The sequence below is a fragment of the Carassius carassius genome, chromosome 9, assembly GCF_963082965.1.
Source record: "Carassius carassius chromosome 9, fCarCar2.1, whole genome shotgun sequence".
Taxonomy (NCBI): Eukaryota; Metazoa; Chordata; class Actinopteri; order Cypriniformes; family Cyprinidae; genus Carassius; species Carassius carassius.
The window spans coordinates 33,513,294-33,585,382 of record NC_081763.1 but is presented as its reverse complement, the minus strand read 5'-3'; the positions used below and the strand labels follow the sequence as shown (position 1 = coordinate 33,585,382).

Below are 72,089 nucleotides of genomic sequence, written 5' to 3'. Positions count from 1 at the left end.
TTCTCATGTGCTTCAGACATTGGTCTTTTTGACGGCATTCCCCATTGTGACCCAGTAGAGTTGCAGTGTCTCATTCCTTAACTAAGGGAACTATGGTTTCATGCATAAACCAGTAAATGTTTTACTCCCCAAAAGTTATTTTAAATTGTATAAATGTTTTACCCAGAAAAGAACTATACTACATTGATCCAAGCACAGTAATTACCACTTCCGATAATGTAATACTATTTGTTTTCCACTGTTTCTGTTGTTTCAAAAGATAAAACCACAGGCAAGAATGAGAGCCCTGAGCAACCCACTACAAGAGCAACCAGGGGAACACAAAAGGTATGTGCTGGCTGAAGGGTAACTGTATAATACAGAAGGTGCACAATGTCAAAATTAGACTTTTTAAACTTTTAATTAACATAGGATGCAAGAGTTTGATTACAGTATTACGTGTTTTTTTTAATCTAATTTTATCTGTTTTTTTTACATTTTGGATGCAAAACTGTAGGGGCTTCAAATCTTGCTCTTGTAGAGCAACTTTCCAGAGTTTAACTTCTGAGTGTGTGCTCATCATACAGGGTTATTGATGTCTTAGGGCAGTTCAGTATATAGAGTGGTTTGGCAATATGCTATACCCTTCCACTTCTATCTCATTCATTAACTCCTCTCACACAATCCTATCTTACTGTTGTAACAGTATCAGTCTCTGAAAATCATATCTAATTCACCAGAGGTCCTTGTGCTGTCACCTGCGATTATTTTCTTTACGCACATTTTCATTAACATTTGTTGTTAATTGCAGACATTAGTAAGTACATTGATTTTCCCTTTTAGCTCATATCATCCTGTTCTACATTACAAACAAAGAAGGTCAAGTGCATTTGTTTATACTCTGCATCGATATCATTTGATGTATTTCATGTACTTTCCAAACACATAGGGCCCTATCATACACCCGGAGCAATGCGACGCAAGGCGCAGCGCAAGTGTGTTTGCTAGTTTCAGTCCGGCGCCGTTCACATTTTCCCATCCAGCGCCACGTCGTTTAATTAGCAAATGGATTTGCAACCATTTGTGCGCCCATGGGCGTGCTGGTCTAAAAAAGAGGTGTGTTCAGGCGCATTGCTTGCGCATTGCTATTTTAAGGAGCTGAAAACAGACTCCGCCATAGACCAACTCAAACCTGGTCTAAAGGCTAAAGTCTAAATATTTTTTTGTTATTTAAAGAGCGCGTTGGTAAAAATGCGCCTCTGGGCATGTCCACAGTGCACATTGACTTGGCTTATTACACACAGGGATGCGCATCACACAAACATGCCAAATATTTAAAACAAAAGGATTACAGTGTAAAATAATATTATTGTGTAGGTTACATAAATATAAAAATGTAATGATGGATAGTCGTATTAGAATTAAGCTACCTATTTGCAATTCAGCCTATTACTGCTTATAATCAGGGCCGTAGCTGGGGTCAGCGGGGCCCCGGTGAAGGTTGTACCAGTGGGCCCTGTTTGAAATTGTTCATTTTTATTTATTTGTGCCATTTACACAATGTTTACGTTTAAGTTACGTTACGTTTAGTTTGTAGTTCTCCAGGTACAGAGACCAAATAATTAAATGTAAAATACAGTAGCACTGGATAGTCTTTAATGTAAAAATTAAATATAAAATCAAACCAAAATGTATTCAGACACCTTCAACATTTCTCACATTATCACAGTTTATTTGCTATCGCTTATAAAATGGTTATAAAATATGACAAGAACTTGTGTCAGAACAAATTCGTCTTGATAATTTCATAATTTAGAAATGTATGTAATGGATTACAATCATCCTAAACTACAGACTACTGTTATTATGACAGTATTTACACAACTATCAATACTTTGCTGACCAATTACCAAGCAATGCTTAATTTTGTTCAGACTGTGGTGTGAAAAGATTGCATTAGCAATTCAGAAAAAAAAACACATAAGGAATGCACCGTGCTTTATAAGTTGCTGAATAATTTTTGATCCCAATATAATTATATATATATATATATTATATATAATTAGCAGCCCCCCCTCAGCCGTGGGCCCCTATAATCGTGACCACCTTTCACCCCACTAGCGACGGCCCTGCTTATAATGATGAATGAAATTCTACTTAATCCTCCTCCTTCACCTCAGGAAACTTTGGTGGATTCCTGCTCATCCCGTAGATAATCTGATCGCACGCTTTAACTGCACGCATGAGCAGATCGGTTTCTTCGCTTGACAAGCATTCAGCTTTTCCATCAACAAATTGTCCCATGTAAATATCGATCCGCCATGGCGCGAGCACATCTCTCTCTTAAAGGGAATAGGAGATGACACTCTGGTTGGTTTATTGAACGTTACGCCCATTACTAATTAAGAAAATAGGGACAACCCATTCCAAAAATGCACCCTGTCGTAGAGACCGCTTTTCTGTCGTTAAAATAGCAAAAGTGGATTTGGACACACCCTGAGTGCACCTACGCCATGCGCTTTATACTTTGCGTTTAGATCGTTAAAATAGGGCCCATAAAATTCAAATAACTTTATATTTAAGCATATATGGCATTAGCCTAAAATCCAGCAAAATAACATCAAAATAGCCAGTTGCATTCCTACACTAGTTAATAATGTGCTTTACTGCAAATAAACCTATTTTTCATCAACCTGGTTTTAATAATCATTTATTTTCTGATGACATTTAAATACACACTATCTGTATGCCTGCTTTATCCATTCAAACAGAATTACATTGTGGATTAAAAAAAAAGAATGGCTAAACTCTAAACTCAAAATTCTATTGATTTTACCTGTGAGGTTGCTAGTACTCTTATCAAACCATCAAGTACTGTGGAAAATCTAGGTTTTATTTTGATTAATCTCTCACCTTTAAGAATCATAAGAAGAGATTGGTACCAAAACTCTATAAATTCATTTTGATTAATTTGAGTAAAATTAATAAAAATTAGTTTTCTTTACCAAGAAAGTGGCAAGATGAAAACCCCTATTTTCTGCTTTAAACTTTCACATAGCATCTTTGGGATATAATAACATAAAAATTTGAATCCAGATTTTGATTTAAAAGATTTATAAAAAATAAAAAAATCCATGACACTTTTTTTATGTGATGAGTCCATTAATCAATATAAAAATCTATTTTTCAAATAAACAACATGGTTAATACATATATGCCAGCCTCTGAACTTGGTCAGTACTAATCTTATATGCAGGCACTTGACTAAAAATACATTTAATTAGTCATCACTCCCAAAATGAATTTAACGGGTCATCTTGTTAATCCTATAAATTAATTACAGCAAAAAAACATGAACAACATCACATTAGACATCAGAAATTCCAATATGACATTTCCCTTGCATTCAACTTCCAAAAGTGCATTAATCTTTGTCATCTTACATTCATTTACAAACCCGATTCCAAAAAAGTTGGGACACTGTACAAATTATTGAGTAAAAAGGAGTGTTTCCTTAAGGCCTATGTGTCACGGTTGGTAAACCGTGATCTCTGGGTTTTTGCACTTTGTGGTCTCCGTTAATTGTCATCAGCAGCAGCTGTCACTCATTACATACTCCCTATATATTGGCTTGTCTCACGTCTTGTGTTTGTGAGAACGTTGTTTAATGTCGCTTCCTCTGTCTGTTGGCTTCAGTGTTGTATGCGTTTGGATGTCCGTGTTTTCCCCGGAACCTCATCCACTCTCCGCACTTTCACTCAGCAACAAAGACTTACCTTCGGCTCTATTCCCTGCAGTTCCTGTGCCATCCTCTCCTGCTGCCTTCTCACCGTCATCACCCGGATTCCTAACCACCTCACCGCCATCTTGGATTGTCGTCTTCCCAGCATCGTCTTTGTACTCCTTTCTGTTTATTTACTTTTATTAAATTGTTAAACTCGCTATTGTTTCCAGTCCTTCATTCACCCAGCCGTCACAGAAAGTTCTCACCAGCATGGAAGCAGCAAGCACCAAAACCCTCACGGACTTTATGCACCACAGTGTGAAACGCATGGATCAGCAGCAGGAGAGTATCTCGAACACCGGACGCACTGTCCAAGCGCTGGTGGCACAGGTGTCCGAGCTCATCAAGCAGATCCATCAGCTCACCTCTCCCACTGCGCCCATCGCACCGCCTGCGCCACTCGTCCCCCGGGAGACCACCCAGGATCACTTCCGGCCAGAGCCGCGACTTCCGGTGCCAGAAAACTATTCCGGTGAGCCAGCTTTTTGCAGAACTTTTCTGAATAAATGTTCTATGCACTTCGCCTTGCAGCCCCGCACCTTTGCCACCGAGGAATCCAAAGTGGCATTTACGCTCACGCTACTGTTGGGCAAGGCCGCCCAATGGGGGACGGCGGTGTGGGAAAATCAACATCCGTGTTGCGCCTCGTTCCACACCCTCTCGGAGGAGATGAGGAGGGTATTTGATTGAGCCGCGGCCGGCAGGGAAGCCGCTCAACATCTCTCAGACCTTCGCCAAGGAACATCTTCAGTCACGAACTACTCCATCGAATTCCGTACCCTGGCGGCCGCGGGATCGATTCCTGCATGGGTCATCCAACCGTGTTCAAAAGGAGATCTACCTCCTCAAGCTGCCCCCCAAACTTAATGGACTAATAGACTTGGCCTTACGAGTTGATGCACGGATTAATCACCTGGGTCGCCAGCCCAGTCCTACGCGCCATACCATCTCTCCAGTTAGGGGGCGCTCGAGTCGAGGGAACGCGGTCGGTCCCGTCGACGACCACGAGCCCATGCAGGTGGGTAGAGCTCGGCTGTCCCGGAGAGAGAGGGAAAGGCGGAAGTCCCAAGGACTATGTTTATACTGTGGAGGCTCGGAACACAACATCTTCTCATGCCCTTTAAAACAGTCAGCCCGGTAGTAAACTTGAGGCTACTATCGGGTGGGATCTCCGCTGGGAAGTCCTCATCAACATCATCGTCCCTCCTTCCAGTGAAACTGCGGTGGAAGAATCACTCTCACTGTCACGCCCTTCTGGACTTCTTAGTTAACCCCTGGTTAACTAAACATAATCCACGAGTGGAGTGGGGTTCCAACACAGTCACATTGTGGAGTGAAAATTGTCATGAGTCTTGTCTGGTTTCTGCTTGTCCTGTTGTCCCTGTTTCTGTCTTTCAGAAGGAGAACATGGTATTGCCAAATGTGCCTGCAGAGTATCTGGACCTGAAGGAAATGTTCAGTAAGTCCCGTGCTGCTTCTCTTCCTCCGCATCATCCCTACGACTGTGCCATAGATTTAGTGCCAGGTAAGTCTCCGCCTAAGGGCAAGTTATACTCTCTTTCTATTCCTGAGAGGGAGGCCATGGAGAAAAACATTTCTGATTCCTTAGCATCTGGATTCATCCTTCCTTCCTCTTCTCCAGCGGGGGCGGGATTCTTTTTTGTGGGTAAGAAGGATGGTTCTCTGCAACCTTGCAGTGATTACCGAGAGCTGAATAACATCACGATAAAGAACACCTATCCATTACCACTCATGTCTTCAGCTTTCGAGAGGTTGCAGGGAGCATCTGTATTCACAAAATTGGATTTACGTAATGCTTATCATTTGGTCCGCATCAGGAAGGGGGATGAATGGAAAACCGCCTTTAATACCCCCAGGGGGCACTTTGAATACCTGGTGATGCCGTTCGGGCTCTCCAACTCGCCCGGAGTTTTCCAAGCACTCGTTAATGACGTGTTGAGACATATGGTAGATCAGTTTATATATGTTTACCTGGATGACATCTCTCCAGGAACACGTTCAACACGTCAGACGAGTGCTCCAGAGGTTACTTGAGAATGGGCTTTTTGTCAAGGCGGAGAAATGCGTATTCCATGCACAGTCTGAACCCTTCCTAGGGTATATCGTCTCGTCCGAGGGAATACGTATGGACCCTGACAAGATTAAGGCTGTGATAGATTAGACATCTCCAGATTCTCGTAAGGCCCTACAGCGGTTTCTGGGGTTCACCAATTTCTATCGGCGTTTCATTCGCAATTTCAGCCAACTAGCCTCACCTCTGACAGCTTTGACCTCTCCCAGTACTCCGTTCAGGTGGTCGGAAGCTGCGTTCACTAACCTCAAGAGTCGCTTCGTTTCGGCTCCCATCCTTGTGGCCCCTGATCCCACACGGCAGTTCGTGGTGGAGGTCGACGCGTCAGAGGTGGGGGTAGGAGCAGTGTTGTCCCAACGTGCGGTTTCGGACGATAAGGTACATCCTTGCGCATTTTTTTTCTCATCGATTATCTCCTGCTGAACGTAATTATGACATTGGTAACAGAGAGTTGTTGGCCGTCAAATTAGCGTTAGAGGAGTGGCGTCACTGGTTGGAAGGCTCAGGGGTACCTTTCATTGTTTGGACCGATCATAAGAATTTAGAGTACATTAGAACTGCCAAAAGACTGAATTCCAGGCAGGCTCAGTGGGCACTCTTTTTCGGTCGCTTTGAGTTTACTTTATCATACCGCCCGGCTTCCGAAAATGTCAAGCCCGATTCTTTATCACGTCTTTTTGATCCCTCCGCCCACCCGGTGACTCCCGAGTGTATTTTACCTGAGAAATTAGTGGTCTCAGCACTCGTATGGGAGGTCGAGTCGAAGGTCAAGACGGCCTTACAAGGGGTAACGCCTCCGTCCGGTTGTCCACCGAACCGTTTATTTGTGCCGGAGGAGTTAAGGTCCGAGGTCGTCCAGTGGGGTCATTGTTCTAATGTGGCTTGTCACCCAGGGATAGGTCGAACTAATGGGTTGTTTAAACAACGATTCTGGTGGCCATGTATGGCTCGTGACATCCGCGATTTTGTTTTGGCTTGCTTAGTTTGCGTGGTAACACTTTATTTTGATAGTCCACTTTAGACATTCTACTAGCAGTAAGTAACTTTGCAACTACATGTCAACTAGCAGTTAGTAGAGTATTAGTAGCACACTATGAGGCCAGAGGTTTACTATGCCCATTGGGAGTGAGGGCTCACTCAACCAGAGGCATTGTGGCTTCATCAGCTTTAGTGAATGGTGCCTCATTAGCAGAGATTTGTAAAGCTGCTTGTTGGGATACACCAAACACATTTTCCAGATTTTATAATCTGAGAATGGAACCCGTTTCACCTAGGGTGCTGTGTACTAAATTTTTTACTTAGATGGCTAGTATGGTGTAGAGCTTGTTTAGCACTTCCACTTTTTTGAGATTCAAATTTGAACGTATTGAGTCCAGTTCTTATGAACCCTGGACTACCATCACTTCAGCACTTCTTACGTAGTTGAGGTTTGCAGAGAAACTCACTACATGAGTCTATTACATGTAAGTGTCTCTCAAGTGATCTCTCATAATGGATTAGTGCTCCAAAGGTAGTGCCTCCTCTTGAGGCCCTATGTGTATTTATTCACCATCCTGTAAATAACCAAGACTGTGTTTCCCTTAGATGGAGAACTGATCTGTCTTGTTTCTGTGCTTGGTAGTTCTACCCTCATGGGGAGAACACCACAGAAACCTTGCCTATGTAGTACTTAATTCAGTGAGTCCATAGGATGTATACCCTCATGTTACCTCCCCCATTGGGTAGGATATGGTCTCCATATGGTATCTTTTGATATGATATGGTCGCTTTTTTTTCTCCACTGGGGAAAATGTTTTAAACTTTTAATCTGAATTCTTATTTGTGAAAAGACAAAAAAAGGCTCAGGCTGAGGTGACCTTTGCCTTATATGGCAGCTGTGAGAAGTGAGGTCATAAGTCTTAGAAGGTTACGAGGAGGAGAGGTGCATTTGGTTGTGACATGCTGGACTTGTCAACATTTGTGCTGCTATGAACTCATAATGTGGTTCAGTCGTTGTGGCATTTTGTATAGGTACCCCTAGTGTCGGACTTCAGCAATGTTTGATTAAAAATAATGGCTAGTGTGCTGGTTGATACATAAACCTACCAACATCCCTCACCATGACTTATCGAGAGAGGAAAAAAATAGTAATAGTATAAATATCGGTTAACCCTTATGCGTTGTTGGGGACGTTTTCGTCCACTAGGGGGTAAAGTTGAGTCTTATTTTGACCACAACTTTCTCTGTGTTTGAGCTAGACTTGTAGTCAAGACCGACTAAACCGAGACCAAGACACTACCAAGACCAGAGGGTATCGAGACCAAGACAAGACCAAGACCAAGACAGACCAAGTCAAGACCAAGACCAAGTTGAGACCAAGACCGAGACCAAGTCGAGACCGGAGGAAAAAAAAACAGACTAGTGTTGAAGCTAAGCAATAACTTATGAATTCGTATGAATTCAAGAACAGCAGCATACTAGGGTTCAGCCGCAGTTTACATATTAGACGGTATTACTTCAACTACACAGGCAGAACAATACAGAGACAGACCATGACATGTGTGTGACTGTGAGCTCTGTAAATAATTTGCAGACTGGGTGAGATCAACTATGTGTAGCAATTGCATGACGGCTGTTACTGCACTATTAGAGGATTGAGACTCCCTTAACTTTTGTGTACCGTTGAGGACTGACATGACTGGTACTGACTGGTTCATCTGACAAAACATCAAACACCTCCAACAACATCTTGCTCCTCCGACAACTGTCTAAAGAATGAGAAATATGTAACCAATTGAAATTATACTTAATGTGTAGATGAAATCGTAACATCAAATTAAAGATACACAATTATAAACTTGGATTAGGCCTAATGTTTCGTCAACACAACGGAGATATGCAGATGATATTTAAAAGACCATTTATTTAACATCATCTTAAATACAATACTGTAATCAAACACACACACACACACACACACACACACACACACAGATATCAAAGACACAAATTCATCTAAACAAATGCAAAATACAAATATGAAATATTAATACATCAAAAACTGTACATCAAATTGTACATTAATAAGAATAAGAGCTTATAAGATTCTGATATCTTGATGTCTGCAGTGGCATGTTATTATAACACACTGTCAATGAAATCAAACATGTTGTTCAGTGGTGCAAGAACCATAGAACACAGATACCATAGACAAAGAACAGATTGATAAACTAATACATCAAAAACTAGAATGAAAGGCATACTATATCATGTGCGCAGAACCAGTGTGGATATTAAAATTAGAACCAGAGTGGATTAGCTGAAAAGAACATATTATTCTATGGTTAGGGAACCAGTGTGAATTTTATTGAGGGGATCTGAGTCCATTCACTGGAAAGATTCCAGGTCTAAAGGAAGCAAGATAGATCTAAATCCTCATTTAGATCTTGAGGGTCCAGTGTGTCCACTGTATGGATCCAGAGAGTAGGGCTATGGGATGGCTAATTGAAGACACCCGCCCTCACGCACCTGTGTGTGCTTTAAAGCAGTTCTCCTTTAAGAGCAGGATCCGAGAGTTTTGTCGCTATGGTTACACACACACACTGTTGGCGGTGCACTCAAAGTCATCTGTCAGTTGTGCAGTTACCCAAAATCTCCTGAATGAAGTTAAAACCCATCATGTCACTGATATGTGTTTTTTAAATCAAGTGATCAAAGTGCTCGTTGCCTATGCGATCATTGGCGCGGATAAAGTTTTCTCGTGTGGCTCGCGGCCTCGCGCACACACCGCACAGTCGTCACTCGAACGCATCCTTCAATCCGTTGCGGATACTCTCTGTTCTGGTGAAATCACGAAACAATGCACACAAACGTGTCTCTGCTTGATATACAACCACTGATGAACATAATCGGTTTTGATGAGGGAAAAAAAAACTATACGAGAAAAAAAAAAACCTATACGCGTGTGGATTAGAAACTAGAACCTCTGACACGATTGGCGAAAGTTCTACCACTGGACCATTAAGAAATACATTATTCAAATAGGCGAAACGAGTCACACGAAAATTCTCAGCACTTATATATAAGTATATTAGGCTAACGTTACATCTCATTAAACGACAACCTAAACCCCATGTAGCCTACTATTTAAATCGATTGCTGGACATCGTAATGTTATTGTACATATATCTGATATTGCCCCTCCGTATATTAACCAGGCCCACGTATTAATGACGTTCTGTATCCGCCACTGACATAAACATACATGTCCCTAAATAACTTACCACACAAGAACACATGATAAAAAACAACAATAATTCAGCAGATAAATTATCTGTTTGGTCATGGGAGGTTGGAAAGGTTTTACCTCAAAGAGTTTGAAATGGGTAACGTTAGATAGCTTACCTTTCCCTGTGTTTACGCTCCAGGTGTCTGGTGAAGGTTGAGGTGGTCCCGGCTGTCTCTGTCAAGCAGACTTTGCAGAATCTACATTTCGCCGAATGCTTCTTTTTATTTGACGATGCAGAAGAACTCATTGTGTTCTACGAAAGCAAATTTTATGACCAAGGAATTCGCTGACATACTACTGACTGACTATAGATGCTGGATCTGTGCTCTTTACGCTTTACGCTACACTCACTGAGGCATAATGTTATGGATGGATGAGCGCCAACGGCTGCGTCACAAAAAAATACATGCATGTGATTGGCTGCATTTGAAGGGCGCGAAATAAATAATAATGTTACATTATCGAACGTTGTGTAGTCGTGGATATTGTTGTGTATTGCTAAATCCCGCGACCACTATGTCGGTCTGAGACAACGAGACCTAGACAAGACCGAGAGGTCCGAGACCAAGACAAGACCAAGACCAAAGACCGTCGAGGCCGTGACAAGACCGAGACCACGTAAAAGTGGTCTCGAGACCGGTCTCGAGACCAAGACCGGTCTCGAGACATACATCACTAGTTTGAGCTAATGGAATGATTTTTGGTGACAAATCTTATTTTGACCCATACTTTGGGAAAATGAAATTTTTCAAAAACTAAACGGTACACTGTGGGCAAATTCACTACCCTTTCGATATGTTCATGGATGAAAACATCCACTAAATTAAACTGCTGTAAAAATGTATCAGATAATTTTTTTTTTTTTTTTTTTTTTTTGCATAAATCTATTAATCAACCTCAGTCCTGATCAAAACTACCAAATGTTTAAAAAAATTCCAAGATTTTAACTCTTTAATTACCAAGTTCATAAATGATGTCACTGATTTGGGAAAAAAAAAAAAAAATTACATATTTTCAATATAAAAAGTGATTGTGGACTGGATATTTTTTGGGCATGTCATGGGCATGTCAAAGATTAGTCACAAGATTGGCTTTGATGCATTGTTAGTTTTTGTGCAGCATTAGATTTTAATTTTTTCTCCATCATTTGTTGTTGGTGGCTGTTTTTGCCCCATTGACTTCCATTATAACTACATTTTTTGAATGATAGTGTTTGTGTGTGTGTGAGATTCTTGATTGTTGGTGGTTTTCCCTGTTCGGAAGAGGTAACATTTGTTATTTTTTACAGTTGATCACTAGGTGGGACCATTAACCCTTTAGATAGGCCTGTGCAAAAAAAGGCTTAGTTTCTGGCTTGTATATGGAGTTATATGAAGTATAATAGCAAATTATAGTGTGTCACAAGTTCATCAAACAACCGCAGTAAGAATTTTCATCAAGCACGGTGAGTAATGGCTTCTCCTATCATTGTTTCTTGCACCTCTTGCCACATGTACAGTTTATCTATCTCTGTCGCTGATGAGGGATTCACATGTGATAAATGCAGGGAAATAGTTAGGCTGACAGAGAAGATTTCAGAATTAGAGACACGCATCCAAACTTTAATTGAGGATAGTAAAAATGTTAGGGCTCTAGATACGGCTTTGGATGCGTCTAGCTCAGGGATTCCTGTACATTGTTCGGTTCCGGAAACAGAGCCCCAGCAGCAGGGCAACTGGGTGACAGTGAGGCAGCGTAGTCGTGGGTCAAAACACCGCTCTTCTGTTCCGATCAAAACATTAAACAGGTTCTCCCCACTCAGTGATGCACCCACTGAGAAACCTGATGAAAGTGCTCTAGTTATTGGTGATTCTATTGTACGGAACGTGAATATAGAGACACCAGCCACCATAGTCAAATGTTTACCGGGAGCCAGAGCGCCTGACATCTTGGCAAATTTAAAAGTGCTGGCTAATGCTAAACGTAAATACAGTAAGATTGTTATTCATGCCGGCGCTAATGATGTTCGACTTCGCCAGTCGGAGATCACTAAAAATAACATTAAAGAGGTGTGTGAACTTGCAAGCACGATGTCAGACACTGTAATATGCTCTGGTCCCCTCCCTGCTTACCGTGGTGACGAGATGCATAGCAGATTGTCATCACTCAATGCCTGGATGTCTAAGTGGTGCCCACAGAATAACATAGGTTTCATAGACAATTGGACGAGCTTTTGGGGCAGACCTGACCTGTTTAAAAGAGATGGTCTTCATCCCTCCTGGGGTGGCGCCACTCTTCTCTCTAGAAATATGGCAAATAGTCTTAGTGTTTATACTTGACTAACTGGGGCCCAGGTCAGGAAGCAGACAGACTGGCTAAACCGACCGTCTGCTAGCTGCCTCCCGTCACAGAGGTCAGTTAATTCTCAGCACATAGAGACTTTTTCACCTAGATATCACACTATAGAGACTGTGTCTGTTCCCCGAACTAGAAAAAACAAAAAACGTCCAAACCAGGTTAAGATTAACAATTTAATTGAGGTTCAACAAATAAAAAACAGAAGCAATATGGATAAACAAATGATAAAGCTTGGCTTATTGAATATCAGATCCCTTTCTACGAAAACACTTTTTGTAAATAATATGATCACTGATCATAATATAGATGTACTCTGTTTGACAGAAACCTGGCTAAAACCTGATGATTACATTATTTTAAATGAGTCCACCCCCCAAGATTACTGTTATAAACATGAGCCACGTCTAAAAGGCAAAGGTGGAGGTGTTGCTTCAATTTATAACAACGTTTTCAGGATTTCTCAGAGGGCAGGCTACAAGTATAACTCGTTTGAAGTAATGGTACTTCATATAACATTATCCAAAGAAACAAATGTTAATGATAAATCCCCTGTTATGTTTGTACTGGCTACTGTATACAGGCCACCAGGGCACCATACACACTTTATTAGAGAGTTTGGTGATTTTACATCTGAGTTAGTTCTGGCTGCAGATAAAGTTTTAATAGTTGGTGATTTTAATATCCATGTTGATAATGAAAACGATGCATTGGGATCAGCATTTATAGACATTCTGAACTCTATTGGTGTTAGACAACACGTTTCAGGACCTACTCATTGTCGAAATCATACTCTAGATTTAATACTGTCACATGGAATTGATGTTGATGGTGTTGAAATTATTCAGCCAAGTGATGATATCTCAGATCATTATTTAGTTCTTTGCAAAATTCATATAGCCAAAATTGTAAATTCTACTTCTTGTTACAAGTATGGAAGAACCATCATTTCTAACACAAAAGACTGCTTTTTAAGTTATCTTCCTGATGTATCCAAATTCCTTAGCATATCCAAAACCTCAGAACAACTTGATGATGTAACAGAAACTATGGACTCTCTCTTTTCTAGCACTTTAAATAAAGTTGCTCCTTTACGCTTAAGGAAGGTTAAGGAAAACAGTTTGACACCATGGTATAATGAGCATACTCGCACCCTAAAGAGAGCAGCCCGAAAAATGGAGCGCAGCTGGAGGAAAACAAAACTAGAGGTATTTCGTATTGCTTGGCGGGAAAGTAACATATCCTACAGAAAAGCATTAAAAACTGCTAGATCCGATTACTTTTCTTCTCTTTTAGAAGAAAACAAACATAACCCCAGGTATTTATTCAATACAGTGGCTAAATTAACGAAAAATAAAGCCTCAACAAGTGTTGACATTTCCCAACACCACAGCAGTAATGAGTTTATGAACTACTTTACTTCTAAAATCGATACTATTAGAGAAAAAATTGCAACCATTCAGCCGTCAGCTACAGTATCACATCAGACAGTGCACTATAGACCCCCTGAGGAACAGTTCCACTCATTCTCTACCATAGGAGAGGAAGAATTGTATAAACTTGTTAAATCATCTAAACCAACAACATGTATGTTAGACCCTATACCATCTAAGCTCCTGAAAGAGGTGCTTCCAGAAGTCATAGATCCTCTTCTGACTATTATTAATTCCTCATTGTCATTAGGACATGTCCCCAAAACCTTCAAACTGGCTGTTATTAAGCCTCTCATCAAAAAACCACAACTTGACCCCAAAGAACTAGTTAATTATAGACCAATCTCGAATCTCCCTTTTCTGTCCAAGATACTAGAAAAGGTGGTATCCACACAATTATATTCCTTCTTAGAGAAAAATGGTATATGTGAGGATTTCCAGTCAGGATTTAGACCGTATCATAGTACTGAGACTGCTCTTCTTAGAGTTACAAATGATCTGCTCTTATCATCTGATCGTGGGTGTATCTCTCTATTAGTTTTATTGGATCTTAGTGCTGCGTTTGACACAATTGACCACAACATTCTTTTGCATAGACTTGAATACTTTGTTGGCATCAGTGGAAGTGCATTAGCATGGTTTAAATCGTACTTATATGACCGCCATCAGTTCGTAGCAGTGAATGAAGATGTATCCTATCGATCACAAGTGCAGTATGGAGTACCTCAAGGCTCAGTACTAGGGCCGCTACTCTTCACGCTTTATATGTTACCCTTGGGAGATATCATCAGGAAACATGGTGTTAGCTTTCACTGTTATGCTGATGATACTCAGCTCTATATTTCTTCGCAGCCCGGTGAAACACACCAATTTGAAAAACTAATGGATTGCATAGTCGATATAAAAAACTGGATGACGAGTAATTTCTTACTGCTAAATTCTGAAAAAACAGAGGTGTTAATTATAGGACCTAAAAACTCTGCTTGTAATAACCTAGAACACTGTCTAAGACTTGATGGTTGCTCTGTCAATTCTTCGTCATCAGTTAGGAACCTAGGTGTGCTACTTGATCGCAATCTTTCCTTAGAAAGCCACGTTTCTAGCATTTGTAAAACTGCATTTTTCCATCTCAAAAATATATCTAAATTACGGCCTATGCTCTCAATGTCAAATGCAGAAATGTTAATCCATGCATTTATGACCTCAAGGTTAGATTATTGTAATGCTTTATTGGGTGGTTGTTCTGCACGCTTAGTAAACAAACTACAGCTAGTCCAAAATGCAGCAGCAAGAGTTCTTACTAGAACCAGGAAGTATGACCATATTAGCCCGGTCCTGTCAACACTGCACTGGCTCCCTATCAAGCATCGCATAGATTTTAAAATATTGCTTATTACTTATAAAGCCCTGAATGGTTTAGCACCTCAGTATTTGAATGAGCTCCTTTTACATTATAATCCTCTACGTCCGCTACGTTCTCAAAACTCAGGCAATTTGATAATACCTAGAATATCAAAATCAACTGCAGGCGGCAGATCCTTTTCCTATTTGGCGCCCAAACTCTGGAATAACCTACCTAACATTGTTCGGGAGGCAGACACACTCTTGCAGTTTAAATCTAGATTAAAGACCCATCTCTTTAACCTGGCATACACATAACATACTAATATGCTTTTATTATCCAAATCCGTTAAAGGATTTTTAGGCTGCATTAATTAGGTAAACCGGAACCGGAAACACTTCCCATAACAACCTATGTACTTGCTACATCATTAGAAGAATGGCATCTACGCTAATATTTGTCTGTTTCTCTCTTGTTCCGAGGTCACCGTGGCCACCAGATCCAGTCTGTGTCCAGATCAGAGGGTCACTGCAGTCACCCGGATCCAGTACGTATCCAGACCAGATGCTGGATCAGCACCTAGAAAGGACCTCTACATCCCTGAAAGACAGCGGAGACCAGGACAACTAGAGCCCCAGATACAGATCCCCTGTAAAGACCTTGTCTCAGAGGAGCACCAGGACAAAACCACAGGAAACAGATGATTCTTCTGCACAATCTGACTTTGCTGCAGCCTGGAATTGAACTACTGGTTTCGTCTGGTCAGAGGAGAACTGGCCCCCCAACTGAGCCTGGTTTCTCCCAAGGTTTTTTTCTCCATTCTGTCACCGATGGAGTTTCGGTTCCTTGCCGCTGTTGCCTCTGGCTTGCTTAGTTGGGGACACTTCATCTACAGCGATATCGTTGACTTGATTGCAAATAAATGGACAGACACTATTTAACTGAACAGAGATGACATAACTGAATCCAATGATGAACTGCCTTTAACTATCATCTTTGCATTATTGACACTGTTTTCCTAATGAATGTTGTTCAGTTGCTTTGACGCAATGTATTTTGTTTAAAGCGCTATATAAATAAAGGTGACATTGACATTGACATTGTGTGTGTGTGTGAGAGAGAGACAGAGAGAGAGAGAGAGAGGGTGTGAGAGAGACCTTTGTGCACTTACTTGTACCTTGATGTTAGTATCTGAAAAAATCCAAATATGCACCTCATGCTCTCAGAACTACATGGAGTAAACATAAAAATAAGTGTGTTTATGCACCTGCTGCCTTTTGATGAAAAGTACAGATGGCCTATATGTGAAATGCTCGTCTTTTCTTGATGGTAAAGCCAGTTTAAAACCTTAAAATCCTGTAAAAAAATATATTTTGCATCAAATTTATGAACATAATGTACAGTCGTGGCCAAAAGTTTTGAGAATTACATAAATATTCGTTTTCAAAAAGTTTGCTGCTAAACTGCTTTTAGATCTTTGTTTCAGTTGTTTCTGTGATGTACTGAAATATAATTACAAGCACTTCATACATTTCAAAGGCTTTTATCGACAATTACATGACATTTATGCCAAGAGTCAGTATTTGCAGTGTTGGTCCTTCTTTTTCAGGACCTCTGCAATTCGACTGGGCATGCTCTCAATCAACTTCTGGGCCAAATCCTGACTGATAGCAAACCCATTCTTTCATAATCACGTCTTGGGGTTTGTCAGAATTAGTGGGTTTTTGTTTGTCCACCCGCCTCTTGAGGATTGACCACAAGTTCTCAATGGGATTAAGATCTGGGGAGTTTCCAGGCCATGGACCCAAAATTTCAACATTCTGATCCCCAAGCCACTTAGTTATCACTTTTGCCTTATGGCACGGTGCTCCGTCGTGCTGGAAAATGCATTGTTCTTCACCAAACTGTTGTTGGATTGTTGGAAGAAGTTGCTGTTGGAGGGTGTTTTGGTACCATTCTTTATTCATGGCTGTGTTTTTGGGCAGAATTGTGAGTGAACCCACTCCCTTGGATGAGAAGCAACCCCACACATGAATGGTGTCAGGATGCTTTACTGTTGGCATGACACAGGACTGATGGTAGCGCTCACCTTTTCTTCTCCGGACAAGCCTTTTTCCAGATGCCCCAAACAATCGGAAAGGGGCTTCATCGGAGAATATGACTTTGCCCCAGTCCTCAGCAGTCCATTCACTATACTTTCCGCAGAAGATCAATCTGTCCCTGATGTTTTTTTTGGAGAGAAGTGGCTTCTTTGCTGCCCTTCTTGACACCAGGCCATCTTTCAAAAGTCTTGGCCTCACTGTGCGTGCAGATGCGCTCACACCTGTCTGATGCCATTCCTGAGCAAGCTCTGCACTGTTGGCACTCCGATCCCGCAGCTGAATCCTCTTTAGGAGACGATCCCAGCGCTTGCTGGACTTTCTTGGACACCCTGAAGCCTTCTTTACAAGAATTGAACCTCTTTCCTTGAAGTTATTGATGATCCTATAAATTGTTGATTTAGGTGCAATCTTAGTAGCCACAATATCCTTGCCTGTGAAGCCCTTTTTATGCAACGCAATGATGGCTGCACACGTTTCTGTGCAGGTCACCATGGTTAACAATGGAAGAACAATGATTTCAAGCATCACCCTCCTTTTAACATGTCAAGTCTGCCATTCTAACCCAATCAGCCTGACATATTGATCTCCAGCCTTGTGCTCGTCAACATTCTCACCTGAGTTAACAAAACAATTACTGAAATGATCTCAGCAGGTCCTTTAATGACAGCAATGAAATGCAGTGGAAAGGTTTTTTTGGGATTAAGTTAATTTTCATGGCAAAGAAGGACTATGCAATTCATCTGATCTCTCTTCATAACATTCTGGAGTATATGCAAATTGCTATTATAAAAACTTAAGCAGCAACTTTTCCAATTTCCAATATTTATGTAATTCTCAAAACCTTTGGCCACGACTGTATTATGAACCAAAATGCAATACCAACTTCAAATAAGCTGCAGCTCGCTGGAGGGGTCAAGCTACATAATCAATTCTAAAACTTTGGTACAAGTCAAGCCCTTTCTCGTGTTGCTTGCTGCTCTTCTCACCATTAAATGACCAGCACGATGGCATGCAAGTGTTTAAATCCACATACTTTGTGTAATGATAAAAGTTCGTATGGCAGAGAAGGAAGGAGACCAGAGTCGGCGTACTGAGGCTCGTGGGAACTTTATTATACTGATCAAAAGAACGGAAAACAAAGTCGCGCCACATGCGCATAAATCATAACATTGATACTTTCAGGCTCTCGCTTTCTGTCGGTCGCTTCCTCCCACGAGTCCTCAGGTCTCTCTTTTGTCTCTGGTTCCCAGCTGGCTTAAATACTGCTTCCCCACGCCAATCACTGCAATGAGAAGCAGGTGTCACTTGTCTCTCACTTAACTCACTTACCACCGCTGATCTCCTCACTCTCTCTCCCGTCGCAGACCTCGCTAAACCACACCTCCCCTGCCACATACCCCCACCGCCCAACTCAGGCCGGGGAGCCATCCGGCCTGCAAACCTACCCCCCCCCCCATTCCTGGAGAGGAAGTCGGCCACAGCCATCTGCGCCCCCGGCCTGTGAATCACCTTGAACTTAAATGGCTGTAAAGCTAGATACCAACGGGTGATTCGCGCGTTGGTATCCTTCATGCGGTGGAGCCACTGGAGGGGCGCGTGGTCCGAGCAGAGGGTGAACTCCCGGCCCAGGAGGTAGTAACGAAGGGTGAGGACCGCCCACCTGATGGCCAAACACTCCTTTTCTATGGTGCTGTACTTAGCCTCTCTCTTAGAGAGCTTCCGGCTAATGTACAGCACCGGGCGATCCTCCCCCCCCACCTCCTGGGACAGGACCGCGCCCAGCCCCCTGTCCGACGCGTCAGTCTGCAACAAAAAGGGGAGAGAAAAGTTAGGAGAGTGCAGGAGCGGTCCACCACACAGGGCAGCCTTAACTCGGGTAAAGGCCTGTTGGCACCGCTCCGTCCATTGGACCGTATCTGGTACCTCCTTTTTAGTGAGGTCAGTCAGGGGGCTAGTGAGGTCCGAATAACCAGGAATAAATCTCCTATAATATCCCGCCAGCCCCAGGAACTGCCTCACCTCCTTTTTGGTCTTGGTTCTGGGGCAAGTCGCAATTGCTGCCGTCTTGTCAATTTGGGGACGCATTTGCCCGTGACCCAAGTGGAAGCCCAGATACCTTACCTCCACCCGCCCAACCGCGCACTTCTTCGGGTTGGCCGTTAGCCCCGCCCGTCTCAGCGCCTCGAGGACAGCCCTCACATGCTCCATATGCCGCCGCCAGTCGCCACTATAAATGATAATATCATCCAGGTAGGCGGCGGCATATGCAGCATGCGGGCGCAGCACTCGATCCATGAGACGCTGGAACGTAGCGGGGGCCCCGAACAAGCCGAACGGAAGCGTCACAAATTGGTGTAAACCAAACGGCGTGGTGAAGGCTGTTTTTTCTCTAGACATGGGAGATAAGGGGATCTGCCAATATCCTTTTGTCAAGTCCAATGTCGAATAAAAGCGAGCCGTACCTAACCGATCGAGCAACTCGTCAATCCGTGGCATTGGATAAGCATCAAATTTTGACACTGCGTTCACCCTGCGATAGTCCACACAAAATCGCACCGAGCCGTCCGTTTTAGGGACCAAAACAATCGGGCTCGCCCAATCACTGTGGGACTCCTCGATTACTCCTAACCCCAGCATCGCCTCTAATTCTGTCTGAACCACTTTTTTCTTGTGTTCAGGTAGTCTATATGGCCGGCTGCGAACCACCACGCCCGGCTCTGTCTCAATATGGTGCTGAATCAGATTAGTACGACCAGGTAGAGGCGAAAACACGTCTGCAAATTCGGACTGTAACTGTCCAATGTCAGTGAGCTGCGAGGGCGAGAGGTGATCCCCTCCCGGGGCCAGGGCGAGGGATTTTTCTTTAATGATCGCCTCTGGCCCGAGATCCTCCTCTCCGCTCACTGCCGTCGCTAGCAACACTGACTCCTCTTCGCTCCATTTTTTAAGGAGGTTAAGGTGGTAAATTTGCCTGGAGTCGCCTCTGTCTGTTCGTACTACTTCATAATTGAGATTGCCTATTCGCTGTGTGACCTCAAAGGGTCCTTGCCACTTTGATAATAATTTGGAGCTGGAGGTTGGCAGTAATACGAGCACTTTATCTCCCGGTGCAAATTCTCGGAGCTTAGTTCCCCTGTTATACAGCTGGCTTTGTCTGCCCTGGGCCTGAAGCAAATTCTCCATTGAGAGCCGCCCCAGTGTATGGAGTTTTGCTCTCAGGTCCATGACATACTGAATTTCATTTTTGCTATCCGAATGTCCTTCCTCCCAAGTTTCTTTCAGGACGTCCAGCACCCCGCGGGGCTGGCGTCCGTAAAGAAGCTCGAAGGGGGAAAACCCCGTGGAGGCTTGGGGGACCTCGCGCACAGCGAATAAGAGGGGCTCTAGCCATCTATCCCAATTTTTCGCGTCTTCTTGTACGAATTTACGAATCATTGTTTTCAAAGTGCGATTAAATCGTTCGACCAGTCCGTCTGTTTGTGGGTGATAGACGCTGGTCCGTACCGCTTTAATGCCCAATAATTCGTATAATTCGCGTAACGTGCGTGACATAAACGCGGTGCCTTGGTCCGTGAGAATCTCTTTTGGGATTCCCAGACGGGAGATTAAACGAAACAGGGCGTCCGCCACACTCTTCGCCGAGATATTGCGGAGCGCCACTGCTTCGGGATATCGTGTTGCATAGTCCACTATGACTAACGCAAAACGATGTCCCCGTGCGGATCGTTCTAATGGCCCGATGAGGTCCATACCAATTCGTTCGAAGGGGACCTGCACTAGAGGTAGAGGGCGCAACGGTGCTTTTGGGGTGGCCGGTGGGTTCACCAACTGACATTCCCGACACGATGCGCACCATCTGCGGACGTTCTCGTGAATGCCCGGCCAAAAAAATCGGGTCATTAGATGATTTAGCGTGGCTGTCATACCTAAATGCCCCGCCATTGGTTTGCAATGTGCCGCCTGGAAAAGCATTTCCCGACGGCTCTTAGGTACTAATAATTGGGCCGTATCTTCCTTTGTCTGAGCGTCATGGGTCACTCGATACAACCGGTCCTTAATAACGGCAAAATACGGATAAGAGAGCGCGCGGTCAGGATGGAGGACCTGCCCATCGATGGAACGGACCTGCTCGAATGCATGTTTAAGGGTCTCATCCTGGGACTGCTCCAGGGGAAAGTCATCGCGACTGGAAAGGTTTAGCCTCGCCAACTCGCTCGGTTCCCCTGAAGCTTCCCCACTGGGTCCGGGTACAGATTCTCCCACCTGAGCGCACGCCCCGCCAACCGGGCCTCTCTTTTTCCCAGAGGCATCCACTGTTAAACACCCCAATAATTGTTCTAAAAGCTGGCCAATTGGTACCCAAGATTAGTGGATGCCGGAGGCGCGGACTAACGGCCACCTCCACATAATGCTTTTGTCCCCTAAATTTGATGCCTATGGTTTTTATGGGGTATTCCACTATATCCCCGTGCACACACCTCACCTTAACCACGCGGCCCGTATCCAATGCCCCGGATTGTATCAGGCTTTGATGGATGGAGGTCTGGTTACAACCTGAATCCACCAAAGCCTGATAGGTACCCCCCTTAATACTCACGGGTATTTGGTACAACCCGGCTTGATCGGGGCCAGCCTGCGGGTCGTCCGGGATCCGGACCCACGTCCCCACCTCCATAACCGGGCACCGGTCCACGAAATGGCCCGGATCCCCGCAACGCCAGCAGGCCGGCCCAGGCCTCCCCGCCACCCTAGTGGTTGGAAGTGGGTCAGGTGATTGACGTGGGGAAGCAGCTGGTAGCTCAGCCAGTCCCTCCCCGTGCGGCGGCCCCATTCCCCTGGCCGGACCCCGTGACATGGCGGCCGGCTCCGTCCCTGCTCTCCGACGGGGTGCGGCCCTCGGTGGCCCCGTGTACCGAGACCTGGGTAAAGGGACAGGCTTTGGAGAAAGAGGAGAGAGAGGGGGGGGGGGGGGGAGAGAGAGAGACAGATGGAAGGGGTTCGCCGACCCCGGAACACGCCGCCAGCTGATCCTCCGCCAGTTGGATGGCCAGATCCAGCGACGCCGGCCGGTGGCACTGGACCCACTGAGCAGTCCTCTTCGGGAGACGTGAGATGAACTGCTCCAGCACCACGGTGTTGATAATGGTCTCGGCGTCGCTTCCTCCGGCCAACAGCCATTTGCGGCAGGAGTCCCGGAGCTGCTGGGCTAAGACAAAGGGCCGGCCCGCTTCGGTCAGTTCTAGCGACCGGAAGCATTGACGGTGCTGCTCGGGGCTGAGGCCGACCCTTTGGAGCACTGCTCTTTTTAAGTCTGCATATACCAGGAGGTTCTGGACGGGCAGTTGTTGAGCAGCCTTCTGGGCCTCCCCTGACAGCAGCGGAATTATCCGGACCGGCCAGCTGTCCTCCGGCCACCCACACGCCTCGGCCGTCCTCTCAAACAAATCGAGGAACGCTTCCGGATCATCTGTTGGCCCCATCTTCGTAAGAGGCATGTGGGCAGCAGGGCTGGAACTGGGGGAGGCCGACCTCGTCCGAACCTCCCGGTCCAGCATGCTCCGGAACAGCTCGCGGTCCTCCCGCTGGACCTGCATCATTGCCTGAAACCGATGTTCGTGGTCGGCTCGCAGCTCCAGCAGGGCTTGATGTTGTTCCTGATGCAGGCCCGCAAGCGATGTAATGAGCTCCACAAACGGTGTTCCCGATGATCCTGACGGGGTTTGCATGGCGGCGTCGTTCTCCTTCCTTCCCGGGCTTCGGCACCAGTGTAATGATAAAAGTTCGTATGGCAGAGAAGGAAGGAGACCAGAGTCGGCGTACTGAGGCTCGTGGGAACTTTATTATACTGATCAAAAGAACGGAAAACAAAGTCGCGCCACATGCGCATAAATCATAACATTGATACTTTCAGGCTCTCGCTTTCTGTCGGTCGCTTCCTCCCACGAGTCCTCAGGTCTCTCTTTTGTCTCTGGTTCCCAGCTGGCTTAAATACTGCTTCCCCACGCCAATCACTGCAATGAGAAGCATTTCACTTAATTTCTCACTTAACTCACTTACCACCGCTGATCTCCTCACTCTCTCTCCCGTTGCAGACCTCGCTAAACCACACCTCCCCTGCCACACTTTGCTTTTGTTTAGTCTATTCGCTTGTTAAGTCTGACGTCACGTAGCAGCGCTTCCGTGTCCAAACGCTCTATCAGTTACCACAAGAAAACAACAAAAGGTGCTAATATAAACTCACAATGTGATAGAATACTAGCAAAAAAGTAATAACCTTTAACTCCATACCGAAGTCCCAGATAGCCAGACAGTGAAAATATAAATATAAAAAAATATATAAAAATTATTTGTGTTTGGGACGCTGTGAGCAAGAAGACTGTAGTGTATATCGTAAGTTTGAAAGCGTTTAGCTTAAATTATCAATATGAATAAACAGTGCTCATAAACGGCTGCTGAGGTCATATTCTCAAGTGAAGCGAGTTGAGGCCTGGACCCGGAAACAGTGCTTCTTACGTCATCACTTAACAACCGAATACTGTCACCACCTTTAAAAGGCAGCAGGTGCATAAATACACTCTTGTTTACTCCATGTAGTTCTGAGAGCGGAGGTGTACATCTAGATTTTCTGAAATACATCAAGGTAAGTGTGCAAAGGTTTCTCTCACACACTCTCTCTCTCTCTTTCTCACACACACACATACACACACAATATAATATACTGTTATACTCCATATAGCTTCATATACAAGTCAGAAACTAAGCTTTTTTTGCACAGGCCTATCTAAAGGGTTAATGGTCCCACCTAGTGATCAACTGTAAAAATAACAAATGTTACCTCTTCCCAACAGGGAAAACCACCAACAATCAAGAATCTCTCACACACACAAACACTATAATTTGCTGTTATACTCCATATAACTCCATATACAAGCCAGAAACTAAGCCTTTTTTTGCAGGGTTAATGGGTTAATGGTCCCACCTAGTGGGAAAAACAAAAAAAATCAAGAATGTATGATTATATGGTGTCATGGCTTTGCAATCAAAAAATGTTGTTATAATGGAAGTCAATGGGGCAAAAACAGCCACCAACAACAAATTAGGGAGAAAATTTTTTAATCTAATGCTGCACAAAAACTAAAAATGCATCAAAGCCAATGTTGCTACTAATCTTTGACATGCCCAAGACTGTTATAAAAAGTAAAAAAAAAATCCAGCCACAATTACTTTTATATTGAAAATAAGCCATTTTGTGTGTTTTTTTCCCCCAAATCAGTGACATCATTTATGAACTTGGCAATTAAAGAGTTAAAATCTTGGATTTTTTTAAAAACATTTGGTAGTTTTGATCAGGACTGAAGTTGATTAACAAATTTATGCAAAAAAATGGAAAAAAATATATGAATCTGATACATTTTTACAGCAGTTTAATTGAGTGGATGTTTTCATCCCGAACATACCGAAAGGGTAGTGAATTTGAACAATCCACAAGGGTTAATGGAGACACCGTCAATTGGATATTTTTTTTTTTGACATTTATAAAATTTCACATTTTTGTGCAAATCTGTAAAGGGAAACACAGTTACAATTATGTTGTAGCAGGATGTGTTTAGTATTTCTTTGTGCATTATTCTTTGCTGCTGTGTGCAACCCTGTCTAATAATCCCCTTTTATTTGTTTGCATTATCCTTGCTCTAACCTACTATTTTGTAATTTCCGAATACTCCGCTTGTACTTTTGTTTGTCATTATTGTCTACTCTGTTGGTGTTGTCTTTTCTTATTGTAATCTACATCAAGCATCCTCAAACAATGGTAAAGTGCTATATAGAATAACTCTTTTTTTAAATAATGCTGTTTCTTTTACAGATAATGGTTTCAATAGAAGAAACAAGATCTGAACTAGACGAAGGAAAATATTTTTTTAAAACAACAAAAGATCTCTTTGATAGACTTCATCTTAAAGCCAGGCACTGTAACCTTAGAGCTGCTGATGTCCTTCAGTTAACTGAACATTCATTACTGGCCCGTGAATCTTGTGCTGAAGAAGAGCTGATTCAGACTTTAATACAAAAACTACTGATGATGAACTACAGAGCAAGACACATTCATGTTAATAAGGCTAGAGCACAGGATCAAACACAACAAAGAGATACTGACTTATCTGAAGACAGTGGTGATATATTCAAAGCGGTGTCTTTGTCAAACAAAGGAACAAACCAATCTGACCCTGTTCACCCAATGGATGTTCAGATGGCAGTGTTTCATTGTGCTGATAGTTTCCTGAAGCAGCTGATGGTCACTAAACTGTCCCAGTGTCAGTACGCTCTGCCTCTGCTTGTTCCTGATCCATTCACTCAACAGATTGAGTTTCCTCTCTGGACATTCAGACAAATCAATAAGAGCTGGAAGATGAGAAACATCAACAATGAAATCATCAGTCAAACCCAGCCCATCTACAAGGCAAAAACTCCAATGGTGTTTTTCTTTAGGTTTGGCTCGGTGTCGTCATCCAAGTCTCAGCTGATGAACAGTCTGATCAATGAGAAACACAACACGTTCTTCCACAGGAACTGTCCCGGCAGCAGCGAAAACAGAGTCCTGATGGATGGAGTGGTGGAGATCGTCTGGTTCTGCCCTTCTGGAAGAGACACAGATAAATTCACTGAGTGTGTAGCATTCTGTAATCTACACGGTGACGCAAGAGACCATGAGAAACAGCTGCAGATCCTCACTGAAATGAGCTCAGTCAATGTTGTCCTTCTACCACAACTGGACAGGAATGACAAACATGCAGCAAAGATACAAAACCTGTACGGGAACACAAAGCCACTCTTTTGTTTATTCACTGAGGATGATTCAAATCTCACGTTGATGCATACAGGAAAATATAAAATTGGTTTGAAAGACAGATGTCAGCCAGCTGTTTCTGAGGAACTCAGAAGAGCCATAAACTATTGTCTCTCAGAATCATCTTCCACTTTCAGACTTGAAGATGTGTCTAAACAATCAGACATCAGAGTAGATGAGGAAGATGATGATGACTGCAGGAGAGGAAGAGAAGCAGCACAGCAGATGATGAGTTTACTGGAGAAGAAAGATCTGACAGAAATCAAAGAATCATTTCTGCCTCATCAGGGGAAACTCTGGCATCAGTGGAGTCAGAAGAACAAAAATCTACATCGGCCTCGAGCTGATGAGACAGAAATGGAAATAAGTGAGAAACATTCAGAAATTATGAAAATCAGAGAACAACAGCATGAATGTGAAATCAGTGAGTTTCTGAAGCTCTTCATTAAAGAAATTAGTTCTCATGCTGAGCATAAAATGTTTTTCCTTAAATGGCTCAGAATCCTCCTGGATGAATATACATCTGCTGATCTTTCTGCTCTACATCACAAATATTATGAAAAGTTGTCAATGGTTTTAAAACTGAAAGAAAAACATGAAACAGAAAAACTGACCGTTGAACAAGCAGAACTTGCGGGAATATCTGAGGATCTTCAAGCTGCAGCTTTTGGTTTGGAGCACATCATGAGGGAGATCGGTCAGATCTATGAATCATGTTCATCTGTGAAGAAGAACAAGAAAGACCTGCAGGTTCACTTCTCTTCTCTCCCGAGTCTTGCAGCTGAGATGATGATCTCTGGATTTCCACTGGAGCTGATGGATGGAGATGCTGCTCATGTTCCTGTGATCTGGGTCTCTGCTGTTCTAGATCAACTCATACAGAAACTGGGAGACCAGAGAGTCTTTGTGCTGTCAGTTTTAGGGCTTCAGAGCTCTGGGAAATCCACCATGCTGAACGCCATGTTTGGACTCCAGTTTGCCGTCAGTGCTGGGAGGTGCACCAGAGGAGCTTTCATGCAGCTGATCAGAGTATCAGACGAGATGAGAACACAGATGAACTTTGACTATATTCTGGTTGTTGATACAGAGGGTCTTTGTGCTCTAGAACTGTCTGGAAGATCAACAAGAGATCATGATAATGAACTGGCCACATTTGTTGTAGGTCTTGCAAATCTGACCTTGATCAACATCTTTGGAGAAAACCCATCTGAGATGCAGGACATTCTTCAGATTGTTGTCCAGGCCTTAATGAGGATGAAGAAGGTAAATCTGTCTCCCAGCTGTGTGTTTGTGCATCAGAATGTTACTGACATCACAGCTGGAGAGAAAAACATGGAGAGAAGGAGAAGACTATTGGAGAAACTGGATGAGATGACAAAACTTGCCGCTAAAGAGGAAGTCTGTGATGCAGAATGTTTTAGTGATATCATTACATTTGATGTACAGAATGATGTAAAGTATTTCGCTCATCTCTGGGAGGGCAGCCCACCAATGGCACCACCAAACCCAAACTACTGTGAGAACATTCAAGAACTAAAGAAATCTATTATGTCTCATGCCTCAAAATCAGATGAAATGGTCCTGTTAGATTTAAAAGGCCGTATTAAAGATCTTTGGGATGCTTTACTGAATGAACGATTCGTCTTCAGCTTCAGAAATTCTCTGGAGATTTCAGCTTACAGGAAACTGGAGACAAAATACAGCAAGTGGTCCTGGAGTCTTCGCAGTGCCATCCTGGAAACTGAGAACAAACTACACAACAAAATTGAAAATGAAACAATTAATGAAGTTGAAGAAATTGATCTTCAAAGAGAATTGAAGAAGACAAGTGAAGAAGTGAAGAAATCAATGTCAGAGTTCTTTGAGAAAGACACAGATGCAAATATACTGATTCATTGGAAAACATCATTTGAAAATAAAATCAAAGATGTTGAAGAAAATATTGTAAAAGGAACAAAGAGGAAATTAAATGAGATTGTTCAGCAGCGAGACCTGAGGAAAGAAATTGATACTCAGAGTATACATAATGAAAACACTCTCTATGAAAAGAGCAAAGAACTTGCGTTAAAACTGAAATACAAAGCAAAAGATGAAGAAACACTGAAGAAAGAGTTTGATTTGTTTTGGGAGCAGAGCGTGAAGAAGATCATCAGAGACACTCATTTAGTCAAACACATTGATGCATTGAAGGATGTGAAACTTCTCCTCAGTGATATGGATGAAGGATGTCTCCCAGGAGACTACTGGAAAGAGAGCAGTGAGCACAACCATATTTTCACGGCGTCAAGTTATTCTGAATATGTTGTTTTCAAAACGTCCACAAAAAAAAGAATGACAGAGGGTGTAAAGGATGGTTACAGAACAGTTAGAGGAACATTTCGATATACTCAGATTCTGTCTCCAGTAGACGAAGGCCAAATAAGAGTATTGGTCCAAGATGTTGTTCAGCAGACAGACAACATGATTCAGACGTTTAATATTTCAAAGATGGGATACAACATTAGCTTCATTCAACAACTCACAGATCACATCAAAGTAAAACAACATCAGGAAGGACCAGTGAAATATGTGTTCAAGAAACAATTCTTTGTGGATTTGGTTCTTTCCATTTGTAAGAGAGCAAACAAGATGATCACCGACCAACACAGACTATTCAGGGAAACCAATGATCCTGTAATATATGTCGAGAAGAAGAGAGAAGAGTACTATAGTATTTTCCAGACATACTGTCATGGAGCAACATCAACTGCAATTTTTAGCAAGATCATCTGTCAGAAACTGAAAGAGCCCATTGAGCAGAGTGTCTACAAGAAGACTGCCAGAGATCTGACAGATGAAATGAGATCAAACTGTGAATCACTGAATGGAAACAAATGAAATCTGGAGAAACACATCCTGAAGACACTGGCAGAAGATGAGGATTTTGACAAATACATAAACTACATTCATAATCCCAGAGATCGCTTCAAGAGTTTCATCAGAGATGAAGTCAGTCGGTACATCACTGATAAGTTCAGTCTCAGTGTTTTACCCAAGATGAAGGAGAACATTAAACTCCTGCAGCAGAAGATCATGAAAGCAGCTCATGAATCCACTGAACATGTTCAAGTCAACAGTGGAGATGTTGGTTTATGGTTGAAGAGTTTCACACAGCAGCTCTCAGACGCGCTGATCTTCTCTCAGAAAGACCTCAGTGGAGTCAAACATGATGATGTTGATGATTTCAACCTCCTAGAAGATGTCATTAGAGAGGAAATTGCAGCTATAATGTTTGACATCAGCAATGCTTTTAACACAGATACATTACTTGTAAATCTTGACTATAAGTTCAGGCCAGATGAGATTCTGATTGATCACTTCTGTCAGTGCTGTTGGGTTCAGTGTCCATTCTGTACAGCCATCTGCACCAACACTATAGAAAACCATGATGAGGATACATTACATGGATGGGATACATTACAGAAATACATCTAACTTGTCTACCCATATCTGCACATCAGCAGTAGCAAACAGCAATCTATATTTTTATCCCAATGACTCAGATGATAAAGTCCCATGGAGAGATTACAGAAGAGCAGGAGGAGTTTTTGCAGACTGGAGCATCACCCCTGATCTCTCTGTACCGCCCTACTGGAAGTGGTTTGTGTGCAGATTCCAGAAAGATCTGGAAAAATACTACAATAATAGATTTGAAGGGAGTGGTGAGATTCCTTGTGAATGGAGAACATACTCAAAACAGGATGCTACCGAGAGCTTAGATAAATACAATTAACTATAACAATTTAACCTTGAAGTTGAAATTTGAGTTGAAACTTTGAAACTGACGTCTCTTTTAGGTCTTTGACTTTCTGAACATTAAAATGACTTTTTTTGGGATACCTTAAAGAAAAGATATGAAAGATTTAAGTGTCCTATTTTAAGAGTCTGTACATGTTCCACATTAGGTATCTGGTAAACTATAATCAGTAGGTTAAGACTAAGATGTTGGAACAAAGAACCTTGTGACAGAACAATAATAAAAGGCTTAAATTTAGTTTAGTTTACAGTGTTCAGTGATTTAGTGTCCACTAGTTTTAGTTGATTTTAGGGTATATTTTTCATTTAGGATTTAGTATTTTAGGGCTGCCAATCAACAGTTTAATTAAGATAGTTCACTGTGTATGTATGAAATGTATTCGTGAAAATGTATATTCATTCAATGCTCGATTCGGACTGTAATTGTTTCTCATAGGGCATTTTTAGTATCTACAGGGGCTAATCAATGATTCTATTTCTGTCCGAAACAGAATGGTGGCGTTTTTCTCCCACTACCCGCAAAAAAAAAAAAAAAAAAAAAATCTAAATAAATTTTTTTACTACACAATTTTAAAATATGTATTATATACAATTATTCATAAAAAAATAACCAAGCAGTTTTTTTGTGCATTCCCGGGTTTGTAGGATCAAAGAACTCGGTTCTCCATTGTGAATAAATCGGCATACGAATCCATGAGTTTTATCTATGAGTTGCCATGTAAATTTAGTTTTACAGGCGTCCACATGAGAAACAATTACCATCTAAAAAGGGATCAAGACGAAACATTTTACATTGTCTTATTCCTTTATATTTGTTTGAGGTATGTGAAATTCTATTTTTGGGATGGTTTATTTGTATGTGATGGTATAATTTGAGGTTGAATATAATTTTGTGTGACTTTCATAGCCAAAATAAAAGTAAGATGGATCCGATTTTTTTATTTTTATTTTTTAGAAAAAAAAGGGGGAACAAGAACAATTAAAGCTATAAACAGCATTAAAGGGCCCTCGAACCAAGAGCCACCTCCACCCGGTGGCCTAAGGAAAACATTAAACAGTTGGCAATATGCATTTAAAGTGGTAAATCTAGGAGGACTATATGTGTAAGGTTCCCAGTCTATGTTCCCTGTCTTTGTGGACTCTTATTTTGAAATGTTCTTGTTCCCCATTGTTTCTGTGTGTCACAGTGTCTGGTCTGTGTTTCCCTGGGTGTCCACTAGTGGTCTCACTTCCCCATAGGCATCCCACTGCAGGCACTACATTTCCCACAAAGCCTTGTCCCTTCATCACGGTTAATTGCACACCTGTTAATTGCACTCAGCTGTCTCCACTTTCATCGTCTTCACCTATCTATATAAACCAGTCTGTTTTCTGTCTGTGTCATGGAGTCCTTGTTTTCCATCAACCGGTTTTCTCACGTTCCCTTGTGTTTTCTTGTTTCTTGTTTCTGGAGTGCTTTCCCCGTTATTTACCTCTAGCCTGTTTTGGATTTTGATTTTGGATTACCCCATTAAACACACTGCATAAAACACACTTCCTATAGTAAGTGATTAGCTCCTCCTCTTTACCTCATTATCCTGTCAGTATATAACACCGTCTCACACTACCAATCACTGCCAAGTTTTGTTTAACCCATGTTGTCTTGTTTCCTGCCTTGTCTTGCCTTCGTGGTTTGTTTTGGTTTGTCCGTATATTTATCGCTGTTTATCACACATGCAAAATAAGTTGACACAATGTTTACACAGCGTTTTAAATCATGGTGGGTGAGGGCATTCCCGAATGCGTCTGGCCAATCAATGTATACATTAGTACCAGTTTTGCTGGTTAGACCCTGCTCCGGAGTAGGAGGTAATTGGTTCTCGAAAAAGGCTGTCTGGGACTGTAATCGCACCCAGTTCTGGCGGTGCGAAAACACGCAAAAGTACAGGAGGTATAGTTACAAAATTATTTATGGTACTACAGAAAGGTCAGAGACAATTCATAAGAGAGATGCCACTTCCTCAATCATCAGTACAACTATATAAGGAAAACCCATAACGGCAAAGATGGCAGTTGTATTCACATGTCCCGCCCCTCCCGCTGGAAAGTCAATCATCTGCATTTAACAGTCAAGCCGGGAAACATTTAAGCCTATCGTCTGGTTCCACTGACGTATGTGCACTGTTGAGGTTTTGCGACAGCAGAGATGATTTGGCGACAGCGAGTTGTGGTGTGTGCAAGATCAGATGGAATCCACATAGAAGAGGGTGATAACGCGAAGGCACCGGACTACCAGTTAAAGCATTTTATATCGACCACAAATATGTTACCTTACATTCTAAGTAAAAGACACCGGCATTCTGGATAGAGACATAAATTAAGTTGGTGTCATAAACCCCTGTGCATGCGTAGTAACAGTATAACCTGTGAGGGAAAAGGCATTTTAAACCTTATTTTGGGGGCAAAGTCATCAAACTTTTTCTTTTTTTTTTTTTTGATATGATAAAAATTCATGCAGTTTCTATTCATGCAGTTTTTATATCCCGGTGACCAGTGAAAGGGCAGTTCTGACTCTCTGCCCATTCATTTAGATAAGAGCCTGTTATTGTTAGTCTGAAATAGCTGCCCAGAGGCATTGCCAAGATGGCGGCCTAGTGGCACAACTTGTCTAAAAGTACTTTGGAAAGGTTCCTGCGGTGTGAAAGGCCCTAGTGTTGTAAATCCAACATAAACACTGATTTCTAGTCGTGTCCTCTTTTGGAAGGCCAAACAATGTATTTTCACTTTCACAACGAAACACATAACATCTTCACAACATGGCGCCAGCAACAACAATACTACAGTGAGAATAAAAGTTACGCATTCTTTCCATGCGTGAACATTTGGGCGGTGTTATGCAGATCTTTCCACACAGTCAAGTCAAGTCACCTTTATTTATATATCGCTTTAAACAAAATACATTGCATCAAAGCAACTGAACAACATTCATTAGGAAAACAGTGTGTCAATAATGCAGAATGATAGTTAAAGGCAGTTCATCATTGAATTCAGTGATGTCATCTCTGTTCAGTTAAATAGTATCTGTGCATTTATTTGCAATCAAGTCAACGATATCGCTGTAGATGAAGTGACCCCAACTAAGCAAGCCAGAGGCGACAGCGGCAAGGAACCGAAAGTCCATCGGTGACAGAATGGAGAAAAAAACCTTGGGAGAAACCAGGCTCAGTTGGGGGGCCAGTTCTCCTCTGACCAGACGAAACCAGTAGTTCAATTCCAGGCTGCAGCAAAGTCAGATTGTGCAGAAGAATCATCTGTTTCCTGTGGTGTTGTCCTGGTGGTCCTCTGAAACAAGGTCTTTACAGGGGATCTGTATCTGGGGCTCTAGCTGTCCTGGTCAACGCTGTCTTTCAGGGATGTAGAGGTCCTTTCTAGGTGCTGATCCACCATCTGGTCTGGATACAGACTGGATCCGGGTGACTGCAGTGACCCTCTGATCTGGATACAGACTGGATCTGGTGGCTACGGTGACCTCTGAATAAGAGAGAAACAGACAAATATTAGCGTAGATGCCATTCTTCTAATGATGTAGCAAGTACATAGGGTGTTATGGGAAGTGTTCCTGGTTCTGGTTTACCTAATTAATGCAGCCTAAAAATCCTTTAACGGATTTGGATATTAAAAGCATATTAGTATGTTATGTGTAAGCCAGGTTAAAGAGATTGGTCTTTAATCTAGATTTAAACTGCAAGAGTGTGTCTGCCTCCCGAACAATGTTAGGTAGGTTATTCCAGAGTTTAGGCGCCAAATGGGAAAAGAATCTGCCGCCCGCAGTTGATTTTGATATTCTAGGTATTATCAAATTGCCTGAGTTTTGAGAACGTAGCGGATGTAGAGGATTATAATGTAAAAGGAGCTCATTCAAATACTGAGGTGCTAAACCATTCAGGGCTTTATAAGTAATAAGCAATATGTTAAAATCTATATGATGTTTGATAGGGAGCCAGTGCAGTGTTGACAGGACCGGGCTAATATGGTCATACTTCCTGGTTCTAGTAAGAACTCTTGCAGTTTCACAAATGCTAGAAATGTGGCTTTCTAAAGGAAAGATTGCGATCAAATAGCACACCTAGGTTCCTAACTGATGACGAAGAATTGACAGAGCAACCATCAAGTCTTAGTCAGTGTTCTAGGTTATTACAAGCAGAGTTTTTAGGTCCTATAATTAACACCTCTGTTTTTTCAGAAATTACTCGTCATCCAGTTTTTTATATCGACTATGCATTCCATTAGTTTTTCAAATTGGTGTGTTTCACCGGGCCGCGAAGAAATATAGAGCTGAGTCTCATCAGCATAACAGTGAAAGCGAACACCATGTTCCCTGATGAGATCTCCCAAGGGTAACATATAAAGCGTGAAGAGTAGCGGCCCTAGTACTGAGCCTTGAGGTACTCCATACTGCACTTGTGATCGATATGATACATCTCCATTCACTGCTACGAACTGATGGCGGTCATATAAGTACGATTTAAACCATGCTAATGCACTTCCATTAATGCCAACAAAGTGTTCAAGTCTATGCAAAAGAATGTTGTGGTCAATTGTGTCAAACGCAGCACTAAGATCCAATAAAACTAATAGAGAGATACACCCACGACCAGATGATAAGATCAGATCATTTGTAACTCTAAGGAGAGCAGTCTCAGTACTATGATACGGTCTAAATCCTGACTGGAAAACCTCACATATACCATTTTTCTCTAAGAAGGAATATAATTGTGAGGATACCACCTTTTCTAGTATCTTGGACAGAAAAGGGAGATTCAAGATTGGTCTATAATTAACTAGTTCTTTGGGGTCAAGTTGTGTTTTTTGATGAGAGACTCAATAACAGCCAGTTTGAAGGTTTTGGGGACATATCCTAATGACAATGAGGAATTTATAATAGTCAGAAGAGGATCTATGACTTCTGGAAGCACCTCTTTTAGGAGCTTAGATGGTATAGGGTCTAACATACATGTTGTTGGTTTAGATGATTTAACAAGTTTATACAATTCTTCCTCTCCTATAGTAGAGAATGAGTGGAACTGTTCCTCAGGGGGTCTATAGTGCACTGTCTGATGTGATACTGTAGCTGACGGCTGAATGGTTGCAACTTTATCTCTAATAGTATCGATTTTAGAAGTAAAGTAGTTCATAAAGTCATTAATGCTGTGGTGTTGGGAAATGTCAACACTTGTTGAGGCTTTATGTTTCGTTAATTTAGCCACTGTATTGAATAAATACCTGGGGTTATGTTTGTTTTCTTCTAAAAGAGAAGAAAAGTAATCGGATCTAGCAGTTTTTAATTCTTTTCTGTAGGATAGGTTACTTTCCCGCCAAGCAATACGGGCTGCTCTCTTTAGGGTGCGAGTATGCTCATTATACCATGGTGTCAAACTGTTTTCCTTAACCTTCCTTAAGCGTAAATGAGCAACTGTATTTAAAGTGCTAGAAAAGAGAGAGTCCATAGTTTTTGTTACATCATCAAGTTGTTCTGAGGTTTTGGAAATGCTAAGGAATTTGGATACATCAGGAAGATAACTTAAAAAGAAGTCTTTTGTGGTAGAAGTGATGGTTCTACCATACTTGTAACAAGAAGTAGAATTTACAATTTTGGATATATGAAGTTTGCACAAAACTAAATAATGATCTGAGATATCATCACTTGGCTGCATAATTTCAACACTATCAACATCAATTCCATGTGACAGTATTAAATCTAGAGTATGATTTCGACAATGAGTAGGTCCTGAAACGTGTTGTCTAACCCCAGTAGAGTTCTGAATGTCTATAAATGCTGATCTTTTTCATTATCAACATGGATATTAAAATCACCAACTATTAAAACTTTATCTGCAGCCAGAACTAACTCGGATGTAAAATCAACAAACTCTTTAATAAAGTCTCTATGGTGCCCTGGTGGCCTGTATACAGTAGCCAGTACAAACATAACAGGGGATTTATCATTAACATTTGTTTCTCTGGATAATGTTATATGAAGCACCATTACTTCAAACGAGTTATACTTGAAGCCTGCCCTTTGAGAAATCCTGAAATCGTTGTTATAAATTGAAGCAACACCTCCCCCTTTTCCTTTTAGATGCGGCTCATGTTTATAACAGTAATCTTGGGGGGTGGACTCATTTAAAATAATGTAATCATCAGGTTTTAGCCAGGTTTCTGTCAAAGTGATGTAGACATGTGGGGGTGTGTTAGAATGAGCCATTTCAGGTAGGAGTGGTTGACTCTTAACTTTTATAAAGAATCTCTTTGAATTTGAGACTCTACTTTACAGATCTTCGTAATGCACCAATAGATTGTAACACTAAATTAAATCACATCATATGACCCCTTTAAGTAATTAATCAATGTAATTAATTAATGCTTTAAGACAAATGGGAATCCATATTTTACTTCAGGTGGAGTAGCCCATATTAGTAATATATAGTTAATATAAAATGTAAGAAAATGAATTATGTCTTGCGTTGTTTGTCTGGATTGGGGAGCAACTAGGTCTTCATTAAGAAATATATACTGTGTTCTTATGAGGTCAACTTTTGACTATGGGTCAATAGCTTATGTGTCAGTATCAGAAACAAACTTAAAGAAATTAGACATAGAGCAAGCTCAAGCTCTAAATATATGTAGTGGAGCATGTAAATCATCTCCAGTAGCGGCTTTACAAGGAAGAAATTGGGGAGATGTCTCTATGCATTAGAAGAATTTTGCTTGCATATTGGGTTAACATACAAGGGCTTAGTGAGTTACACCCTACAAATGCAATAGTACAAGAGTGTTGGGAACATTTTTGACGGATAGGAAGTGCAAAAGCAAGGAAGGCATGTTTACATACTATACAATACTGTCCTACAATTTCATACTTGGAAGTTTGTAATGAAAGTAATTGACTTGCAATTACAGGAAGAAACAAAAAGAAAATAGAAGCTTATGCCTGTCTGGTGTATAGTTAAAAATGATATGAAGTTGCATATCGGTGTATACAGTAGAATTGGTAGCAATAATATTAGGTTTACAGTGGATAGACTGAAGGAATAGAAATAATGTAGTAGTAGCATCTGATAGTTTATCTGCTCTTATAAGAATTGGATCTGAGAAATCTTGTAGACTTGACATTTTAGATCTTTTAGCAAAACAATCTCTCAAATCCCAAACAATGATCTACAGGCTAAATTAAGTAAAGCTGAAGCCAAGACTATAATTTTTATAATATTCAAAGAAAAGTTGTTGTAGGAAGAGAGATGGGTAAGAACAGTCATTACTCGTCTCAGAACAGGATATAAAGGGCTCAATAAGACTGCATTTAACAGATAAACACACAAATGGTTTATGTACACATTGTAACCAACCTGAATAAGTAAAATATGTAATAATACAATCTGCATATAAAATTAAGAGAATATTAAAAGAAGTATTTGAAAAATGTAATCTTAAATTTACTTTGGAAAATATACTTGGAACAGCACTTAGGAAAAATATCTGAAAGAGACAGGTCTCCTAGAAACGAATATGAATATCAAAGAATAGTGGATGTTTTTGTCCTTCTTTTGCTTTATCCTGGTATTACTCTCGGCCAGACTTTTGTTCCACACTCCAGTCCAGATGGTGGCGGTAATGCACCAGGAACCGCCAATAAATCTTAAAAGAAAAAGAAGAAGAAGAAGAAGAAGACATCCTACAGTCTGGTGTTCAGATGAAAGCTTATTCAAATAGCTACGAAAAATAAGACATAACATTGTTTTAATATGATCGCATGTTAACAGCATCTTTATACCGCAGCTCTTCGTCGACGGAACGGTAAGAGACACACCTGCGTTATTCATCTCCTTAAACACCTGTCGCCATTCATATAATAATAATAAAGATGACAGGGATAACAACGAGCGACTTTAAACGCTAATAAGTCTCGGGGTATGACGTGAGTGCAGATGATTTAAAGTGAGTTTGATGAAGGCTGCTGTATTTCAGAGCATCTGAATGAATGAAGAGGTTTGATCGTCAGATCCAAATTAAATGATGTTCACAGACATGGACTACGAGCTGGAGGAAGACAAACTGTGAGTGTCAGGACAACATTTTTTTTTATTTTTTTTTTTTTTATTCAGTATTAACAATACAATACAACAACATCTGTTTATGCCAAGGTTGATACACAAATACACTACTAAAACAGGCATACAAAACAAACAATAAACACAAAATAAAATAAACAAAAAACGAGACCAAATTACATAAAAGGATCAAATTAAACATATTTAGAAAGTACAAGATCGGTCTTAATAGCCTTTCTATTTTTAAGACCTCTTACAGTGGTGTGATATTGTTTTAGCTCTGCTAAAAGGTGTTCAAAATTTGGTTTGGACTCTGCCCATTTCTTCTTATGAATATGGAATTTCCCTAAGACTAAAAACAATTGGACAAAAAAAGAAAAATCCTTATCTGTTCCACCATCTTCAAAGTAAATAAACACATCTTTCCCCCTCAATGTTAAAGTTTGTCCAGTTTTACGTCTTATATAGTTTTCAACATCTCTCCAAAATATCTTACTATATATACAGTCATAAAACAGATGACAAATTGTTTCATCAAAATTACCACAAAAGGTACAGGAATATTCAATGTCAATTTTAAATCTCTCTAAAGTTTTCTTTGCTGGGTATATTCTATGTACAATTTTATAAGACACCTCCTTTATTTTATTATTTAAGAGGAATTTGTCCCCAATTAACCACATTCTTTCCCATTTGATTTCTTCAAACTGAGAAGCCCAAAAGGATCTTGCTGCAGGAAGTGTTTTAGTGTGCATTAGATTCCTAATGTATTTGTTTGGGCATTTTTTGGTAGTGATGTCAATGTCGCCAAGGAAAATTTCTTGTGTAGTCAAATAACTGCCACTTACAACAGTTGAGTTATATTTTAAGATCTGAATGATATTTCTTGGCACAGCATCAAAAACGATAGCATACTCCTTAGGGGAGACAGGAAATTTTGCTTTTGAAAGAAGTGTCAGGACAACATACTTCAATTACAAGCGGTTTACATGACGTCACATCCGGTGGGGAGAACATAGACGTGTGTCTGTGCTAATCACACTTATAAATGTCTGAATGCTAACAAACACTAATACATTTTACTATGGAAATAATCTGCATCGAGCAAGTGTTCGTTTCAATCAGAGAGAAATATAAACTGATGTGAGAGAGTATCGTGTGACTTCACTGGCAGTCGTGTGTGTGTGTGTGTGTGTGTGTGTGTGTCCAGTGGAATTCCCACAGTTCCTGGGACAGTGACTCTGAAGAAAGACTCACAGAAGCTGATTGGGATCAGTATTGGAGGCGGAGCTCAGTTCTGCCCATGTCTCTACATCGTACAGGTCAGACCTCCATCATCATCATCATCATCATCATCCTCTCAGTCCTCAATACATGCGTGGATTTCTTACAAACTATAAAAATATGTGTTTGTGCAGTTCCCATTGTTTCCACACACTTCTCAATCGATTCTACAGTTTTTAAATATGAATGTTACTGAAGATTCGTGCCTTTTGAAATATGTAAATAAGACCCGGTGTCTTTATCTGCTCAGTTTTACCCAGATAAAAGAGTCTATATGCGTATGACTTCTATAAGTATTTGTACTGTATGTTTGTGAAAGGATGCAAGTATTTTGGTTGGCTTCAATCTTAAACTCTTCAGTGGATGTGCATGGATCCTGCCGCGGTGTAGTGTTTGACCTGTGGTGGTTTCTGTGTATTCAGGTGTTTGATAACACTGCGGCCGCTCTGGACGGGACTCTGGCCGCCGGGGACGAGATCACAGGGGTGAACGGCAGGCCGGTGAAGGGAAAGACTAAAGTCGAGGTGGCCAAGATGATCCAGGCCGTGCAGGTACAACACTTGAAACACAACTCAGGTCATCACGGTTTACTAATCTCATTGTTTCTGATATCTTAAAGTCAGATTGAGCAGTTCAGAGCTGGATGATGGGACCGTTTTCATGTGGAGCTGATATATTACTGACATGTAACAGTGTTATATTGTGAAGTAATCCGTCCGTATCAGTTCAGTCACTCTGTTTTTGGAAATATCTTTATGAGTTAATAGAGAAACTATGATGTATAATTTGGTTCACTTAAAGCTTGCAGTTTTTAATTTTCAAAGTGTAAGGTCATAATCATAACAGTGTTGTTAAATATTAAAATTGCACATCATTTGTATAGTTCATTTATAATAGATGGCATGTTAATGTATCAAACTTTGAGAACATCAGTGTGAAAGCCCTTCAGATGAGACTTGTTTTACATTGTTAAATGCAGGAAATCTGAATCATGTTTATTGTTTTTAATGGTTACGTGACGTCTGAAGTTACACATTACAGTACTGAACGCTACAGGGATCTCAAGAGCACTTCATCATTATCTTGTTCTGTCACAGAGCTGTTTTCCTCTGTTCTTACACAGCATCACATGATCTCTCGCAGTAGAAAGGTTTGTTGTTGATGAGTGTGTGTGTGTGTGTGATCTGCAGGATGATCCGGTCGTGATCCAGTATAATAAACTACAGGCCGACCCCAAGCAGGGCAAATCTCTGGACATCGGTAAAAACTGTCAAACTATAGCAGCTTAATGTGTCTGAGTGGATACAGAAGTGATCACTCGTGTGTGTGTGTGTGTGTGTGTGTCAGTACTGAAGAAGGTGAAGCATCGTCTGGTGGAGAACATGAGTTCAGGAACCGCAGATGCTCTGGGACTCAGCCGAGCCATTCTGTGCAACGGTCAGATCATTCCCTCTGTTTCATCTCTAATGCATTACAACACAGGTTTCTGCACTAATTAAAGATGAATGTTAATGAGGAAGAGATGTGTAGCATCATATAATCTCTGTTTGGGAAAAGCATCATTATTGAGAATATTGACAGGTTCATGTGAGGATATAATGTGTGACATGAGAAATCGCGTGTGTGTGTGTGTGTGTTGCAGATGGTCTGGTGAAGAGGCTGGAGGAGCTGGAGAAAACGGCTGAGCTTTATAAAGGTGATTCTTTCATACTGTTACTGCATTAAACCAGAGACTGAGAGTTTAACCTGGAAATAATCTGAGTGTGTGTGTGTTTAGGACTGATAGAGCACACAAAGAGACTGTTAAGAGCTTTCTATGAGCTCTCGCAGACTCACAGAGGTACAGTAGATCATTCGTCGATCCATGATCATAATACGCTTCAGTATAAGCTGCTTCTTGCAGTGTGTTTTCAGATCACTCCATGATGTGATGTATGTTTGTTTTTCTCTCTTAGCGTTTGGCGACGTGTTTTCCGTCATCGGCGTCCGTGAGCCGCAGGCCGCCGCCAGCGAAGCCTTCGTGAAGTTCGCTGAAGCTCATCGAAACATGGAGAAGTTCGGCATCCGGCTGCTGAAGACCATCAGACCTGTAAGAGAGCAGATCTGAACCAGTTTGTGCTCTTAACCATCATAGAGATGAATGTAGAGCAGCTGAGACATCATTTCTGGTGTAGGCCAGCTGAAAACACAGTGAAAGCTGATTTAATGAGATGAACAGTAATGCTGTCTGTTCGTCTGGCAGATGCTGCATGATCTGAACACGTATCTTAACAAAGCCATTCCAGACACCAAACTCACCATCCGCAAATACCTGGACGTCAAGTTTGAGTACCTGGTACGAGAACAGCTTTAGATCCACTCATCCAGTCTGAGGAAATGAGCTGTTGCATTAATAAGAGTGTTTCTGTTGAAGATGATCGATGTGTGTGTGTGTCTGTGTTCATTCAGTCGTACTGTCTGAAGGTGAAGGAGATGGATGATGAAGAGTACAGCTGTATCGTAAGTTCCTCATTAACGCACTATCAGCTCCAGATCATGTGACTCTTCTTGTGTTGTTACTGTTTAAACCTCCTCAACCTGTTTACTGATTGAAATGAGTGTTCGGGAGGTGAAGTGTTGAACTTTGACCCTGATACAGTCACAGTTCACACTGATCAGGAATATATATATTTTTTTTTTTAAATCACAAAAATGCTGCAATAGAGACATTAAAATGCATCCTAGATTTAGATTTCAAGTTTAAGATTTACAATTTAATATGCATAAAAAAATTTATTCTGATGCCAAAGTGTAAACGATACAACACATTTCATTATATAACTGATAAATATGTTTAAGTTTTAAAAGAAATTAGTCAGTTATGGCCAGACAAAGAAAAGTAAGAAATAAAATTAAGATAAATATATAATAGATAATTAAAATGCACTCTGTAATGTTGTTAGATAATTTTACAGGTGTGCCAGATTATTATAAATATGTTGCATGCACAAATAATTACTGTTTAGTACTGTATATCATGTGCGAATGATCATGCAGAAAGCTTGAACTTTAGAAAAGTTCAAATGCATTCACCGTTATACATGAATGCATATGACATGTTTAATACGTGTTCTTGTATACTAACTAAAGCCAGGTTTTGCTAAATATGTATCACTGTTAATAATGTGAAAATGAGCAAAAACTGTTTTTAAACAAATAATGAGATGCATCGTTTGCTTATGTAACGCTGTGTCTGTGTGTGTTGCAGGCGTTGGGCGACCCGTTGTACCGCGTCAGCACCGGTAACTACGAGTACCGCTTGATCCTGCGCTGTCGACAGGACGCTCGCAAACGCTTCGCCAAGATGCGCAAAGATGTTCTAGAGAAAATCGAGCTCCTGGACCAGAAGCACGGTTTGTTTAGCTGAGAAACATCACGTCTGTTTGTTTTACAGCCGGTTTAACCCTTCGCGTTCTCCTCTCAGTCCAGGACATCGTGTTCCAGCTGCAGCGCTTCGTCTCGGGCATATCACACTACTACGACGACTGCTACGGCGTGCTGAAGGAGGCCGACGTGTTCCCCATCGAGGTGGATCTGTCCCGCTCCATGATCAACTACAGCGGACAGAGCCTCTCCTACGAGGACAAGGATGAGGACGAGACGGGAGGACGAGAGGAAGATGCTCCGCAGGCTGAGAACGGAGCCGAGAAACTCATCGACGACGAGTGAGCGAACGAGCCAGTGAATTATCAGCTGAGAAGGACAGAGGAGAGAGTGTGTGTTCAAAGAAAGATGATTAATAATATGAATAAAGACATTATATAAGAGATATTTAATAGTTCTATATTGATAAACTACACTTTAATTCAAATCACTGATCAAAGAGAATCGGAATCACTGGTTGCCAGGTTACGCTCTTTACGTTTGATGACAGAATTCAAACTTGTAAACAAAACACGTTTTGCTTTAAAACTTTTCAAATGAACAGGAGCTGAAGTTATTTGCACAACTACTATGTGTTTTTCTTTCTTTTTTATGCCTTTGAAACACTGGATGAATATTTTTACTCTCAAATGAACATGTGACTGTTTTTGTTATTATTTGTGCGTTGCTGTTTTGGGTTATATGATTTAATTTCAGCTGCATAACTAGTTTATGTACATCCTAATAAGAATCTGATGTCTTGAAAGTTATAAAACAAAAGGTTTGATGAAGAAAAACACTTGTGAAACCTGACTTGTGAGTAAAAATGTGATGGACTTTCTCATTAAACGTCTGAGCTTCAGAAATATTTCTATTGTAATCCCTTTAAATGTCTGAATCAGAGGTTTAATGATTAAAATGAACAACTTAAGGTTTGAAAATGTACTCATAAGCACTTTTTTAATCTCTGCTTTTAAACATATTTTGACTCCCAAAGTTACTGTTTAATGACTTTTTAAAAAAACATTATTGGTAATATTATTAATGGGTTAGAATGTGTGTAACACCCTTCATGAGCCAAATGAGCTGCACATGTTTTTCATTATCAGGCGTTTGAGTTTTAATTTTGTATTACTGTGGTGTACGTATTTAAGTATTCAACAAAAGATAACTAAAACTAATTTAGTCTTTCCTAAAAAATTATAAATAAAACATGTTTTAAGGGTTTAGTTGGTTTACTTTTAATTGAAATAATTTAAATCGGTCACCAGATTTGGACTTCTTTCAGCATTTTACAGTGCTATGAGAATGTAAAGTATAATCATAAGTTGCTCTGCTGGAGTGAGTTTCTTGTGACTGAATCAAACAAATACACCGCTAATCCAGTAATTTAATACTACTATGATAATCAAAAACATGTCAAGCTCATGAAGGGTGTTACACACATTTTAACCCATTAATAATATAACCAATAATGTTAATGAGTTTTAATAGGCATTAAACAGTTATTTGGAAGTCAAACCCTGTTTAACAAACAGATATTTTATATATATATATATATATATATATATATATATATATATATATATATATATATATATATATATATATAAATAAAATAATAATAAATGATACTATGTTATGATTAATGTGGTACTAGATCAACTTTTTCTATTTTTCATCTATGCTGATTAGATACCTAATATTACTTCTAAGGTAATTTACCATCAAGTCAGTTAATTATTTATTTTATTTTTTACCAGCTAATTTATTAAGAAAGTAAATGTCTACTTGAATTAATAAAAAAAAAAAATATATATATATATATATATATATATATATAGTTTTTTTTTTTTTCAAATAAGATGCAGCACAACATTATATAACTAAATTAATGAGAAAATACCTTGGTTGCATGATATTCTTTAAAATTACTATTATTATTATTATTATTACCTGAGAAATACATTTTAGTATACAACAGTAATATATGTGTAATAATTTTAAAGTAAAGTCGGACTTATATTTTGATGGTTGTCGTGAAGGACTTTTAGTTTTGTTTTCGGTTTCAGTAAACGGTGTAGAGCGGTGACTCTAAGGGCGTGTCTGGAGATTAATCTGATGTGACGTCACTCATCTACTGAGACGGACGGAGACGCTGAAAACACCGCGAGTTTGAGTTTAACCGAGTTTGGCTGCTGACGCGTTTAATTTCAGGAAAAAGCTCGATTCTTTACGTTTCAAAATGCCGCCTAAACATCGGTGATCGCCACGCGCAGGGGGGGGTTAGCAGAAGTGACCTAGCGAAATTTAGTTGGTCGTTGACATTTCAGTTAAACCGGAGTAACGTAAATCTTAATGATTTGACTTCGCTTCCGCGTCGAACATCAGCGGCAGTCATGTGATATCTCGCTGGAATCTTATTGGACGCCTTTATAATCGTCTTCGCCCATATTTGGCGTGGGCTGCCCCAGTGGCCTAATGGATAAGGCACTGGCCTCCTAAGCCAGGGATTGTGGGTTCGAGTCCCATCTGGGGTGGAGGTAGTTTTTCTTTCTTTGGCATCTGTCGGTGTTCAGTGGGTGTCAGGTGTCTTATAAACGTAGTTTTACGTTATCTCCTCTGTATTCGTGAGGATCGCGTTGGCAGTAAGTCGTGTTGTTTTGTCAAAAGGAAGTTCTTTGCTGACTGGTTTCCCAGTTCATTTACAGTTTCTGTGCTGAATGTGACTGGACATCGAAACTTACACGATGAACAACAGCATTTGTGTTTTAATTATCGCTTGTTTTGCTGCAACAGCGAGAAGCGGCAGTAAGTAGCTCGCGTTTTTAACCTTGACTTTAATAAAGCTCGTGTTTATAAACCTTGAAGTGAAAGTTGTATGTGTTCCTTTTAATAGTTGTCTGGGTCATTTTGGTACCTTAGACCAGGGAATTTCAATCCTCTGACAATAAAGTTAAAGATTTTGACTTTGGCTGTGTGTTCAGGGCAAAACTAAGTCTGATCTCTTTAAAACACTTCCCTCTTTTTTTCTTCTCATAAGAGTACAAGTGAAGTGTGTTTAAGAGGAATGGACTTGTCGCTGCAGGTTTGTTTGAGCAGACTGGAGAATCACATGATCCTATGAAACACAATCTGAAACTGATATGAGACTCCAGTTACTTTATGGTTACTTAAAGAGATCAAGTTATAAGGTAGTATAATAATATTATAAAAGGAATTGTAAAAAATAAAATTAAGAGTTTGGGAACATATTGCTTTAAGATTTATATTTACATTTAAGCATTTAGCAGAAGTTTTATCCAAAGCAACTTGCATTACGTGGAAAATTTGAGAAAAACTTCAGTGTGCAAATGTTTGCACCTTAACAGTAATGTTTATTTGTTAATGTATCTACATTAGTTAACATTATCTAACAATGAAAAATACTTCTAAAGCATCTAGAAAATCATAGTTAATTTCTGCATTCACTAATATATTATTTAATTTTTTATTTTTTGTTTCTGTTACTTAGTAACAGAGTAGTAAACTTAGTGCGTTTTATTGTTTTATAGCTTTTATTTAAAATTCACTTATTGAATGTAGATTCATTTTAATAGCTTACAAAGTGTCCGCAAATAAAATAATAAATGTTGAGTATTAATTTCTCTTCTCACATCCTCAAAAGTTCCTCTTGTGTTTAAAAATGGCATAAAGTATTTTTAAAGAAGTAACAGACACCCAAATGAGTCACAAGAATCACAACCTTATTCTGTTTAATGTCATGTGTTTTGATGTGTTTTTAATCCAGAGCTGCTGAAGGCCACGGTGTACTGGGATTCAACCCAAAAGACCGTTCTACTGAAGGAAGGTGTCCTGGACCCGCAGGGGGATGCGTACGGTTACTATAATGACACGCTGTCTTCGACGGGATGGGGCGTGCTGGAGATCCGCGCCGGATACGGACAGACAGCAGAGCCGGACGCCATCACCATGTTCACGGCGGGATATCTGGAGGGTTTCCTCACTGCGCCGTGAGTGTCTGTAACACCAGACCATCTTCATCTTCTCAGACCTTCACGCCTTGAACAACCTGTTTCATTCAGAATTGGCAACTTAACTCCCTCTGCTGCCCACCTCGAATCTGGTGTACCCCAGGGATCTATCCTAGCACCTCTGCTCTTCTCTCTCTACATGCTTCTCCTAGGTTCAACTCTGAGAAGGCAGTGTGTTTCTTTCCACTTTTATGCTGTGGATATACCAGATCTATCTGCCTATTAAAAGAAACGATCCCTCAGCTATTCAATCCATATTTGCATGTCTTGATGGGGTAAAACATTAGTTGGCTAGTCAAGACTGAGGTTATTGTCTTTGGCCCATCTCACAATTTCAAATTTAACTACAGTCTTTGTATCAAAGTGTGTCAGGAACCTTGGTGTTCTTTTGGATAACTGGTTTACTCTCGATAAACATGTTTCAGGGCTCCAGACTGCGATCAAATAGTCACATTTTGCGACCCCTTTTTCTGCCGGTGCAAGTAACTTTTGTGCTAGCTAGCGTGACCGCTGCATTGTTCAATTCGCCATCTTTGTCACAAATGAAATTCATTAAATGGCAAACGAAACAAAAGCTAAAAAATCCCGCTGCTCGTTTGAGCTGTGTACTATTCTGTGTTATTGTTGAGCCCCACACGCAGATATAACTACGTATCCGTATCTTTCCTTTGTACTAGTGATGTACGCTTGGTGAACAAATGAAGTGTTAACCAATTTAACCAGTTCTTCTTAGTGAACATATACAACAATACAAAGAGCAATGTGTAACATTTTAACAGATTTTAGAGTTGTCCACTTTTATTTGTAAATAAAATATTTCACTAGATTATATAAAACTGCTCCCGGGGAGCAGTTGGGAGCTTATTGACATTCATTTATAGCTGCTTTTCCTTTATGTTTTGCAATTATAAAATAACAGTTATAAAAGCACTAGGCTAAAAATGGGGCAGCTATGGCCTAATGGTTAGAGAAAAAGTGACTTTTTGCCTCTTTGGGATGAACAATCAAGCGACGTTCACTTGCAGAACGCAAGCTTCTAGAGGGCACATAAGTCTGAAGTAACAAATTTAGGTAAATGGATGCAGAGCCAGTGGTAGTTTTGTAGGCAAACATCAACGCCTTGAATTTTATGCGAGCAGCTATTGTATGTAGTGCAAATTGATAAACAGAGGTGTGACGTGTATTCTTTTCAGACATTAAAAATTAATCTTGCTGCAGCATTAATCTTCAAAGTAAAATAACTGACTGTAGCATTGTTTTTACAAGTTTTAGCATTTTTCTGAAACATCTGCAAACATATTATGGTATTGTATGCTTTAGAAAAAAACATACATACAGCACATACAAGTCTATTTATTATCAAAGCATTTGTCAGTAATACAGATAAAATGGGGAAGTATATGAACGATTGCATTGCAAGCTGGTTAAGGTGTGACCTTAAATTTATTTTACAACAACAGTTTAAAAAGGTCTTGTGTTTTTTTTTTAAACTAGAACTAGATGTTGTGAAAGCCAGTCACTTCCTAATTTTATTCAGAAGTAATATTTCTGCTAAACCATTGTTTCCTGCTTCTATAAAGTGCACTTTATAATTTTTGTTACTTGTAGGAAAAAAACATTATTTCAGTTTTTCACGAACATTTAACACCACCTTTCTGACCTTTACTGTTTAAACTGACTGTTTCTGCTACAATCACACTAAGTATATGTAAAGAAGCTATATAATATTATATAAATGATATTAAAATGACACCCTTCTCAACAAGTTATTTTTGCATCAACACTTCATCAAATGCTTAGTATTTGGGTGAGAAATTCTGACAGTATATCTGTGAAATTCTCATAGTATATCAATATATTATTTAATGACATTTAGTTTGAAGCACTAAAATGACTGAAAAAAAACCTAAAACAGATTATTTTAATGATTTTTATCTATAGAACTATTTTTAGATGTTTAAGTTATTAGGAATTTGATTTATTTATACAATATTTCATACTTTTAATGAAAAATGATTTAATGAATGATTTTTATTTGTGTTTTATTCAAAGCTTATTTATCCCATTTCTGAACTAATCATCCACCTGTAATAAAAAGTGCATTAATTGTAATATTTAAAAGAAAAATACTAAAAGTGACAAAAACACAAAACTGAAATGGATTAAAACCATATTAAAATATTTTTTAAAATAACAACACCGCAAAATTACAACAAACTAAAGTTAAGATGAAAAGAGAACTGAAAGTATAAAATAATATAGTATTATGTATAATAGTGTAAAATAATGCAGAACTGTTCTCATCAAAATATTATTTGAAATATGAATATTGATTAACATTTATCAGACGCTTTTATCCAAAGCAACTTACAGTGCATTAAGGCTAACATATTTTACCTAACATGTGTTCCCGGGAATCGAACCCACAAACTTCTGCACTGCAAACACAATGCTCTACCACTGAGCATTGATGTGGTGTGCTTGTTTTAGCTGAATTGTTTGATATGAGTGAGAAAGTGAGTGATTAATGATAATGATTTTGTGTTGTGTGTTTCAGGCAGATTTTCGATCATTACGCCAACATGTACCCGCAGGTGATCCAGAATCCCAAAGTGCTGGCGCCCGTGAAGCGCTTCATGGGGTGAGTGAGGCTCTTGTGTGTGTGTGTGTGTGTCTGTGTGTCTGTGTGTGTGCGTCTGTGTCTGTGTCTGTGTGTGCGTCTGTCTGTGTGTGCGTCTGTCTGTGTGTGCGTGTGTCTGTGTGCGTGTGTCTGTGTGCGTGTGTCTGTGTGCGTGTGTCTGTGTGCGTGTGTCTGTGTGCGTGTGTCTGTGTGCGTGTGTCTGTGTGCGCGTGTGTCTGTGTGTGCGCGTGTGTCTGTGTGTGCGCGTGTGTCTGTGTGTGCGTGTGTCTGTGTGCGTGTGTCTGTGTGCGTGTGTCTGTCTCTGTGTGCGTGTGTCTGTGTGCGTGTGTCTGTGTGCGTGTGTGCGCGTGTGTGCGTGTGTCTGTGTGTCTGTCTGTCTGTCTGTGTGTCTGTGTGTCTGTCTGTGTGTGTGTGTGTCTGTGTGCGTGTGTCTGTGTGTCTGTGTGTGTGCGTGTGTGCGTGTGTCTGTGCGTGTGTCTGTGCGTGTGTCTGTGTGTGCGTGTGTGTGCGTGTGTGCGCGTGTGTGCGCGTGTGTCTGTGTGTGTGCGTGTGTGTGTCTGTGTGTGCGCGTGTGTGCGTGTGTCTGTGTGTGTGCGTGTGTGTGTCTGTGTGTGTGCGTGTGTGTGTCTGTGTGCGCGTGTGCGCGTGTGTGCGTGTGTCTGTGTGTGTGCGTGTGTCTGTGTGTGTGCGTGTGTCTGTGTGTGTGCGTGTGTCTGTGTGTGTGTGCGTGTCTGTGTGTGTGTGCGTGTCTGTGCGCGTGTGTGTCTGTGTGTGTCTGTGTCTGTGTGTGTCTGTGTGTTCATCTCCTCTGTACAGGACGTGTTTCTGATTGTGTGTGTTTTGTAGTAAGCAGGACGACTGGACTCGGGATCAAGTGAAGCGTAACACCAGCGATCCTCTGTGGATCCACACGGGTCTGATTCTGGCGCAGCTGGACGGACTGCAGGCTGGAGTGACCTACTGGGCCAAACAACACGGGAGGACGGTGAGACGAGGGAGAGCAGATCATCACCCGATGACCACAGGGCTGAGACACTAAACTGGGAAGACTGGTTAAAAAAAAAAAATATATATATATATAGTTTTTGTTTGTTTTATTAAAGCTCTATTTCTTGTATATTTCATATTTCTTACTTTAAAAACTACTCATATATATTAAGGCTCTATTTCTGAGTTTTCCTTTATTTTACCTAATTCTTACTATAAATATAAGTTAAACATTTAAAAAGTGTTTTATTTGTTTTTTCTTAAAGGCTCTATTTCCTTTATTTTACCTTACTTTAAAAAATTAATTTAACATATAAAAAGTTTTATTCATTTTATTAAGACTATTTCGTTCATTCTTCCTATTTATTTGTCAAAATGACTTAAACATCTAAAATTATTTTTTTATTTGTTTTGTTAAGGCTCTACTTGTTTTATTTTTATTTATTACTTTAAAAATTATTCAAACACCTAAAACATTTTAAGGCTCTATTTTCCTTTTATTTTCCCTGTTTCTTATTTGAAAAATGACTTGAACATATTTTGAAGTGAAAAAAAACGTTTTATTATTTTTATTAAAGGGGTCATGGACTGCATTTTTTAAATTATTTTATAATTGTAATGCTCTCTGAGGTTCAATTATAATGGGCTATTTTCTCTTCTGTTTTTTATAAGCGAGCGCATTCAAGACTCGCAAGTAAACAATAACGGTTTGGCTTATTAATACAACAGATGGAGGCTGCTGTAACATAATCTGAACACAACATAGGTCATTTGGGCTAAAATCGTGTAAATACTCCATATATATCAAGCGGTCTGGAGCAGACAATGCAATACTGGTAAAAGCATGTTTCCTCACACTTCTGTGTTGCCAGTTTACTGTTGGGTCAGACTCGGCGTTGCATCATCGTTTAATTTCAATCTCTGAAAAGCTGGATCATTCTGTCTTGTTTAAAAATGAATCTGCAGCAAAGTAAAGCAAACAAACAAACAAACAGTGTTTCACTGACGCAGCATGAAAGCATTTATGCCGCTTCTGACGTGAAAGAGAAACTGATTCACAACATGTCTCAACAGTGCTTGCATCTGATCTAGATAATGTTAGGATCTCACGGAAGGAAATTCAAAGCCTGTTTTTCACAACTTACACTACACAGTGTCTTGTAATCTTGTCATTTCATCTTTCTCAGTCTTTCTCATTTGATTTCTCAGATCATGACCCCTTTAAGACTCTGTTTCATGTATCTGTCCTATCTTACTTTAAAAATTACTTGAACATCTAAAAATACTATTTAAGGTTTTTCCTTCATCTTATTTCTTTCTTCATGATTTGTTATGTGTTTATTCAGGCTCTATTGCCTTTTGTGTCTATTGTTACTATAAAAATTTGTTAAATATTTTATTAAGGATAATAAAAAAATTTTGGTTTCATTTTTCCTATCTCTTTAAAAAATAATGCAAACAAAGGTTCTGTTTTCTTTACTTTCTCTATTTCTTACTTTAAAAATGGACTTAGTCTTACAAAATGTTTTTAGATTTTATATTCTTCATTTGAGTTATTTCTTACTTTTTAAATGAAGTAAATGTCTACAAAGAGTTTTATTTGTGTTTTAGTATTGCTCTATTTCCTGTATTTTCATGTGTTACAGATAAATTTGAGGATTATTTAACTTAAGTTGGTTGGTACTAGGGGTAATCAGATTGTATCTCATCTGTTAATCACATGTTTGCATCTGTTTGAGCTGAAGCTGGTTTTGATCAGATATTAACTCGTGTTTCTCTCCATAGCCTCTGTCCCAGTTTGCCATTCAGTTCCTGAATGTACTTGGTGATCTGCTGGATCTGATCCCAGCACTGTTTCCCAGCGGGACGCCCGGCTTTAACCGGTATAAAGCTCCTCCGATGGGACACTGCTCTGCGCTTATAAAGGTACCAAACAACATAATGATAAATGATGTCAGGAGACAGCGAATGTGATCGTTTCTGACATCTGCCATGTGTTTCAGATGTTGCCCGGCTATGAGAACCTGTTGTTGGCTCACTCCACCTGGTACACGTACGCCGCCACCATGCGCATCTACAAACACTGGGACTTCAGACTGAGAGAGCCGCATACGGCCACCGGAAGACTCTCCTTCAGCAGCTACCCTGGTACACACACACACTCACTGAATCACTCACTCACACACTCACTCACTAAAACACACATTCACTCACTCAAACACACATTCACTCACTCGCTTGCTCGCTCGCTCACTCACTGACTTACTCACTTGCTCACTCACTCACACTCACTCACTGACTCACTCACACACACACTCTCTCACTCACTCATACACTCACTCGCTCGATCACTCACTCACTCATTCACTCACACACACACACACACACACACACACTCGCTCACTCACTGACTTACTCACTTGCTCACTCACACACTCTCTCACTCACTCATACACTCACTCGCTCAATCGCTCACTCACTCACTCACTCATACACTCATTCATTCACTCTCATACACTCACTCACTGACTTACTCACTTGCTCACACACTCACTCTCTCACACACTCTCTCACTCACTCATTCAAACACACACTCACTCGCTCACTCACTGACTTGCTCGCTCACTCATACACTCACTCGCTCGCTCGCTCGGTCACTCACTGACTTACTCACTTGCTCACACACCCTCTCACTCACTCATACACTCACTGACTCGCTCACTCACTGACTCGCTCACTCACTGACTCGCTCACTCACTGACTCGCTCATTCACTGACTCACTCATTTGCTCACTCACTCATTTGTTCGCTCACTCACTCGCTCACTCACTGACTGACTTGCTCGCTTGCTCATTCATACACTCACTCACTCGCTCACTCACTGACTTGCTCGCTCACTCTCATACACTCACTCACTCACTCGCTTGGTCACTCACCGACTTACTCACTTGCTCACTCACTCACTCTCTCACACACTCTCTCACTCATTCACTCACGCACTCACTCACTGACTCACTCACTCGCTCACTCTCATACACTCACTCACTGACTTACTCACTTGCTCACTCACTCACTCTCTGACTTACTCACTTGCTCACTCACTCACTCTCTCACTCACTCACTCAAACACACACTCACTCGCTCACTCACTGACTTGCTCGCTCACTCTCACACACTCTCTCACTCACTCATACACTCGCTCGATCGCTCACTCACTCACTCATACACTCACTCACTCGCTCACTCACTCACTCACTGACTCGCTCATTCACTGACTCACTCATTTGCTCACTCACTCATTTGTTCGCTCACTCACTCACTCGCTCGGTCACTCACTGATTTACTCACTTGCTCACACACTCACTCACTCATACACTCACTCGCTCGATCGCTCACTCACTTACACTCACTCACTAGCTTACTCAATGACTTGCTTGCTCACTCTCATACACTCACTCGCTGACTTACTCACTCACTCACTCACTCACTCACACACTCATTCACTCGCTCACTCACTCGCTGACTTACTCACTCACTCACTCACTCAAACACACATTCACTCACTCGCTTGCTCGCTCGCTCACTCACTTACTCACTTGCTCACTCACTCACACTCACTCACTGACTCACTCACACACACACTCTCTCACTCACTCATACACTCACTCGCTCGATCACTCACTCACTCATTCACTCACACACACACACACACACACACACACACACTCGCTCACTCACTGACTTACTCACTTGCTCACTCACACACTCTCTCACTCACTCATACACTCACTCGCTCAATCGCTCACTCACTCACTCACTCATACACTCACTCATTCACTCTCATACACTCACTCACTGACTTACTCACTTGCTCACACACTCACTCTCTCACACACTCTCTCACTCACTCATTCAAACACACACTCACTCGCTCACTCACTGACTTGCTCGCTCACTCATACACTCACTCACTCGCTCGCTCGGTCACTCACTGACTTACTCACTTGCTCACACACCCTCTCACTCACTCATACACTCACTGACTCGCTCACTCACTGACTCGCTCACTCACTGACTCGCTCATTCACTGACTCACTCATTTGCTCACTCACTCATTTGTTCGCTCGCTCACTCACTCGCTCACTCACTGACTGACTTGCTCGCTTGCTCATTCATACACTCACTCACTCGCTCGCTCACTCACTGACTTGCTCGCTCACTCTCATACACTCACTCACTCGCTTGGTCACTCACCGACTTACTCACTTGCTCACTCTCATACACTCACTCGCTTGGTCACTCACCGACTTACTCACTTGCTCACTCACTCACTCTCTCACACACTCTCTCACTCATTCACTCACTCACTCGCTCACTCTCATACACTCACTCACTGACTTACTCACTTGCTCACTCACTCACTCTCTCACACACTCTCTCACTCACTCACTCAAACACACACTCACTCGCTCACTCACTGACTTGCTCGCTCACTCTCACACACTCTCTCACTCACTCATACACTCGCTCGATCGCTCACTCACTCACTCACTCATTCACTCGCTCACTCACTCACTCACTGACTCGCTCATTCACTGACTCACTCATTTGCTCACTCACTCATTTGTTCGCTCACTCACTCACTCGCTCGGTCACTCACTGATTTACTCACTTGCTCACACACTCACTCACTCATACACTCACTCGCTCGATCGCTCACTCACTTACACTCACTCACTAGCTTACTCAATGACTTGCTTGCTCACTCTCATACACTCACTCGCTGACTTACTCACACACTCATTCACTCGCTCACTCACTCACTGACTCACTCACTCACTCTCTCACACACTCTCTCACTCACTCACTCACTCATACACTCACTCACTCACTCACTCATACACTCACTCACTGACTCGCTCACTCGCTCACTCATACACTCACTCACTGACTTACTCACTTGCTCACTCACTCACTCACTCTCTCACACACTCACTCACTCACTCAAACACACACTCGCTCACTCACTGACTTGCTCGCTCACTCATACACTCACTCACTCGCTCGGTCACTCACTGACTTACTCACTTGCTCACACACTTTCTCACTAACTCATACGCTCACTCATACACTCACTCATTCACTCACTCGCTCACTCACTCACTCACTGACTCGCTCATTCACTGACTCACTCATTTGCTCACTCACTCATTTGTTCGCTCACTCACTCACTCGCTCACTCACTGACTGACTTGCTCACTCACACACTCTCTCACTCACTCATACACTCACTCACTTGATCGCTCGCTCACTCACTCACACACTCACACACACACTCACTCACTCGCTCACTCATACACTCACTCGCTCACTCACACACTCACACACTCTCTCACACACTCTCTCACACACTCTCTCACACACTCTCTCACTCACTCACACACTCACACACACACTCACTCACTCACACACACACACACACTCACTCACTAGCTTACTCAATGACTTGCTCGCTCACTCACTGACTTACTCACTTGCTCACTCACACACTCTCTCACTCATACACTCACTCGCTCACTCACTCACTGTCTCACTCACTCGCTCACTCTCATACACTCACTCACTGACTTACTCACTTGCTCACTCACTCACTATCACACACTCTCTCACTCATTCAAACACACACTCACTCGCTCACTCACTGACTTGCTCGCTCACTCATACACTCACTCACTCGCTCACTCACTCACTCACTGACTCGCTCATTCACTGACTCACTCATTTGCTCACTCACTCATTTGTTCGCTCACTCACTCACTCGCTCGGTCACTCACTGATTTACTCACTTGCTCACACACTCACTCACTCATACACTCACTCGCTCGATCGCTCACTCACTTACACTCACTCACTAGCTTACTCAATGACTTGCTTGCTCACTCTCATACACTCACTCGCTGACTTACTCACACACTCATTCACTCGCTCACTCACTCACTGACTCACTCACTCACTCTCTCACACACTCTCTCACTCACTCACTCACTCACTCATACACTCACTCACTCACTCACTCATACACTCACTCACTGACTCGCTCACTCGCTCACTCATACACTCACTCACTGACTTACTCACTTGCTCACTCACTCACTCACTCTCTCACACACTCACTCACTCACTCAAACACACACTCGCTCACTCACTGACTTGCTCGCTCACTCATACACTCACTCACTCGCTCGGTCACTCACTGACTTACTCACTTGCTCACACACTTTCTCACTAACTCATACGCTCACTCATACACTCACTCATTCACTCACTCGCTCACTCACTCATTCACTGACTCGCTCATTCACTGACTCACTCATTTGCTCACTCACTCATTTGTTCGCTCACTCACTCACTCGCTCACTCACTGACTGACTTGCTCACTCACACACTCTCTCACTCACTCATACACTCACTCACTTGATCGCTCGCTCACTCACTCACACACTCACACACACACTCACTCACTCGCTCACTCATACACTCACTCGCTCACTCACACACTCACACACTCTCTCACACACTCTCTCACACACTCACACACTCACACACACACTCACTCACTCACACACACACACACTCACTCACTAGCTTACTCAATGACTTGCTCGCTCGCTCGCTCACTCACTGACTTACTCACTTGCTCACTCACACACTCTCTCACTCATACACTCACTCGCTCACTCACTCACTGTCTCACTCACTCGCTCACTCTCATACACTCACTCACTGACTTACTCACTTGCTCACTCACTCACTATCACACACTCTCTCACTCATTCAAACACACACTCACTCGCTCACTCACTGACTTGCTCGCTCACTCATACACTCACTCACTCGCTCGCTCGGTCACTCACTGACTTACTCACTTGCTCACACACCCTCTCACTCACTCATACACTCACTCATTCACTCGCTCACTCACTCACTCACTGACTCGCTCATTCACTGACTCACTCATTTGCTCACTCACTCATTTGTTCGCTCACTCACTCGCTCACTCACTGACTGGCTCGCTCGCTCGCTCATTCATACGCTCGCTCGCTCGCTCACTCTCTGACTTGCTCGCTCACTCTCATACACTCACTCACTCGCTTGGTCACTCACCGACTTACTCACTTGCTCACTCACTCGCTCACTCTCATACACTCACTCACTGACTTACTCACTTGCTCACTCACTCACTCTCTCACACACTCTCTCACTCATTCACTCACTCACTCACTGACTCACTCACTCGCTCACTCGCTCACTCTCATACACTCACTCACTGACTTACTCACTTGCTCACTCACTCACTCTCTCACACACTCACTCACTCACTCACTCAAACACACACTCACTCGCTCACTCACTGACTTGCTCGCTCACTCTCACACACTCTCTCACTCACTCATACACTCGCTCGATCGCTCACTCACTCATTCACTCGCTCACTCACTCACTCGCTCGGTCACTCACTGACTTAATCACTTGCTCACACACTCACTCACTCATACACTCACTCGCTCGAATACTCACTCACTTACACTCACTCACTAGCTTACTCAATGACTTGCTCGCTCACTCTCATACACTCACTCGCTCGCTTGCTCGGTCACTCACTCACTGACTTACTCATTCACTCGCTCACTCACTGACTCACTCACTCTCTCACACACTCTCTCACTCACTCACTCACTGACTCACTCACTCGCTCACTCTCATACACTCACTCACTTGCTCACTCACTTGCTCTCTCACACACTCTCTCACACACTCACTCACTCACTCAAACACACACTCACTCGCTCACTCACTGACTTGCTCGCTCACTCATACACTCACTCACTCGCTCGGTCACTCACTGACTTACTCACTTGCTCACTCACTCACTCTCACACACTCTCTCACTCACTCACTCAAACACACACTCACTCGCTCACTCACTCACTGACTCGCTCATTCGCTGACTCACTCATTTGCTCACTCACTCATTTGTTCGCTCACTCACTCGCTCTGTCACTCACTGACTTAATCACTTGCTCACACACTCACTCACTCACTCATACACTCACTCGCTCGAATACTCACTCACTTACACTCACTCACTAGCTTACTCAATGACTTGCTCGCTCACTCTCATACACTCACTCGCTCGCTTACTCACTGACTTACTCACTCACTCATTCACTCGCTCACTCACTCGCTCACTCACTGACTCACTCACTCTCTCACACACTCTCTCACTCATTCACTCACTCACTCACTGGCTCACTCACTCGCTCACTCTCATACACTCACTCACTGACTTACTCACTTGCTCACTCACTCACTCTCTCACACACTCACTCACTCAAACACACACTCACTCGCTCACTCACTGACTTGCTCGCTCACTCATACACTCACTCACTCGCTCGGTCACTCACTGACTTACTCACTTGCTCACACACTCTCTCACTCACTCATACACTCACTCATTCACTCGCTCACTCACTCACTCACTCACTGACTCGCTCATTCACTGACTCGCTCATTTGCTCACTCACTCGCTCACTCACTGACTGACTTGCTCGCTCACCCATACACTCGCTCGCTCGCTCACTCACTGACTTACTCACTTGCTTACTCACACACTCTCTCACTCACTCATTCACTCACTCACTCGATCGCTCACTCTCTCACACACTCTCTCACTCATTCACTCACTCACTCACTGGCTCACTCACTCGCTCACTCTCATACACTCACTCACTGACTTACTCACTTGCTCACTCACTCACTCTCTCACACACTCACTCACTCAAACACACACTCACTCGCTCACTCACTGACTTGCTCGCTCACTCATACACTCACTCACTCGCTCGGTCACTCACTGACTTACTCACTTGCTCACACACTCTCTCACTCACTCATACACTCACTCATTCACTCGCTCACTCACTCACTCACTCACTCACTGACTCGCTCATTCACTGACTCGCTCATTTGCTCACTCACTCGCTCACTCACTGACTGACTTGCTCGCTCACCCATACACTCGCTCGCTCGCTCACTCACTGACTTACTCACTTGCTCACTCACACACTCTCTCACTCACTCATTCACTCACTCACTCGATCGCTCACTCACTCACACACTCGCTCACTCACACACTCTCTCACTCACACACTCGCTCACTCACTCGCTCTCTCACACACTCTCTCACTCACTCACTCATACACTCACTCACTCGATCGCTCACTCACTCACTCACTCACTCACTCACTCACTCACTCACTCGCTCACTCACTCGCTCATTCACTTGCTCACTCACTCATTTACTCACTCACAATCTTATAATTGTCTCTCTGTTTAATTTTATATTCTTAAAATAGACTGTTGCGTCCGAATAAGATTTTTGAACAAACATAAAACATGACTTATTATTCTGATCACCTCAAGATGCATGCTGGGAAATGTGTCTGAGGGCGATCCGTCTTGCTCTGATGTCATGCTGATGTGTGCCAAAAATATCTTGCAAAAGCGAGTCGTTATTTTACATAACTTATTTCCACATAATAACTGATATTTTAGGGTTAGTTCACCCAAAAATGAAAATTAGGCCATAAATTACTCCACCTCAAGGCATCCTAGGTGTATATTACTTCCTTCTTTCAGACGAATCCAGTCGGAGTTCTTTGATCTTTCAAGCCGTTTCTTGGCACTCAGCGGGTGTGGCAGTGCATCAGTCCAAAAGAAGTTAAATAACAAGCTCCCATCCTTTATAAAAAGTGTCTCACACGGCTCCTGGTGTTGGACAAAGTCCTCCTGTAGTAAATCGATGCATTTTTGAAAGAAAAATAACCACATTTAAAATGTAATAATCACTTGAATGTAGCTTGCGTGCACTGTTGTAAACGGAAGCAGTTCTGGGGGAATGATGTATGAGGTCAGCTTTGCTCATGCTCCGCTCAGAAGTGACACACGCAGAAACGCAGCAGAGATAAAAACAAAACACCGGTCACTAATTAGTAGTACAAAATGAGGATTTGTAAAGAAAAATGTCAGAGGATTTTGATATAAACCAAGAGGCGACTGGTTTTCCTTTGCTAAAGTAAGGAAACTTTGCTTCCTTTGATCATGTTAACAAAGTTTGGTATTCACGAGACTCATCGGCACATGATTCAAGTGATTTATTATGTTTTGAATATGAATATTTCTCTTACAAAACCGCATCGATTCTCTACAGGAGGCTTAAGTTCACCCCCCAGAGCCATGTGAGACACTTTTTTTTAGACCATTTTTAATAAAACTCTGATGTAACTCACACTCTCTTCTGGAAGAAAAAATTCATATACACCTAGCATGCCTTGAAGGTGAGTAATTTATGGCCTAATTTTCATTTTTGGGTGAACTAACCCTTTAAGTTATTTCAGGCAAAGCTAGCTGCATCTCAGATGAGCCTATTAGCTGTTGAAGCTTGAAGCAGTGCAAATCTTTTGTATGACATCAAAGTACGAGGCTGATATATTAAGCGAGAGTGCATATATATATATATGTGTGTGTGTATAAAGGTCCGCTGCTGGCTGTAGGCTAATCCATTCTCTCCCGGCGGTAATGGTAAGGACCAACTGTGAGCGTAAAACACAACAAATTGAGTCAGAATAATGAATGATTTTATGTTTATTCAAAAGTCTTATTCAGACACAAGAACCTAAACTTGTAAGAACCGAAAATTAATCCGATACAATTATCCGTTTGTGAGGTATTCCAAAAAGCTAAATAATAATAATTTTGCCGGTGCAAATTTTACAACCTTAACATGGACCATTCACTTTTTTGCTCACTCATTCAGTCACTAACTCATCTATTCATCTGTTCACTCAGTCTTTCATGTATTCAGTCACCCACTCGTTCATTCATTTCCTTACTTGCTCACTCAGTCCCTCAATTATTCTTTCCCTCATTAATTTGCTCACTCACTCATTTACTCTCATTCATTCTCACTCACTCGTTCATTTGCTCACTCATGCATTCAATCTTTCACTCACTCACTCATTCATTCACTTATTCATTCATTCATTCTCTATCTCTTCTTCACTCTTTCATTCATTTCACTCTTTATTTAATTATTACTTATAATGTACTGTTTTTAAAGAAGTGGACAGTAGGGTTGCCACAATATATATATTTCTGCTACACAATTATCGTGGCCACAAAGATTCATGTAGTTTCTTCAGTATGACTGAGATTGTGTGTCCAGGGTGTCTGGAGTCTCTGGATGATTTCTATCTGCTGGGCAGCGGTTTACTGATGACTCAGACCACTAACAACGTCTTCAACACCTCTCTGTACTCCTACGTCACTCCTGCCAGCCTGTTCTCCTGGCAGAGGGTTCGACTGGCACACGCACTGGCAAACACTGGAGAGCAGTGGGGCAAAACCTTCTCCAGATACAACTCTGGTCAGAAACACTTTGACTCGTTTGACGTCTCTAATGAAGCTGTGGATCTGCTGATGTTTATTGTGTGTTTGCTCTTCTGTCGTGAGGGTGTCTCTGATCCTGTGCTGAATCTGTCCGTCAGGGACCTATAATAACCAGTACATGGTTGTGGACATGAGTAAAGTGAATCTGGGCAGCAGTCTGGAGGACGGAGCGCTGACTGTGGTGGAGCAGATCCCAGGACTGGTGGAGTACTCAGACCAGACGCAGACGCTGCGCAGAGGTCCGACTGCAGCACACTTCACTCTCAGCTCTTTCTGACTTCTGTGTGAACCTGGATGTGTTGTGCATCTGCTGCTGTAGAGAATGTGTTAATTCTGCAGGTTACTGGCCGTCGTACAACGTGCCGTTCCACCGCAAGGTCTACGATCTGAGCGGATACGAGCAGATGTGGAAGGAGCACGGCGAGGATTTCTCCTACGACCTTTGCCCTCGAGCCAAGATCTTCCGGCGCGACCAGTCGTCCGTCATCGACCTGAGCTCCCTCAAACACATGCTGAGATACAACGGTGAATAACACGCACTTATTAACTCCTGATGCTGTCACTGATGGAGGATCTCACTTTTGATCGTTTTTATACATTATTTATGTATTATTATTATTTTTATATATTATGAATTAGTTTTTATGTTTGTATTTTCATTTTTCCAATCTTTATTCATCTTTTTTCATATTTTTATTTCAGTTTGAGTTAGTTTAACTTGAAGTACTAAAATAAATGAAAAGGATGCTAGCTTAATGTCAAGTTTTGGGGATTACTTTTTTTTTTATGGCTATACAGTTTTTGTTAATTTTTGCTTATACAGAGTAATTTCAGTTTTTGTTACTTTAAGAAATGAGATCATTTGCTGAAATAAAAATAAGTTATTTTAATATTTTTATTTCAGTTAACGTTTATTTTATTTCATGTAACTAGAACCATTTCTCATAGTTTTAGGTTTCATTAATGATAATAAACCTGGGCGTATATACAAATATAATAACATTTGATTACAATTAACCTGATTAGTTTTACTTCTAGCACTTTATTGTTCATTTATGACAGTCACAGTGAAATACTAAAATTAAAACATAAAAGCTTATTTCAGTTTTCAGTGAAGATTCCATAGAAATAAATAAAAACAATGAAACATAAAAAAACAAATAAGCTTATATACTTATTTCTAGTATTTTATTGTTTACTTATGATGGTTAATATATATATATACTTGTCTGTCCTCAGGTTATAAGAGCGACCCGTACTCGAAGGGCGACCCGTGTAACTCCATCTGCTGTCGAAACGACCTGCAGGGGCATGGAGCCAGTCCTGACGGATGTTACGACACCAAGGTCAGCTGACCGCCGCTCATTAACCAATCAGAGAGAGTCTCGTGCCCTGCTGACGCTGTGCTGTCCTCGCTCAGGTCACAGATCTGCACATGGCTCAGAAGTTAGTGGCAGAAGCGGTGAGCGGCCCGACCACAGACGGAGGACTTCCTCTCTTCTCCTGGGAGTCGTTCAACAGCACGTCCCATCAGGGCCTTCCTCCCAAATACAACTTCAGCTTCATCCTGATGCAGCCGCAGCTCTGAGGATCACAGCATTTCACTTTGGCCTGCTTTTGACCTAGCACTTAAAATCACTCTGAAGCCTTCAATCTGTCCTTGTAGCTTTTACTTTGAGCCATAAAATCCAAATCAAAAAGTCTCTTTCATTGATGGATTGAGTGAATCTTAATGCTTTAGTGCTCGTTTCCACCATACAAGAAAAACCAACCACCATGCCTTGGTAAATCATGAATAAATGACATGAAAACTTGAAATTATGATATACGCAAGTCAAAATTATAAGGTAAAATGTCAAAATCATGACGTACTAGGTCAAAATTAATATACTAAGTCAGACACACGATATATGTATGAGGTAAAAGGTGAAATTATGACACATGAATTTGAAATTGACACATAATTACTTGGTAAAATTAGAAATTACGGGACACTTAGTTGAAACTGACAATCTAAGTCATAACAACGAGGTAAAATGTCAAAATTATGAATAAAAACATAAGTCATTATTATAAAGTAAAATTGTTGAAATGATGATGTACAAGGTTGAAATTGACATACTAAAGTATAATTATTGGGTAAAATGTTGAAATTATGAAACACTAAGTTGAAATTGAGATACTAGGTCAAAATGTAGATACTAAAACATCAAGATTACTGCAGACTCAGTCAAATGTGAGGTAAAAAGTCTAAAGTACAACATACTAAATCATAATTGTGAGGTACAAAGGCTAAATTATGATATACAAGGTCAAAATTGACATACTGAGTCAAATTATGAGGAAAAATGATGAGGTAAAAAGTTGAAATTATGAAATACTATGTCGAAATTGACAAATATGACTCAATGTGACTCAAATATGACTTTGATTTTTAACTGAATAAATATGACTTGAGGCATTGTATTTATACGACACTTCATCTCATAAATGTTACATGGTATGATGCATTTTGACTTTGATGCATAATATAATATGAATAATGTTACCATTTTGAATTGTCATAATTATGATTTACTGAAGCATGACTTTTTTTTTGTCTGAAATAACCACAAAACAGATGAACATCTTAAAAGTGAGGACGTCAGTATCATTGTCAGTTTTTAGATGCAGTCCGAGATCCTAATGAACATGATCATATTGGTTTCTAATGTGAGTGTAAACTGGAGTGTCTCGTTGAATGTCTTGAAAGTTTCAGATCTCTTCTCTCAGGGAAGCTGACTCCGAACTCTCTCTAATCTTCAGCTCTGATTTCTGTGAGCATCGCTGTCACAATCAGTGTTTGTAATCAATGCCACGTCTGATCTTCTCTTTGATTTGACCAATGAATGAATAAACATAAGGTAAGCCTCATTTCTCAGTCTTGAGTGTTTTTGTTGGATACAGATTCACTAATTCAGTCAGTTATTCTGCACATGTGCAATAATTATTATTATTACAGTCATTATTGACCAAAGGAAGATATTTGAGGTACTTGGTCATTCACAAATAGCAATTTCTACCTGATGAAATATTTTGGAACTCAACATAAATTGAAAAATGTATGTTCATTAGAGATTTTAGGTTCCCACTTTATATTAAGTGGCCTTTTCTCAGTGCTGTAAGTGGCCTAAAAGAGATGCCGGTACTCTATTATAGCCAATTTTTTTTTTTTTTTTCTGGTTTTTTTTTTTTTTTTTTTGATGACTCCCCTCATCCCCTGAGGTAACAACAACTATATTGAAGGGCTTTTATATACAGCAGTCAACAGGCGACCTTAATAATAAATCCTTTTATTAGTTTGTGGATTTGCTTGAGCTAGAAAGAACTACTGAACATAAATAAAATCTTTTTAGCACACTGTTCTAGCCATTACTGTAAACTGTCTAAAGCTGTTACTGTACAAAGCATAGTAAACTATATCTATAAAAACATAATTGCACTACTGTTATTCTGTATATACTGTAATACATTGTTTAACAATACTTTTACACACTCATCCAACTGTTTTTATTATCACTGTTCTCACAATGCTGCTGTTCATAATGCATATATAATCCTTCATTGCTCTGTTCATAATGTACATACAATCTCTACATTTGCATTCCTATTTATATTCTGTACATACTCTGCTCAATACTGTATATAGTAATTCCACTATACATTCTGTATATCATAGCTTCACTTAAGCTGCACTTTTATGTATATAAAACACTATATTCTTGCACTTCTGGTTAGATGCCATTGTAAGGTGCCAACTGTATTTCATTAGCTCTGTACTTGTACTCTGCATAATGACAATAAAGTTGAATCTAATCTAATCTAAATGTGCAAAAGGATTTAGAAAAAATACCCTTAGAAAGAGCTACTGCATTACTGCATTCAAACTTCCAAACTGACTCAAATGATTCATGCTCTCTATGAACTCCCGAACTGATTCAAATAATTTGCGATCCCCAAACTGACTCAAATGATTCACGTTCCGAACTCCCAAACTGACTCAAATGATTCACGCTCCGAACTCCCAAACTGACTCAAATGATTCGCGAACCCGCTACGAACCAGGGGGGCAGGGTTTCATATTTTTTTGAATATGCCATTGGCTAGCGGACCCCCACCTGCTGATAGCATTCCATTGCCATTCATTTTGGCGTCACTTTGACAGCGAATAACTTTACATCTGAGGCGTTTAAAGACTGCATTTGTCCATTAATTATTTCTGAAGAAACCGGAAATGTATAAAAGGCTCCATTACCTTGTATCTCACATTATGGTCCCGTAGAAGCAGTTTTTGTAAAAAAAAAAATAGGCTAACGATTGCGTCATAACCAGCGACTCTCTTTCGCACAGTAGAGAAATTACATTTACATTTACATTTACATTTAGCTGACGCTTTTATCAAAAGCGACTTACAATTGCTATATATGTCAGAGGCCGCACGCCTCTGGAGCAACTAGGGGTTAAGTGTCTTGCTCAGGGACACATTGGTGTCTCACAGTGGATTCGAACCCAGGTCTCTCACACCAAAGACGTGTGTCTTATCCACTGCGCCAACACCACCCGTTGGCGCAACAAATTACCGTATGGACAGGAGGAGAAGCTCGCAGGCAATCTTTTACTGTCTATGAGGCTATCAGGGGGACGTGGAGGCAAAGTCAAGGGAGATAATTAATCAGAATACTTACCAAAATGTGCTCCTGTTCACGCTCACCTTCTCTAACAGATTCGGTGGGTGACTGAGATTTCTCTTGGCACAGCGATTAGAAGACTTACAGGTTGCTCACGTCACGTCACATCTACGTCATCAAGCTCAGTTTGAGTCTGCGCAGTACGCCCGACCCCCAGGAAGTACGTGCTTGTAATTGACTTGATTTGTCTCCGTTGAATACAATGGGGTCGCTGTGTCCATTTCTTTTACTGTCTATGCTACGAACTCCCGAACTGATTCAAATGATTCGTGTTCCCCAAACTGACTCAAATGATTCGCGAATCCGCTTTGAACTCCCGAAATGACTCAAATGATTCGCGAACCCGCTACGAACTCCCGAACTGATTCAAATGATTCGTGATCACCAAACTGACTCAAATGAATCGCGAACCTGCTTTGAACTCCCGAACTGACTCAAATGATTTGCAAACCCGCTACGAACTCCCGAACTGATTCAAATGTTTCGCGATCCTCAAACTGAATCAAATGATTCGCGAACCCGCTCCGAACTCCCGAACTGACTCAAATGATTCGCGATCCCGCTCCGAACTTCCAAACTGACTCAAATGATTCGCGAACCCGCTCCGAACTCCCGAACTGATTCAAAGGATTTGCGATCCCCAAACTGATTCAAATGATTCGCGAAGCCGCTCTGAACTCCCGAACTGATTTAAATGATTTGCGATCCCCAAACTGATTCAAATGATCCGCGAAGCCGTTCCGAACTCCCGAACTGATTCAAATGATTTGCGATCCCCAAACTGACTCAAATGATTTGCGAACCCGCTACGCTTTCTCGAACTGACTCAAATGATTTGCGATCCCCAAACTGACTCAAATGATTTGCGATCCCCAAACTGACTCAAATGATTTGCGAACCCGCTACGCTTTCTCGAACTGACTCAAATAGTTCGCGAACCCGCTAGGATTTCTCGAACTAACTCAAATGATTTGCGATCCCCAAACTGACTCAAATGATTTGCGATCCCCAAACTGACTCAAATGATTCGCGAACCCGCTACGATTTCTCGAACTGACTCAAATGATTCGCGATCCCCAAACTGACTCAAATGATTCGCGAAGCCGCTACGATTTCTCGAACTAACTCAAATGATTCGCGAACCCGCTACGATTTCCCGAACTGACTCAAATGATTCACGAACCCGCTACGATTTCTCGAACTGACTCAAATGATTCGCGATCCCGCTCCGAACTCCCAAACTGGTTCATATGATTCACGCTCAATACTCCGAACTAGGAAGAACTAGGAAGCTTGCATTGTGAAGGGCGCTCTGAAAAGCGGCAGCGCAGGCAAAGGATTAAAACCTCTATTAAAACAGATGTCCAAATGAACGTACCGGTACGCTAAAAGCACATACTGGGCGCACGGAGAGGTGGTGGTACGCTCAAGAGCTATATTTGGAAGTGGCGGTACTGAGTACCGGTGCGTACCGGCCCACTTAAAGCACTGCCTTTACTACTATGTACTGGCATAAAAAATGTTCAATGTACTGATTGTGATTGTGTTTATATTGTATTGCAAAACACTTCTGCTGCTATTGAGATGGGAAACAGGTAAAGTTAGGGACAGGTTTGGTGGTATGAGTAGGTTTAAAGTATTTTTTTAAATATAAGTACAATGTAAAAACATGTACGTCCACAATAAGTGCATCGTAGCAAATTATTAATTTAAATGCAAGTACATTGTAGTTAAGCCCACTTAAAATAAAGTGGGACTGATTTGGTTTTCCTGACTTCCATGAGTTTTTAAAGAGGATTTTTATATTTATTAAGATTTTCCAGGTCTTAAAATCACACTTCTAATATCCCCTCAGAGACATCCGGTTTAGCAGGTTTAGTCTAATTAAAAAGTAAACCCTGTCTTATTTTTTTTATCACTTTAAGTCGCGGGCTGTTGATTGAGAACGGCTGTATTATTATTATTAGATCAAATCCATCTGCGTTATTTCTCCATCTGTTGACGTTGTTTCCTCTTTCTCTCTGTTTCTATCTTCATTTATTTTATTCCGCTCTAATTTCTGTCCCTCTCTCTTTGGACCTTCACTTTTCTTGAACTGAAACTAGTGTCATCTTTATTCTTCTTAGCTGTGATGGAGAGGAAATCATCTCTCTGTTTAAAACTAGATTAAACGCATCTCTTTCGCCAAGCATTCAAATAATGCATCTCATAATTTTGGACTGCAGTAATAATTGATCAAATGTGCATTCTTATTCTTTAGCTTGGGTTAAACTAATTAATTTTACTTTGTTGAAACAGCAGCTATGCTAATGATGTCTCTATTTGTTTCTCTGTTTTGCCACAGGATTTACAGAACTACCAAATCTAGCTACAAGTGTGATTGCATCATATAATAATTGCTGTTAATAGTGTTCATCGTCTGTTTGATTACGTCTTCAATTGATTTTTCCGTACATTTCTGTCATATGCACATAAACTGACACACACCACTGATAAGCCACTACTAAATATTGTAGAAACGTGATTTTCTGTAAAGCTGCTTTGCAGTGATTTGTATCGTAAAAAGCAATATTGAACTGAATTGAATCATCTGCTCCTGGTCTCCTATGAATGACTGAAACCTGATATCAGCGAGTAGAATATATTTTGTCTTGTGTATGCAAGTGCACAGCAGTTTCATTTTTGCACTTAAGCATACTCTACATTAAATCATACACTTTCAGTTTTGGTTTTTAAACATTGAGAGGAAAAGGAAAGAATGTGCATTTTTGTGATGAGTAAACTGAAAAAGTCTGATTATGGCATTCATTTGTGTTTTAAATCAAGGCTTATTTAAAGACAGTTTTATACACTGAAGGACTTCAGAATATAATCAGTTATTCATCTTCATGTTGTTCCAAATGCGTAGAACACAGAAATTTAAACCCCAGCATATTTCGTTACGAATGAAAAATATATGATTTCTGATTGAACTATCCCTTTACCCACTACAGCACACAATACATAGTGAAAAATATCATGATTTGCAATCTTAAGTCATGTAATTATATGTGTGCATGTTTTCATTGTGTCAAAATTTTGACTTTTTGTCATTTTTTTCTGGCAATCGTGAGATTTGACATCTATTTCAACTTTCTCATAATTGACATTGTATGTCAATTGCACCTTTTTTATCTCATAATTACAACTTTTTCCTCACAATTACAGATAATCTCATACAATAATTACGATTTACCAATGCATGATTTCTTTCAACAGTCTGATCATCTGACAGACTGAAATATTTTGGCTTTGAAATGCTAATGCGGTGTTTTAGATGAAGACAGTCAATATTGTGTCTGTTTGTTGGTGGATGATATTTAGTGTGATTCTCATGTAAGAACTTGAATAGAACTGATTTTCTATTCACTAAAAAATTACCAAAACAGCAGCTTATAATGAAGGAAAGATGAGATGAGTGAGAAAGATTGTGCAGATACAGACACTGGATCTGATGAATGGCTTTCAGACATTTAAACATGAACAGATGTGTTTTTTAGAACCACTGATTCTGGTTTATGTGATCTGTTTTATGAAGTAGTGCAGATAACAGTGTGTGGTTAAGTTTCCTTCAGCTCGGCTGCTTCACTCTTTGTCTCTCTAGAGATTGGATCAGTGATTCATGATATCACAGAGGAGGAAGTGAGACAGAGTTGTGTTTCTCTCACTTCCCATGATCTCTCCATCTCTGCCCTTATTCTCATCAGTGATGGAGAGGAGAGCGTGTGCTCCTGGTTCTCAGTGGGATTCTCTGCTCAAGCGGTGCATCTCACACAAATCCCTGGGACTGAGTGCATCAGGTGAGTGTGGCTTGAGCAGATCTCTGGATCAGCGCGAGGTGCTGTGTTTTATGCAGAGTTGGGTGCTGTTGTTGTTCTAGCGGTTCCTCCTTCGGTGATGAGCACCAGAGGTCCGGGTGAGTCCTGGTCCAGCATCAGCCCAAGCGTGTGGATCTGTGTGGGGCTGGTTGTGAGCGGCTCGGCTCTGGTTCTGCTGCTTTGGTTCATCATCTACAGATGGCACAGCGGGACCTCGCAGCTCACAGGTGAGATCGCCTTTCCTGTGATTACTGCACAAGATAACAATAACTCCAGCCAATCAGGATCCATGTGACTTTAAAGAGCTCGTTCACTTCTGAAGCTGCAATTATGAGTTTGACGTTTTAAATGCATGTAGTCTGAATGAATATGAATAACAGAGGTTCATTCTTCTGTATTTCTTGGGGAAATCTTACTAAAGTCTAAACACAGGCTAGAAGATGTTATGTCAATATATAAATAGCTTGCTGGCAACTTCAATAATTCAGCTGTGTAACATACAGTTATGTATATATGTAAATATACAGTTGTAACTAAAAGAGAAATCAATGTAGGTGTTGTGGGGAAACTAAAATCTTAGTAACAGTCGATGGATAGCGCTAATAAACATACTGTTATTGTGTGCTACTGTGCATGCTAATATAGTGAACAGATTTTAAATGTAGTTAGTGAACACATTTTGTAGGACAGGAATGAACACGAACGATCGAGCATTATAATTCTGACATGGCGTTCTTAAACCTGCCGTTGACGCTAGATGCTAGCACACCGGTCAAAGATGTTCGTCTAGCACGTTTATCTAGAAAGAAAATAAAAACAATTGAAACGCAGTGGGGTGGAATGCAAAATGCTTTCTGTGTGAACGGCTATAGAGGTTCAATACGTGAGTTTCTAACCAACGAAACCTCACGCACACATTTTAGTGAGTTTCTGTTCCTCGTTGGGGTCAGGAGAGTGGTGAGGGGTCTTCAGGGACGGTCCCATGTCTCATGTCTCTATCTACACACACACACACACACACACACATATGCATCCGTTACCTCAGGACGCAGAACGCAGGTCTTAAACCAGCGGAAAACCCAAGGACACTCCTGTGTGCTAAACTTAAACCCTGAGGTTTCAGACTTAAACAAGAGGTCAGTAAGTTCAGCTTTTATTGCTGTTCAGCACCCGTAGGCTAATGAGTGGTGTTATTATGTGGTCAAATTTGTGACTCACAAATGTATAACTATGAATTTCGTCTATGAATCAGTTGCTGTTTTCCCTGTTACATGTCACACCATCATTCCAGAGCTGTATTTTGAGACAGCCTTGACTGATATCGTTCATTTCTGATTTCACACTGAATGTTTGCATTCACTGCGTTTCCCTGGTTGTTCCGTTGTAAAACACACATGACCGCCGCATTCTTAGAGCGCCGTGTCATGTTTAAAAGGGTCATATGATGATGCTTAAAACAACATTATTTGGTGTAATGTGTTTATGCGGTTTAAGGTAAAAAATAAATAAATAAATATTTTCCACATACTGTACATTATTGTTTCTCCTCTATGCCCCACCTTCTGAAACGCTTCGAATTTTACAAA

General features: G+C 41.1%; 2 protein-coding genes, 1 non-coding gene and 1 pseudogene across 3 annotated transcripts; all 4 read left to right on the top strand.

Moving 5' to 3' along the window:
• The first annotated feature begins 25,200 nt into the window (after positions 1-25,200).
• Positions 25,201-29,950, top strand: LOC132149766 (interferon-induced very large GTPase 1-like; annotated as a pseudogene).
• A 7,700-nt stretch (positions 29,951-37,650) lies between these two features.
• On the top strand, positions 37,651-43,612 carry LOC132149671 (PRKCA-binding protein-like). Its single transcript, XM_059559071.1, has 13 exons — positions 37,651-37,806; positions 37,978-38,066; positions 39,271-39,382; positions 39,767-39,895; positions 40,535-40,604; positions 40,692-40,781; positions 40,987-41,040; positions 41,122-41,184; positions 41,300-41,433; positions 41,587-41,679; positions 41,793-41,843; positions 42,592-42,736; positions 42,808-43,612. The coding sequence occupies exons 2-13, from the start codon at positions 38,023-38,025 to the stop codon at positions 43,050-43,052; spliced, it is 1,230 nt and encodes a 409-aa protein (XP_059415054.1). The 5' UTR covers positions 37,651-37,806; positions 37,978-38,022; the 3' UTR covers positions 43,053-43,612.
• Positions 43,613-45,213: 1,601 nt separating this feature from the next.
• trnar-ccu (transfer RNA arginine (anticodon CCU)) lies at positions 45,214-45,286 on the top strand. Its single transcript has one exon. It is a non-coding gene; the product is annotated as a tRNA-Arg (tRNA).
• A 46-nt stretch (positions 45,287-45,332) lies between these two features.
• Positions 45,333-63,730, top strand: LOC132149670 (phospholipase B-like 1). Its single transcript, XM_059559070.1, has 11 exons — positions 45,333-45,557; positions 46,537-46,759; positions 49,338-49,421; positions 50,268-50,406; positions 52,194-52,334; positions 52,412-52,556; positions 61,696-61,896; positions 62,018-62,158; positions 62,259-62,444; positions 63,159-63,265; positions 63,340-63,730. Exons 1-11 carry the CDS (start codon positions 45,497-45,499, stop codon positions 63,505-63,507), a joined length of 1,596 nt encoding a protein of 531 aa, XP_059415053.1. The 5' UTR covers positions 45,333-45,496; the 3' UTR covers positions 63,508-63,730.
• Positions 63,731-72,089: the final 8,359 nt, after the last annotated feature.

Bases quoted from the DNA above. Each gene is read 5' to 3' on its own strand.
- LOC132149671 (XM_059559071.1), top strand. From the start codon at position 38,023: ATGATGTTCACAGACATGGACTACGAGCTGGAGGAAGACAAACT. The intron at 40,782-40,986 runs GTCAGATCATTC...TGTGTGTTGCAG, and splicing joins CCGAGCCATTCTGTGCAACG to ATGGTCTGGTGAAGAGGCTG. The intron at 41,041-41,121 runs GTGATTCTTTCA...GTGTGTGTTTAG, and splicing joins AACGGCTGAGCTTTATAAAG to GACTGATAGAGCACACAAAG.
- LOC132149670 (XM_059559070.1), top strand. From the start codon at position 45,497: ATGAACAACAGCATTTGTGTTTTAATTATCGCTTGTTTTGCTGCAACA. The intron at 49,422-50,267 runs GTGAGTGAGGCT...TGTGTTTTGTAG, and splicing joins CCCGTGAAGCGCTTCATGGG to TAAGCAGGACGACTGGACTC. The intron at 62,159-62,258 runs GTCCGACTGCAG...TTAATTCTGCAG, and splicing joins GACGCAGACGCTGCGCAGAG to GTTACTGGCCGTCGTACAAC.